This window comes from Stegodyphus dumicola, chromosome X1 (assembly GCF_044657685.1).
Source record: "Stegodyphus dumicola isolate Sdum_Otavi_A_Nest chromosome X1, ASM4465768v1".
NCBI lineage: Eukaryota > Metazoa > Arthropoda > Arachnida > Araneae > Eresidae > Stegodyphus > Stegodyphus dumicola.
The window spans coordinates 149285385-149357473 of record NC_140780.1 but is presented as its reverse complement, the minus strand read 5'-3'; the positions used below and the strand labels follow the sequence as shown (position 1 = coordinate 149357473).

The 72089-nt window shown below is 34.0% G+C and overlaps 1 protein-coding gene and 1 long non-coding RNA gene across 2 annotated transcripts; one reads left to right on the top strand and one right to left on the bottom strand.

Annotated features, from left to right (window-relative positions):
• Nucleotides 1–1690: 1690 nt before the first annotated feature.
• LOC146993336 (uncharacterized protein F54H12.2-like) lies at nucleotides 1691–2980 on the bottom strand. Its single transcript, XM_085808229.1, has one exon. It carries the CDS (start codon nucleotides 2978–2980, stop codon nucleotides 1691–1693), a length of 1290 nt encoding a protein of 429 aa, XP_085664355.1.
• Nucleotides 2981–62443: 59463 nt separating this feature from the next.
• On the top strand, nucleotides 62444–68433 carry LOC146993335 (uncharacterized). The gene is made up of 3 exons (XR_015038510.1): nucleotides 62444–62712; nucleotides 64715–64779; nucleotides 68102–68433. It is a non-coding gene; the product is annotated as an uncharacterized LOC146993335 (long non-coding RNA).
• The last annotated feature ends 3656 nt before the right edge of the window (nucleotides 68434–72089 follow it).

Here is a 72089-nt window from a genome sequence, read left to right as displayed (position 1 = left end):
TCGCTAACTTACGTATACTTCTCTTGAAAGGAGTGAGTTTACTTTTGAAAGGAGTGAGTTTTAGATACTGGTATATTACCCCGAATTAAATTGAGTGCACACTCACACAAAGATTTGATGATACTATTTGGAACTTTTTTAAGTAGAAATCTTTTCGATTTACTCTTTGCTAATGTTTTCAGTTGCTTTATTAAATGCTGCTCGCATTCTGACATTTTTAGTATTCAATGAAGATACGAAATGAATTCTGTAGTATTTATAGGATTCTAAATCAAATATTTTATCCTTTACTTCTTTTCATATAAACGTGAAATAATAAGCGGATTTTTCATTTTATAATAAAGTAAGAAAAAAGATAATGCATTCTAAAATTTGAGTTTTGTATCAGATTTCCGCTAAGCGTCTTCTTATCGCGGTAAATAGACGTAATGTTTGTCTTCCGGAAATATTCCTGTTCGTAAACGTAAACTCTCTTCTATGTCAGGTTTCAAATCAATCAACAGATAGCTGTAAGGTTTAAAAGTTGCATCCTGAAACACTTCTGAAACATTCCTGAAACAAAATTTATTTCTTGTTGGGTAAAGTTGTCTACCCAAGTGCATGATCTGAGGCTTACCTCGCGGATTTTTAAATAAGACCATATAATGGCAATTAAGAGAAATTTCTCTCATTTCTTTACCTTTGTGAAATAAGTTTTGAACGATGAAAATGATGCTTAAATTTTTATGGTGGCTTCCTTTGGTAAATAGTTTTGTTAATTTTGATTCATTGCCCAGTTCGGACATTAAATCATCGATCACGATTAAAGCATTTGTAATGTTATTCAAATGAGAAGGAAATCCTTCGTGAAACTGTACGTCGCGCATTTGGGTATACAATGGCTGATATGCTCCGTAGCACCACACTGTCTTAGTAAGAACAGGATCTATGCTTTTATGTTCAATCATTTTTTTAACAAATGTTGTTTTTCCTGAAGATGTAGGACCTGCCACTATCATTGTAAAAGGATGTTTTAACTTAGGAAACTCCATCGTAAGTGAACTTTTCTGTACTTAAGTTAAATATTTATAGTTCTTCCGTACCCCCTCCCTCCCTCAAAAATTACATAGTTTAAAAAATGACCTAGATTAAAAAAAGAAGCATAATAAATTATTATTATTTGTTAATAACAAAATGAGTGGGAAAACATGCACACACAGTATTTCCAAATCAAAATCTAACCTTTATTTTTTAAATGTCATTCTAAGACCATATTTCTTTTTAACAAATTGGTATATTCTAAAAATCATTGCTTTTACACAAAGAAAAATTATATAAAATATCATACATAGATTTGCCTTGGCATCTTTATAATAAAAAATAAATGCAGTATTGTCCACATACATTAGATGTTAAACTTTGAAATCGAATTTTATTATAATGCATTACACGAAAATGTGACACAAAATTCTCGATATTTTTTCCATAAAACTCCGGAGGCTCTCCGTAAGAATCGAAAAATTCCAAGGCTTTATCTTCTATAAACAGGGCAAGCCAATGCGTTCCATTTTCTGTAAAGGGTGATACACTTATTACCATAACAGATCGTTTTCCAGGCATAGGTATCATGTCAGAAGGAAATACTCCTTGGAAGTACGGAGCAGTGTCCATGTCTTGAGACAATATGTGAGGAAGCTGAAGGGCGTACATCTTAATTTGCAAAGTCGTAAATAACAGTTCTGGATTTATTAATCTCGATTATATTTTCAAACTCGCTGTACACTATAACAGATATTGTTTGTGATAGTGGTGCTCTAAATTTCATTTCTAGACGTAAATTGCTGTGTTTTATTAGATTCATGTGCTCTCCATCACATAAGTCAGGCGACAAATCAAAGGCATATAATGTATAACCTAAGGGATAACCGTCTCTCGATATAAAAATACCATGATTTTGACTCACTTTCTCTCTTCCGAGAAATAAGCTTTGGTAAGCTCGAATATAATTATTTTCATCAAAATTCGGCTCGAGAGGATTGTAAGGCACAGGCTGACTGTCCACATAGACTCCGATAAAATTTAAGTGATAATGATTAAATTCGAAAGGTGACTTCTTATAAGTTCCGTGAAAAGCATCATTATCTACGCATCCAACAATCACCCGTTTTGGCATCTGCCCGACGAAGACGTTATCTTGTACGATAGACATGCTGCCTTGCGGTACAGAATATACTTTGCACAACACTCTGTTAATGGGGTATTTTGCTGTTGCTTTTTCTAAAGCTTTGGCATGTCCGAGAGTAATACCTGGACTGACGCGAACTTTTCGAACGAAAAGGGAAACATGATCCAATACCACTTTGTGTCCTTCGTTACCATGTAAACAAAATTCGGGTTTACTCCGTATAAGTTTTAGTTTCAAATCTACGAGGTTCAACATTAGTCTATCTTGATGAAACATATCGCAGTGAATGCCCCCTATCATATCTATTGTATTACTTAATATAAAAAATTCGGAACGCTTAATCCAACCTTCGTTATCTGTAAATATTTTACTAGATGTATCTTTGTAGAACATTTCGCATGTAAGTTGCGAAGTTTTACTGTCAAACACATGATTTAATAGAGTTTCTATATAAGCTCTATATGGATACGTATTGCTCGAAGAAGAGATTAATCGATCGTTTAGAGTGACGTCCACTTGAGAAAACAGCGAGTGAAGGAAAAGATTGACGGGACCAATCTTTGAATCTGCTACTGTAGGTTTTCCATCCGTTTTTATTATTTTAGCTTTTACATAAAGAAGTGTTTGGGACAAGTCCATATACTCCTCTCCGCTACCGGAAACAAGGAATTCAACAGGTCCTCCATCAAATACATTCGAAAGTGGATGAAACTGAATCCATTGCCCATTTTGAATGAGAGTCTGAGTTCCAGGTATGTGAAAAAGTTCTAATTCTGATTTAGTACATTCGGGAGAATCTTTTAACATAAAAGCCATTTCCGTTTTTATTTTTTTTTTAAATATGTTGTTTAGGTTAGTCAAAAATATCTCGTCGACGTAGCTTTTTGGCTTTCGAAGAACTAATACGTTGTCGAGTTTTACGCTTTCTTTTATACTTCCCTCTACCTAACATCGATTCTGCTTTCTTAACAGCTTTTTCAGCCAATAATTTTCCAGCTTCTCTTGATCTTTATTGCGCGGCCATCTTTAAATTTTTCCCATCCATGACATCAGAAGCTATACGTGTCCCTGTCAGCAAGGCTTCTTTTCCTACGGTTTTTGCCCCTTTCCAGAGAACAGGTAATGCCAATCGAAATATTTTCTTAAAAAATCCACCGATACCATAGCCTCTTTGATAAGCTATCTGTCCGCGATAAAATGGAAGGCCAGATCCTAACTGGCCGACATAATGATCTTCAAACTTTTTTGTACAACACACATAAGGAACACGGCTCATACTGTATGTAACGTGTCAAATTTTCAAATGATGTGTTTCATGAAATGTATTATCCCTTTTATAGGATATGCCGCAATCGAAAATGCAGAATAATAATCAATTTTCCTCTTTCGAATGGAACAAATTCCCCAGAGTTTAATCTTATTTCCATTTCAATCGTTTGAAAATGATTTCGAATAACAGGAACATAGTGTGGTCTGTCATAATGAGTACTGATGACTTCTCCATCTTTTCCATTTATTTTTACAATACGCAATAAGGGAGCTTCAATGTTTCCCACTATTTGTGGTTCTACGATATCTGTATAGATATAAAAAAATGGGAAGGTAGCACGTGGATCAGCGACGAAGGAACTTTCAGCGATATCTTCTATTACTTGCGGTTCAAATCCTAACAGACTGCAAAGACCTTTTTCAAAAATTAGTTTTGCTCCTTTCTCGGTTTTAATATTCACACGCTTTGTCACAGGACTGTATTTAAATGTAATTTTGTTTCTTAAAGGTGAAATATTCATTTCGTTCAAAATATCTTGTACACTTTCATAATATTCAGGTGGTAACATTCTTCCCTGGAGTTCTCCATCTTTTAAAGCAAACCCGAACAGATTATTTTCTTTATTTATATTATACCATTCGTGCGGATAAATTATTTCGGTTAATCCAACTTCCCATAGACCGTTTAATGTAATTGGTATAGGTAGCTGTGTCACAAAATGCGAAAGTGTATTTTCTGAGAAATGTTCTTGACTACTATCAGATGGCAGCGTCACGTAGAACGACATCTCTAACTGATGAAATTCAAAACAGAATGTTCTCTTTTTATAACATTTTTACATCGGATACCCAAGCATTAAATTTATCCGGTATCCCTGAATTTGACAAAATACTGCATTTTTCCAGCCACTTTTTTTTTTTGTTCTAATATTTTTTCTACCGGATAAAATCCCGAATCAGATACTTTTTGTAGTTCATTTTCATAAAAACTACTTTCAATCACTTCTCCAGCTAAATCTCTTAATTTATAAACTACAGGTTTTCGGGGGATCATTCGATGAATTGTAAATATTTCTCGAGTCCAACTATTTTCATAACCCTTCTCAAAAGGTCTTTTCAGTTTACTAATACGCATCGTATCGCCTGTTTTAAACTGGGGCTTCGTAACAGATTTTATCATATCACCATATAAATTCTTCCATACCACAGACTGATTATTTATATTCACTGATGAAGGTTCCATTTGAATACTGCGATGCCAAGTGTGATTGTAACTATTGATTAATTTATTCAATACATCTATATAGCAATGTGTGTTAAATTCTGTAAAATATTTCCACATTTTTGTCTTTAGAGTCCTATTAAATCTTTCAATAATGCTCGCTTTTGTTTCGTTATTTCTTGTAAAATAATGAATGCCCTTTTCTTTAAATAAATTTTGCACTAATTTATTTTTAAATTCCGAGCCTTTATCTGTTTGTAATGAATCTGGTTATGAATGAATCTGGTCTTTATCTGTTTGTAATGAATCTGGTAATACGCTCTTTAAAAATGTTTTCAAATGCCCTTTTTACACTAGAGCCCTTCTTGTCTTTCAAAGGTATAGCCCAAGCATATTTCGAAAAAATATCTAAGCATGTTAACAAATATTTATACCCTCTATTAAATCTGGCTAAATTTTGAAAATCTACTAAATCAGATTGAAATTGTTCGTCGATCCCCCCTACAATGACTCGGTTGCGTTGGAACTTGTGTCGCAGAGGCTTGTGAAGCGTATAAGAATCCCTCTTCTCTAACCATCTTTTGATCTCTTTGCTCTTTACTCCAGAAACACGACGTAAAGCATTGATACCACCGAAGCTTGCCGGTTGCGCTGGATTCCGATAAGTCAGATCCAGAATTTCTGACATTACAACATGAATTTTTATCAACGGAAAATGTGATGTTCATCCTCATACAACCGCTATCCAAATAAATGATAAATCAAATTTAAATTTATTTATACTTTTTATAAGCCCCTTACCTAATCCTCATAACAACCTGTTCAAACATTAGTTTTATAGTTTCATCTAAGTTAGAAAATTATTATTATCATTTCATTAAAATATAAAAGAATAAGAGACTAAATATTCCAATTGTAAACTCTTTTATATGCACAAAAAAGTATTTACAAACATTAACAAAATAACTTGATAGGCGATTATTCACACGCATATGTGTAAATGTATATATATATATATATTTACAATAAATTAAAAAAATGAACCAACTAACCTGAAACATATAAATCTTTAGCATTATTTAACAACATTTCATAATCAATATTTTTTAGAAATGACACTGTAATATAATTTGCAATATTCGAATTTTTACTCACAAATTCAGCAGCAATGTTCACAATATTTATTTTAAACACAGCAAGATCTCCATATTTCCAAAGTTTATCCGAATTGGTCATTGTGACACACTCATGGCCAAGCTGATTGCCGTATTCCATAATGCACCCACTACACTCGAAAATGTCCGCTATGTTTGAACTTATAGTCTCTTTTAAGAGTTAGATAAGAGATGTCGAAAGACACATTTCTGCATCAACAGGAGCGATTTGGTTGTCCTGATGCGATGGCATTTGCTTGAAAACTTCGTTCAAAACGTAGAACTGGAAAGTAGGCCCAAACATTAATGTAACCACCTCCGTTTTTATTTGTTTTCTTATTCGTATGAGTTGCTCCCATTCACATTTTGTAAGAACACATACACTTGGCTTCACTAGTCAAATCTTTGTGCACAAAATATCTCTGAAACGAAACACACGGGGAATTTTCAACTGTCACTGTTGAAAGGAACAAAGAGTCTTGTATAACTGCACACTGACCTTCTCGCAAAGAGGGACTTAGTATATCTTTATATTCCACTTTGTCCGAAAAGGCTTGCCACAGGTAAGGAGAGAGAGTGATTCCGCTTTTCGTCGGTATAAACTCGTTGTTTTCGAAGCGCACATATTTTCTTAAGTGTACACGTATTACACGAGCGAAATCTGTTATCACAACAAAATTTTCACCACCAAGATCAAAATGATGAGCAGGTAAAGAATCCAACTTAAACGTCGTTATACTTGCATCGTTAGTCATATTACTTTGACTCGAAAATCTAACTTTCTTGTTCGAAGTTGTAGGTTTCTCTGTTGCAACAGCACGCTTCATTTTCAAAAAATCGCAAGACAATATTTTTTATAAACTACTTTCTTCGCAACAAACAAGAGGCAACTGAATTCTTTCCCAAGAAAAATGGCTCTGTTGCTTTCGATGTGACGTCAAAACAAAATGGCTGGCTTAGAACCAATAGAAAAAGCTTGTTATCTTATAACACACCTCCTTCGCGACGTATTCCATTATACGTCAGACAACATGAACCATGGACCTTATAAGAAATAGACTAACTCAGTGGGCGGGGCGTGCGTCACATACATGTCGGGAAGCGAGAGTAAGGACGATTTAGTTTATCGTTACATTGAAACATATGGCGTTCGTATCACATAACTCTTTTTAATTATTAAATGTGATACGTTGTATAAATGATGAGATAATAAAAATCACAGTTTTTGCTAATAAGATTTTATATATCTCATGAAACCACTTTTTAGTGCATTTTGAGTATTTTTTTTACTGCATTTTGAGCATAAGCGTAATTCTTGTCTAAACATCATTACTTTGATAAAACGGTAAAAACTCTAAACAAAAAATTTATGAATTGACGTTTGCCTACAAATAAAGTAAAATTAAGTAAGATTGATAGTACATGATACTATGAAACAAATAAGGTAAAATTAAACAAGATTTGGTAATTTTTTTTAAAATTTTATGAACATTTTCAGGCAGTAGTAGCAAATATTTATCATTTCAAATGTTTATAGAAACCAAGGATTGTTTTATTTATTTTTTCTGTTTTCAAAATTATTATGGTATTAAAAGATGATCATTTATGACAATATTAATAACTCATAAAATTCGGAGCATAAACTTTTCTGAGTGTAATGAAAAATTAAAAAAAAAAAATTCGCAGTAAATAAAAAAATCTTATGCGGAACTAGAAATAAATTTAAAAAAATAATTATTATAAAATACAAGATATTATATTTCCAATCTTAAATTTTTATTAATGCGCCTAAAGTAACCTTGTAATTTTATATACCTGTAAATACCTTAAGCAGAATGACTATACATCCATAAATACATATGTATGGATGTAAACAATTTATATTTGTGAAAACAAGATTATATCTATTTATTTATTAATGTAAATACACACACCTATATATGTACATTTAGAGAGAGAGAGAGAGGAAGAGAAACAGATAATATGGTTTATTGATGCTTAAATAAAATTAATTTAGTAAATCTGCTTCGAATATTTTCTCTCTGTTTAGATTCATTGTAACATGCAACTGCATGATGCATTCTGATTTTTAAATATTGAAATATCACTGCTTTAATTAATTTAATCAGGTGGTTTTTATCTGGCTCATCATCATAAATATGGTCTTGAAGAGAAGAAAATATATGTGTTCCTGCGCTTTTTAAGACTTTTAGAGTCATGAAATTTATATTATTTTTTTTATTCAATTTAAACTCCTTTTCAGTCTGCCTAAAAATTATTTCTGCATTTTTGCAGATCATTCGGACGTCACTGGAAAGAGAAGTCAAACCTTTACATCCAGATTTATAATATTTGAAACCTAGCAAACCATCATATGGTTCTGTTGAAACTAAAGCTGAGAAACAGATATTACATTTTACTTTATAAGCTAAACTTTTAACAACAAAACCAGCTATGTAAGATGTATACTTTTCGTTCTTAAATATTCTTATTTTTGATTAGTTATAATGCTAGGAATTAAAATTTACCTATAATTTAAAAAAGCAGCAAGAAATTAAAAATTTTAAAGAAAACTTTCAAAAATTCGTTTTTAGGCATTTTAGTATTTAGCTATAGTTTAGTATTAGTTATAGTTTTAGTAATTGTAAGAGAAAATTACTTGGTTGAATTTTTCTGTTAGTTCAGATTTAAAATATTATGTTTTAAAAGAAGAAGTTACAAATTCGCTTACATCATAGGAAAAGCTAAAAATATATACAAGCCTGAAAGCATGCAACAGCTTTATAATTATTTAGAACGTTAATTATGCTTGAAAAACATGCTAAGTATTTAAAAAGCAATCTCAGTGTCAAAAATAAAAATATTTAAAAATTCTTACTTGTGAAATGAGGCACTACCACCAGCTTTTTCGTGACAATTGTACGCGCTGCAATAGCCAACCATTGCTAATTTCTGGAAGTCGTCCCTACTCCTCCGGATGGGATCAAGGTAACAGCCGGGAACGCGCCAGACAAGGGAGAAAACGCAATTGGGTTACTCTATCTCTTATAAGGTCCATGACATGAACAAACACGAGATACTTTCATCGTTGCCGCAAGAAAAAATAAAATTTTGATAAAAACATCGTTGCCACAAAATTAAATAAATTATCTCTGACAATATTTCTCACATATTTTAGAAACAAACACTTCTAATTTCACTTTCCAACAACTCCACTCGATTTCAAGATAGCGGATTAAAAAATGAACACGTGGAACAATCGTCGTTGCCACAAAATCAAAACGAAACTTTCCCCCAAATCCTCGTTGCCATCCAAAAAAACCTAAATCCTAAAAATCTCCATACACTTCTACTTCCACTTTCAAAACAACCACTTCTACTTTCACTTCGAAACAACTCAACTCCACTCAACAAAATGGCGGTACTTTCGGTCACATGACCTCTGACGTCACTTCCGCCGCCGCAGTGGGGCCAATACTACTAATGTTCCGTAAGTGCTTTGAAAAGATTACAGAATTATGTATAATATAGATACTATGACGGAAGAACGCAGAACTTCTTTAGCATTAATGCATGTTCATTATACCAAAGAAATATCAGTTCAGAAAGTTATTGATATATCTGCTAGTTAACAGCCACGAAAAATAGAATTCCGGAATATTTTAATTGCCTAACCAAAATGAAAGGCCAGAAAAATTTTTGCTTTCTTCTTTTTTTGCCTTTTTATTTGCAATTTATGTCCAAAATAAATGATGCACTTACAAAGTTTAAGTATTTATTTCAATATCTTAATTTTATATAATTATATAGAATAGAAATATGGATTTTATATATTTGTTTATCTTTATAGTAGTATTATGAAACCAAAGTAACATGAATTTCAAAATTTTTTTTAGGATTTCCTTTTGTATGTAAGTGTGTACGTCAGAAATGAACGTAAAATACTAGAAGTACTTTTACTAGCATTGATTCTATTTTTGTTATTCATTATGTTTTATTATGCTTTTTAAAATTGCTTTAATGAAGGTTACAAATTACACATGACAAAGCGGTTAAGGTCAAAAACAAAAATATTGAGTTATGCATTTAATATGTTTGTGAGGTAGTAATTATGAATACGATAATAAAATGCAGTATATACATGATTATATTAGATAATTTTATTATTAATAAAATTTATAATATAATTATTATTTATATTCAGATAAATATCATTAACATATATATTCGTCACGTAATAATTACCCATATACTTGAAGATGCTACAATAGGTAGAAGAATAGTATAGCCATAGGAGTCGTAGTGGGCACCTCTCCGTATTTTGAGCTGGCTACGCCCATGCATATCCCCAAGCAAGTCAGGCATTTTTACGCAATACTTCACAGATTTCGCAACCATCACAATAAGATGCTGAATGAACACTTTTCCTATATGGAACTCTATCTTTCGTAATAATACCTTGGTAATCCTAGGTAGAGATCATAATTTATTTCCTTGTGCGTGCTGATATATTTCAAGTCGTGGGAAGAATCATTGTTTTGACAATGATTTCAATTTTGGTCAAAATGTTTAATTCGTGTTTTATCAAATATTGTTATTCTAGATAGAGATTTTTCACCTTAATCATCAAATCTTCATATCAATAAAGTTACATCAAGTAATGAGGGATCAATGGAACAAAAACTTCTCTCTTCCCCAAAGTTTCTGTCAAAAATCGGCATATTGAAATTGGTCAAATCTTTTAAGCTTGTGATATTTTCTCGTATTTTTCGATTTCTTGGTTGATGACCTTCTTTCTTTTTGCCTCGCACTAGGTTAGAGACATTTTGCTGCATTAGGTTTCGCCGGTAAATATCGCACTAGGTTAGAGGCATTTTGCTGCCCGGCATATCTAAAAATTTTCACTCCTTAGTATTGCCTCTCTGCAGTTGCACCGGTTGCCAGCATTACTCTTCTTTTAATCCGTTGATATGATAATCCTTACATATGGCAAACTGTATAAAAAGTATTTACATGTGGCAAAGTACTTACAATGAATTTAAAATATTTAGTCGCAGTATCGCATGACTCCGGCCGCCCGCGTACTTTTACGCTCTGCACCCCCGCTAGGAACGGCCCTGCTTCAGTGTGAAATTTTGCTCCTCGTAAACGTCTAATGTCTGATCTTTTATTTTCTAAAATATACTTTGCCTACAAACTACATTTCAGATTAATTTTCTGTACACAGGTTAGATAACCCAATGGAAAGTTGTACTATGTAACCGTTAGGCTAAAAATAATTTATTTAAAACTTTTTTCTGAGTTATTTTAGTTAGAAATTCAAGACGTGACGAGTCCAACAGTTAGAATACAGTGGATGCGTACACCTATTTGGCAAGAGCTTAGGAACTAAACTATTTTGCAGACTTCTGCCGTGTTTCGAGAGGCCTCTGCATCGAACATCTGTGCATGTCCATAGAAATATGAAGAGTTATGCGTTCATGTTGTATCTGCATTAGTGAAATATATTCATTATACACTCATGTCCATAAATTAAGGATAATTCGGAGTCACGCGAAAATCGAACTCTAAAATAAATATATCACCTGTAAAATCACTACACACATCTTCAAGAATCATATGCAAATTTCAGGAAGTGACCAGATGACACCGATGGTACGTCACAATGACGAGAGTGTAACAGAGTGGTATATATAAAGAATACAGGCAAAGAAGTAAAATTTTTTGCAGGCCCTTTATAAGCATTTCAGTGCAATAACCGAATAGTTATGACACAAAGGACGCATTTGGATGATTTTTTACGTGGTAGAATTATCGGCCGTCTGGAATGTGGGCGTACCCAACTGGAAGTATCAGACGAATTTGGAATTGCCCAGAGTGTCATCTGGCTTTGGCAACGATTCCAAAAGGATGGTAATGTGAGTAGACGTTACAGCACAGGTCGCGCCAGAGTTACAACGCCGAATGAGGACCGGTATTTGGCAGTTACTGCCAAAAGAAACAGGCGGAGCACAGCCTCAGACCTGTCTTTTCAGCTCTATTCAGTCACTGGTACGACAATTTCAAGGCAGACCGTGTACAGACGCTTAGGGCAGATGGTGTCCGCCGATAACATCGCGGCAAAAACATCGCGGACGAAAACGTCGCGGAGAAAACAACGCAAGGAGAAAACGTCGTGCTACAAAACATCGTGGGAGAAAACATCGCAAAGAGAAAACATCGTGGTACAAAACATCGTCGTCGAAAATAATGCGGTTCAAAAACTTCGCAGTTTAAAAACATCGTCGTCGAAAATATCGTGGTAAAAAATAAAGTATCTACAAAGCATCGCATGACGATAACATCGCAGACATGCTTTTTTCAGGTTTTAATAATTGTAAATAGATATTCCAATAATGATTTGTGAGCGCAAGATGTAAAGAAGGATAATTTTTACTTTCACATTTTTTATTAACTAATAAATTTTTGCTGAAAAAGTAAGAAGGAAACTTAAGCATAGAAAATTAAATGCAACTTATAGATTATACTTTTCATGAAAAATTACCAGTTAAAACTTTATAAAAATGATTTATTAATGGCCTTTGTTAGTTAACTATGTCGGTTTAAAATTCTATTAAGTACTATAAGTTGCATTTATTTTCTATGCTTAAGTTTCCTTCTTATTTTATCAGCAAAAATTTATTAATTAATAAATAGTTTGAAAGTAAAAATTATCCTTCTTTCCATCTTACGCTCACAAATCATTATGGGAATATCCATTTACAGTTATTAAAGCCTGAATAAAGCATGTCTGCGATGTTATCGTCATGCGATGATTTGTGGATACTTTGTTTTTTACCACGATATTTTCGACGACGATGTTTTTAAACTGCGAAATTTTTGAACCGCTTTATTTTCGACGACGATGTTTTGTACCACGATGTTTTAGAACTGAGATATTTTCTCTTTGCGATGTTTTCTCCCACGATGTTTTGTAGCACGACGTTTTTGCCTTGCGTTGTTTTCTTCACGACGTTTTCGTTCGGGATGTTTTTGCCACGATTTTTTCGGCTGTAACCGGGCAGATTGGTCTATAAAGCCTGAGTAAAAACTTTAAGGCCAGTAAAAATTTTTGAAAAAATAGAAACATTTAAACTGAGGAATTAAAATACCATTTGAGTGATAATTATTGAGCTAAAATAAAAGTAGAAAAAGTAGAAAAATTAATTTGCAAATATTTTATTATTAGAAAATATTACAGAACACACAGATGAATATTTGACCCTGAGTAAAAACTTTAAGGCCAACATAGAAAATGACATATAAGAAAAAAATTACAAATTCTTAGAAGGTTGTGTAGAAGCCATTTCTTCGAATTACTTCAAATATTCTTGTTTTCATGGATGAAACGAGTTTTTGACAAAGGGTGGGGTCGGTTTTATACCATTCATCTTCGATAGTAGATTTCAGCTGTTTTGTTTATGTAAAATGTCTCCCATTTACATAACTCTTCCAACATTGTTGACTTGGAACCAATTTTTTGTTCTGTTACTCGAATGGATCGATGCATTGTCTTGCTGATAAATCCAATTTTCTCCAGCAAGACATTCAGCATTTGGAAAAAGATGATTTGTTGGGACATTTCGGTATCCTTGTGAATTCATTCTAGCTGAAACGAATGCAATTGAGCCCACACCATTGTAAACAAAACAGCCCCAAGTCATGACAGATCCTCCACCTAATTGGCGCTTGGATAATATTTCTTTTTCATTTCTTATATCATGCCAGTAGAAATTCCAGCCATCTGGCCCATCCAAATTCCATTTTTTTCGTCAGAAAAAATAATTTCTATCCATTGGTTGTCCCAGGTCATGATTTTCTGGCCAAAGTTCAAACGCTCTATTTTGTGTCTCTGCAGTAACTGAGGCTTAGTAAATTTTGCTGTATAAGTGAACCTTCCAGACCTTCTAATTGTGTTATAAATCGTTTTTTGACAAACTTTTAAACTTGTCGTCGGAATCAGTTTCCTGGTTGAGTACTTTCCAGTAGATACAAGTTGGCAAACTCTTCTTTCATCACGCGAGGACAAAGCTTGAGGTCTTCCCCCAGTATTCTTTTTACTATAATTGTCTTTCAATTTCAAAAAATTGTTGACTACATCTTTGATCTTCCTATCTTTATCGCAATAGCACGACTACTCATTCCTGTTGAAGACAAAACTTCGATCTCTCCTCTTTCACGATCAGTTAACTTATTACCCTTCGCCATCTTCACAAAGATCACCAATACTTCGAAGAAACGTATGACAAATATGAAACTTTCAGCGTTGTCACAAGCTAGTAGTTGCAATGGTAATTGCACAATTATATTATATTTATTTTTAAAAAATGACTGGTGGCCTTAAAGTTTTTACTCAGGCAGAAATACTAACTTTGTAAACAACCACATGTTTCTCATAATTATGTATTTACAAATTATGTTTATAGCATTTATTTCTTATCAATGAACTTTAATAATTAATATTATTTTAATCTCTTTTATTTCATTTTACATTTTCTCAAAAATTTTTACTGGCCTTAAAGTTTTTACTCAGGCTGTATGCTCGTAGACCTGTCAGATGCGTTCCACTTACTGCAACTCACTGTCGCCTGCGGTTAGCCTGGAGTAGAGAGTATGCATTGTAGACACCGCAACAGTGGGCTTGTGTGATGTTTTGCGACGAGTCCAGGTTTAGCTTGCAGTCTGATTCTCGCCGGACGTTCATATGGAGAGCTCCAGATACCCGTTACCACCAAGAAATCATCATTGAACGACACCGTTACGGTGGTGCAGGAGTGCTCGTCTGGGGTGGAATTATTCTGGGTTCCAGAACTGACCTGCATGTTCAAATTGGAACCATGACAAGCCAAATCTATCGGGACGTCATTCTGGAACAACATGTACGTTTGTTTCGGGGCGCCATGGGCGCACAATTTGCGTTTATGGATGACAACGCCCGTCCTCACCGTGCAAATATCGTAAGCGAATGTCTTCAATCGGAGGATATCACCCGTAACGACTGGCCAGCATTCTCACCAGACTTGAATCCAGTAGAGCACGTGTGGGACATGCTTGGCCGACGAGTTGCAGCCCATCAACCTCCTCCTACATGTCTACCGGAACTACGAAGAGCACTGCTTTTTGAGTGGTGTAATATCCCCCAAGATCAGATCGATAATTTGATACTCAGCATGCCTAGGCGTTGTACGGACTGTATTGCATCGTCTGGGAGACATACAATGTATTAACAATCATACCAACCATGTAATATTGGTTTTTTGTAAATAGTTTTTTTTTTTTTTTTTTTTTTTTTTTTTTGTAATTTGCTCCAGGGAGAAAAAATCGCTAATTTGTTTAATAATATCAAACATATAGCATCTTTTTCTGCTCTTTACCTTTTGTTTAATAAATAAGCTTTACAAATAAGTCAAATTTGTTTTGCTTCTAACTGTTCCTTTGCCTGATTTTGCATTATCCTTAATTTATGGACATGAGTGTAGTACTGACAGGTATGTTTTCTTTCTGTAACATTAGTTTTGATTTGCGATATATTTGAAAAACAGCTAGGTTGAAGAGTTCGACTGGTAAACAGATGAAATAAGTGCTCGACGTAGCGTTTGTATAGCCGGTACGAACTGGTAGATTTATTAGCAATAGGTTATTTTGTATGCCCAGAATTATAGGAACTATTCAAGAAGCGGTTTCAAGAATTTACAATGATGCGCATGAACTTCGTTATTTATGTCCAAATTTATCGAGACGATTCGAGAGATAGTTTCAAGAATTTTAAATGATGCGTAGTGTACTGATTACTAAAAAATTCTGGCAGATACTGTATCAGTCAGGTCCGGAATGAGTGATACTTGATTATTCAAATATTACTGAAATTGCAATCATATTCTTTTTATTGTGAATTATTCTATACTGGGCATCAGTAAAAGTAGTTATTCTAGAGTTTGGGTAAAAAAGATGTTTAACGATTTCTTAGGTTAGGTTCCAAAGATTCAAATGATGTCGGTATGTTGGTGCTCATGTTAATTGTGTGGAAGCCTGCAAAAGTTAATAGCTTATTTTTAAATAAATGTTCTCTCTCGAATAACAGTTTCTCTGCAGTGCGCCGTGACGTGTACTACTTAATTTATCCTTTCTAAAAAACTACTCATGAGTTAAAAAAAAATATATATATAAAAAAACTCTTTTCTTTTAAATGATGATTTTTAATTTACTCTAACACTTTTTATGTAACTGCAGATCAATGAGTATGCTTCTGATTCAGTTTACTTCTACTAAAATCAAACAACAATAATTATAAACGGAGATATAAAGGAAATCAAAAGAATATATTTGGTTTCCCTACCTGAAAAAAAAAAACACCCAGTTGCTCAGAACAAAAGTTACAAATTTTTATTTTCTTGGGACTTAACATGAAGAACACAAAAAAGTAGATACAAGATGCATTTATTCATATTCATATGTAATCATGTTAATTTACTTCAAAAGTTTCTTTGTATTCAAAATCAGTCTCATTATTTTTGAAAAGATATAAATTTGGACTTGCGGCTGTCGAACGTTCATAAAATTAATCATCTTAAAGTTTGGCCATTACTGGTATATACCAACATCCTTACATTAAATGAAATTTTTAAAACTCATTTCAATGCTCACATTGTACATAGTACAGCAAAATGTGCTGTACTATACTGCTATGCGAAACTTGAATGTTGTCGTGCAGAATATTGAGCCAAAAATCTATGGCCGTTTTTCAATGTCAGCAAAGTGATCTGAAACACTTACGGCATTAGTAGATAGAAAATGGGAGTTCTTCTGCAGGAGGGTCAGGGGACGTGGCCAATGACGTCACACAGAGGGCGGGGCCAAAGGCAACGTCATCACACTAGGAGGCGTGGTCACGAGTTGAGTTGATGATAGACTGCTGGTTGAGTTGTAGATCTCCTGCTTTTCATTTAAATTTAGTTTTTTTTAATTGGCAACGGAGTACAATTGCTCGTGGCGTCCTCTAGGTATCAAAAAAGAAAATAATATATTTTTAAAATGCTCATGACGTCCTCTAGGGACGAAAAAAGAAAATAATCTATTTTAGAAGTTTCTTTTTTTTTTTTTAAATGTTCTATTATTCAAAATATAGAATTGAACCCTGAAACAAAATAACTCACCAGCTCAGTAGTTTGAAGGATTTAACCACTGAGCTGATGTGATACATTCAGATTCAGGTAAAAAAGCCTATATAAGAAAATGGAATTTGAATCGGCTCATAATTTATTCTGATACTTTTATCCTTTTTAGTTTTCCATGAAACTTTAACTTATTTCTCAGGTTTTCTGTTTTCATGATAACATATTCATTTACTGTCATATTTTTAATACTTAACGTTTCTAATTTAATTGTAATATTTTATTTAATTTCCACATACTATTTTTTTCATACCTTTCATAAATTTCAGCATACCCTGATTTTTAACTTATATGTTATATTTCACAAACGTTCCCGCACATGCTGTTTATTTGTTACATTACTTAATTTTAGATGCAATTTCACACTTTTTTTAACGTTATAATGTTCAATATATTCTCAATTTTAACTTCATTTACTTTTTTAAACCATTCTAGTATTCTATACACGCTTTAACTTAGTGGTTTGAAATTCTATTTAAAAAGAAACGTTTATTTTTCGTGATCTTAGTTCTTTTACTAAATTTTCTACAGAATTTCTAATTTCTTTCACATGTTCAACAATATCTTCCTTACATTACCGAATATTTTTTTTTAAACATAAGTCTATAACTGTTAATTGCTTTTCTTACGTTCATGATTTCCCTTCTGTGTTTATATTTCTTAATTCTAGTTTAACTTATTTATTATAATGTTTTTATTTCTGTCTCATCACTCGTAATTTAAACATTTTATCCCTTTTTATTCATTTTAACGATATGGGTTGTTTCCATTTACTCCATATTCAAATATTTCCTTACAATTTTTAAAATACTTGTTTTATTCTCATATCATAATAGATCATCTACAGGTTTTACTCGGAAATTTCCATTCACAACTTTACAGTTTAATACCATTTATATCTAAATGTATTTCTTTCTCATATAGTTTTATGGTCTTCAAAGTTTCTAACATCATGTTTAGTTTTAAATCCCGATGACCTTTAAGTGTGTTGATAATTTTCATTTCTAATTTTACAACCACGTTCAGTGTTCCATCCACACATAACAAAATATTTCTTACATCTTCTGATATTTAGTCTATGTCATATTACAGTACTTCAAATGAATTTATACTGCTCACACTATTATTTTTTCATGTTTTAGAGACACTGACTATACTAATTTTACTATTTTTCCTGCACTAATTGCATCTATGTCAGCAGTCATGATAAACTAGCAATTGTTTTGCATCACATGCATAAAGATATTCTTAAAACCAACTTTTTCAATATCGTACTCAAATTACTGTTTTCCAGATGAGTTGGTGTGTGTATTTAATTATGGCAAAGCACACTAGGGCTATCTGCCTAATGGGAGGGAGGCATTCGTGGAGGACTTTCTAAGGGAAACTGGCTCGTATACACGTTAACATGGGGAAAACCACGAAAACACCCATGCAGCCAGCCCGTTTGCGGGATTCGAACCTCGGACCGAACTACCAGTGTTCAGCGACTTTACCGCTCGGCCGCTGGTGGGCACGTTTTCCAGATGAGAATTACCAGTATTCTTTGGTTTTACTTTGTTACATCTTTTTAAATTTTAACATCTTACTTTTAATTCTAACATACATCTTTTGAACAGTTTGTAGTATTGTGTGGCCCCAACTTGTCAGCAACTGTGGTAGTGACTGCTATGAACTGTAAATTTACACAAACTCGTAAGAAGGGTTTAAAGCCCTTTTTATTCCACTTTAGAAATAACACCTGCGTTCACTTGACGCTCACAAACTACGGCTACCCGGCGGCTTAACAAAAACAGAAATGTGAAACTAAAAATTAATGACAGGATGAATAAACAACTAGATCACTAACTACGAGGCCCTGAAATCGTAACTAACCTAACCGGATTCTAAAATACAGCTGAGATTCAGCGAGCTTACTGATTAAGCAGTTGGAAGATTCAGCGAACTGCCGAGATAGGCACACAGGCCGAAACGCGCAGTTCTTAAATTTCTCTAGCAACTTTCACGTTCGCGATTCAAGAAGCACACATACAATCTCGTTTCCCTTCTATTTAAACTCAACTTACTTCTGCTAAATTTGAATATACTGCGCGCTCTACTACAATTTACATACTCTGGCATTGGCAATTCTAGGGGAAAGTAAAGGCTTGACAGGAAAGATAGCTTAAACTTAAAATAAATGTTAGTTAAAATAAATACAAACCCTACATTTGCCAATGCCAGAATTTGGTAAACTTGGAAGCAGGTCCTAGAAACGACCTGTTGAAAAGTTTCTATATTCTCACCTAAGACTCAAGAGCTCGGTTTACATAAAACAAACTTTTACCTAAATAATTTACAATCGTTTCTGTAGATGGTTCGGATACAATATCTTCTTACAGGATCCTTTCTGCTGTTTGGTCTTCATCAATCAATCTTTTTCTTTTCTTTCCAGCATCTGGAAGGAATAAGTATCAGTATATTCCAAATACATTATGATTTACACATCTTAACACTTGATAATGTTTCCGTTTTCGATCCTTTTCTTTTTCTTAATTAACTGCTTTTGTTCGAACTTTTCATAGTATAGAGGGCGCTGTTGCGCTGAAAGAATTCTTCTGTATTTTTACATTATGTAACTGCGGTTCGCCGTTGTGATGTCTGTATTACTGTGATATATTTGGTGTTTTCATTAAATATAAACGAAAGATATCGTCATGTATTTTTGTATACCAAATCGAGATCAAATTTACCACTGATGCAAACTCATTGAAACAAAATAGCGTTCGAACAAGAATCGCCACGGGTTATTACTCGCCCTTCGAACTTCGCATCCGTATCGTTAATCGCTTCGTAATAGCTTACATTCACATTCAATTCAAATATTCAAACATGAATTTAACTTTACCCTGCGTCTCCACCATGTGTGGTGTCAAACGGAAATCTTCGTGTTTTTGTAACCACAATGATTTGTTAGAATTCAAACGACCAAATATGACACACCTTAATCCAACATACTGAAACTCGATGAGCTATGTTTAACATTCTTAAATTCAAGTGTAGGTGGAAAACCCTAAAAAACACATTCATTCTAAATTCCCCCTCATTCATCTTTAGACATGCAAGCTTTCGCTCTAAAGCATGATTTTATCTACTGTTTAATACTTAGATTTGAACTCGTTTCTTTTGAGCATTTACTTTTAGCATCTAAAATTTTATGCTTCTAGATTAAATTCTACTTTTACATAACTTTCAAGTATTTACCTATATTTACAAATTCTAATACATATGATTTTTACAATTTACCATAAGATGAATAAGAGAAAATAAAAATTTACTTCACGCTTTCTTCGCCAAGCTGGCGGCACTGAAACTAAGTTTTACATTAATACAAGAATATGAAGTTATTTTACTTTCGGCCAAATTTTGGCTTTAACAAAACAGAACTAGTCTTTCGACCAACACGAACTGCTTGCTCTTAGATTTTACACTTAAATAATGCTTTTGCCTTAACTAAATACAGTAAAACAAAACTAAGTCTCAACCGAGACAAATTGACTTCCGTCAACACATAGAACTTCGTATTTACACATAACATTTCAAAACAAAAGAAAAATTTATAGAAGATTTTAACTTATCTTTGACTTTTCGATGCTTGGAACTCAGACATCCTCTTCTGACAGAACTGATCCCAAGTTACAGAATTCATGGAAGTTAATTACCTCTTTTGGTTTCTTCGAGTTTCCTCCACGGTGACTTTCCTTTTTCGCCCTCTGTACGCCGGCCTCTTGGGGTGGTAGTCTTCGGGTTCCTGTCTTTTCCGTTTGGCCCCTGGACGGCTGGTCTTGGCGGACTCCGGTCTATCTGACCCTGGAAGTGGTTTCCTCGACGCAGATTTTCTACTGTGGAAAGTTGTACCTGGTCTTTTCCTGTTTACCAAAGATTCTTTACGAGACTCTGTTGATTTCCTGCATTTCTTGAATGCTGGAGTCTGACCATTTTCCTTCCTTCTTTTCGGGGCCCTAGAATGACTTGTAGAAGGGCTAGGTTCCTCTTCTGTTCTCTGCTTCTTGGGTGGTGGAGCGGGCGGCGTTAATTCTGGAATTTCCACTTCTTTTGCGCTAGAGTCCTGCAAGAAACTTTTAAGGATTTCGAAATCATTTTGATTATAATATTTTTTCACCTGGTCGGGACTTGCTTTACAGGTTTCCCCTCTCTCGTTCTTAAGGTACAATACGACTCCCTTGCTTTCCTGTATAACATAGGGGCCTTCAAACTTCGGATCCAATTTTGCAGTGAAATTATCTGGGGCTCTTGATAAAGAAAATTTCCGCTTTAACACTTTATCCCCTACCTTAAAATCTGCTTCACGGCGTTTTCGATCATAGTAAAGTTTCTGTCTATTTCTTGCCGTATGCGAACTTTTAACCGCCTGATCAATAAGTTTCTGTATATCTTTTTGTTTAAATTCTTCTTCCCTTTGTTGCACAAAGAATAATTTATCTAGTGGCGTAATTAACTTACGTCCTAAAAATAATTCTGGAGTTTTTCCAGTAGTATCATGATTTGCTGTTCTTAAAGCATAAGCTAACTCATTTATGTAGCCATCCCAGTGCTTGTGATGTGTGCTAACATAGCTTCGAATTATTTTTACAATATTTTCATTAACTCTTTCTGCGATGTTTGCCTGTGGTCCATACGGGACGCGTAATGGCAAACCGCACATTGAGTTGAACAGTGTTAAACGAATGTCGCATACTGCGCATGCCCAGAAACAAATTTGGCGTAATTATTATGTTGGCGGGATTTGAAAAAAGGATAAATACGGTATGTGGTAGATGTACCGCCATCTGATTGTAAACAAATGCGGCGTTTAAGTCTTCGTAGAGTATATGTGCAATGTAAAGTAATTATTGTGTAAAATTAGATTTTTTTCCTGTACTGCTCCAAAAACTGGATAGTTGAACGATACGATCAAGTTTAAATTGAAGAGTGCACAAAATGGGTAAAGGAAGTCAGCGTAAATGCAGATGCTCCAGTGGATAGCGCGAGCTTCAAACCAAATGCTATTGCGAAATTGCTTTCAGGTATGTATATATTTGTGGCGTTCCGACAGATACTTCAACTTCTATTCATGAGATGGCGCCACGTGTAAAATCCAGTTCTTAATCGGAGCAGCAAAGCGACGTCATTACTCACTCAGACTTCTCGTTAGACAACTTTACGCGGCGGTAGCATAAACTGTGTTCCGAGCTCAGCGTTGATCTCTGCAATGTAATTTAAATTGTAATTTAGTACTTAATATATTCTTTTGTTATAGGAGATTGTCTACTCTTATTTTCTTTAATTATATCATGCATTAAGCACACGACCACCAAAAGTGGTGACCTTTTGACTGAGCACGCTACTGACAATGGATTTTCAACGACCCTAAGCCACGTGCATCCAAGGCATTCTGAAGAACTGACTAAAAATAACAACGAATATGGACATTAAACGTATGCTACGACGTACCCCTTCAATTATTTCTAGAAGTATTGATATATATTGCTTGTGTTTTTTTCAAAGTCGTGCATATCATCGCAAGGAGCTTCAGCAAATCATCAATGTGATCTGTTCCGTTCCGCTGACTTCGCCAGTCGTGCAATAATTCTTCGATCATTCAACTTTTGTGACAAATGTGATACAACAGTGATTTTCGCTAAATGTGCTACATCAGTAATTTTTCTGCAACGTGCTACGGCAAAATTCTTCCCTCAGTGTTCGAAAGTAGTGAATTTTTTTCCCATGTGCTACAGGAGTGATTTCCATTTTCCTTCGAAAGTGCCTTAGCAGTGTGAAGTGGTGATTTTGTGTGTGCGCAATACAAAATGAACGCATCATTTTTTTTCTCAAATAAGTGTTTCTTTTCAAATGCATTTCGGTAAAATATTATTTGTGTGCGTAATTGCTGACCCTGTCTTATTTGTGTGTGTATCGTTACGTAAATTTTTTCTGCATGGTTAAAATATTTACAATTTTCTATCGCTCGCATTAGTGAGGATTCTACGAAATTCAACCATGTAGTTGCAGCAATTGAGTCTGATATTCTGAATTCAGTGCATGACTTAATTCTCAAACCACCTGATTGTGATAAATACTCCAAACTGAAACAGTGGCTCATTGAAACCTATTCAGAAAGTGAATCTTCAAAAATAAGTACTTTACTACAAGGACTTGAACTTGGAGACCTTCATACTTGCTGTCACGAATGCGTGATCTGGCAGGAAGCCATTTTAGTGACGACTTGTTGAAGTCACTATGGCTTTCGCGTCTCCCTAATAACATACAAATAATTCTTGCTGCTTCCAATGAAGATCTAACCCGTTTAGCAGCAATGGCTGACAAAATTAATGAACTTGTTACTCCAGCTTATGTCAGTGCTGCTAATGCTGCACCTTCCAGTTCATCCCTCCAACAACAAGTGGCTGAATTGACCAAAAAAGTATCTGAACTCTCTACAAGTCTTCATGCTTCACGGAGATACAATCGATCAAATCAGGGCCCACGTAATAAATTTCGTGCCCGAAGCAGGAGTCCATCTCGTCTTAATACTCGAACGCAGTACAAAGAACCCACAAGTGGCATATGTTTTTATCATATGAATTTTGGCGCTCAAGCTCGCATGTGTGCCCCTCCATGCACTTTTGAACAAGCGGGAAACTAAATGGGCGGTCTTCTGCTGGCCAACAGAATGTCCGCCACATCGACAGAATAGTACTGGCTGATCGTTCAACTCAGTTATGTTTTCTAGTAGATACTGAAGCTGACATATCAGTGCTCCCGAGAACTAAAACAAATGCTCACCACCTTAATAAACATGGAACAAACATATTTTCTACCCTTTTCATGGAACAAACATATTTTCTACCCTCGATCTTGCCAGAGCATATCATCAGATCCCAGTGCATGCTGAAGATGTGCCCAAGACCGCAGTGACTACACCATTTGGTCTCTTTGAGTACTTATATATGCCATTTGGCCTTCGCAATGCTGGCCAAACATTTCAGCGTTTCATACACCAAGTACTGTCTGGCCTCGATTTCTGCATCCCATATTTTGATGATATCCTGGTTGCATCTACAGATGCGAAAGAACATTTTCAACATCTGCGTCAGATTTTCACTCACCTTAAAGATCATGGATTAAAACTAAATCTATCCAAATGTGTACTTGGTCAACCCTCAGTTTCCTTTCTTGTATGTCTTATCACCAGAATGGAGTCAAACCTTTACCGGAAAGAGTCAAAGCAATTAACGACCTACCTCAGCCCAAAACCATCTCTGAACTGAAGCGTTTTCTAGCAATGTTAAATTTCTACCGACGCTTTCTGCCAAATGCCGCAAAAACACAAGCCTGCCTACATGAGTTTCTGAAGAATAGCAAAAAAAAACGATCAACGAGCTGTCCCTTGGACTGAATCTGCATCTGCAGCATTCGTGCAATGCAAACACGATCTGGCAAATGCAGCCACACTTTCTTATCACTCACCTAGTGATCAGCTCTCTATAATGGTAGATGCATCTGACACGGCCATAGGAGCAGTGCTTCAAGCCCATACCACTAAAGGACTTTACCCAATGGCATTCTTCTCCAGAAAACTTACTACTGCAGAAAGGAAATACAGCACATATGACAGGGAGCTACCTGCTGTGTACTGTGCTGTTAAATACTTCCGGCACAGTTTGGAAGGACACGACTTCATCATTTTCACCGATCATCGACCATTAACCTTCGCTTTTAGAAAAAACTCTGACTCATGTTCTCCTCGTCAGCTTCGACATCTGGATTTCATCGCCCAGTTTAGTACAGATATCAGATATGTCTCTGGTACTGATAATTGTGTCGCTGATGCCTTGTCTCGGGTAAACAATATGAACATCACTACCCCAGATTTCTCTGAAATTGCAAAAGCTCAATTGCATGATGAGAAACTCAAGAACCTAATCTCAAATCCATAAACCTCCCTTCAGTTACAACCGCTGCACATTGATCCAACGCTTAAAATTTACTGTGACATAGAGAACAATAGAATACGTCCCTATATTCCTGTCAATTTTAGACGTGAAGTGTTTAATGCCTTGCACAATTTGGCACATCCTGGAATCCGTGCCACCGAAAAGCTGATCGCAGAAAGATTCGTCTGGCCAGCAATGAATCAAGACATCACAGAATGGACTCGTTCATGTATTAGATGTCAACGGTGTAAAGTATCCCGTCACACTCACAGCCCCATTCAACAATTTAACTTTCCAGCAAGACGCTTTGATGATGTGCACTTAGACTTGGTTGGCCCATTGCCTCCTTCAAATGGTTACACTTACCTCCTCACTTGTATTGGTCGGTACACAAGATGGCCTGAAGCCATTCCTATTGAAAATATATCCGCTGAAACTGTAGCTCGAGCATTCATCTCCCAGTGGCTTTCAAGATTTGGCATGCCTACCACCATCACTACTGACCAAGGCCGACAATTTCAATGTCACTTGTTCGCATCCCTCACCTCTCTTCTTGGCATTCGCCATATTCGCACAACACCATGGAACGCTTTCACCGATCTCTCAAACAAGGTCTGAAGTGCCACAGTAGCACACACTGGACAGAAGCCTTACCCCTAGTCTTGCTTGGTCTTCGCACAGCATTCAAAGAAGACATTGGTAGCACTTGTGCTGAAATGTTATATGGTGCAACCCTCCGTCTGCCAGGTGAATTCTTTCACCCAGAATCTACTCCAGTTATCGACCCTCCAACATTCCTTCAACGTTTACGTGAGACCATGAGCAATAACTCGCCAACCCCAGCATCTTCGCATAACCAGCCAAGCTATTTTGTACATCCTGCGCTTGAGACATCTTCGCACGTATTCGTGCACAACGATGCAATTAAGCCAACTTTAACACCTTCATATGATGGTCCATTCAAAGTTGTCAAACGAACACCGAAACATTTCACCATCATCTGCAATGGCAAACAATCAGTGATTGGAATCGATCGTCTCAAACCAGCATTTCTAATGCAAGATCCAACAACTTTCTCATCAACATCACTCCCGGAAGAAAGCTTACATCCCGTTAAAGAGCAACCTAAAACTACCAGATCTGGAAGAAAGGTTAAATTTAACCCAAAGTACTTGTAACGCACCGATGGTACTTGGGGAGGGGGAGTACTGTGGCGTTCCGACAGATACTTCAACTTCTATTCATGAGATGGCGCCACGTGTAAAATCCAGTTCTTAATCGGAGCAGCAAAGCGACGTCATTACTCACTCAGACTTCTCGTGAGACAACTTTACGCGGCGGTAGCATGAACGCATGTTCCTAAAACGTACGCGCTGTACCTCCTGCTGTGAGAGCTGTTTCGCTGCTATTGGTTAGAAGAATTTAGACGTAACATAGAGCTTTCGACGTCATTTGTTTTGTCACGTGGTAAAGCTTCTCCTACTCACAAGCGCCTAGATATTGGGTTCTCATCTATCCCAGAGTTCCACACTCTCTTCGCTCGCAGTATGTCATTTCCGGTTGTCGGGAGGGATCTCAAATGATAGAATAGCTAGTGAACGGAAATCCTCGTACTGCAATTTTCGTAGTCGAGTGTTTGCAAGCTGATTTGATCAAACATCTCTGATCTCTTTAATAAAGGGCCCTTTTCAGAGCCAAATGTTCAATCTGATGAAAAAATCAAACTAATTCGGATATTTCTACGGATGTGATTACATCAAACAAGTTTCCATGCGGACGTGGGAAATTCTTTTTTTCCAAATTTAGTTTGAAAAGGCATGTAATGAAATGCCATCCAACGGATGAACACATATTGCAGTCTCTAAATTTAAAAGTATGTGAAACATCCAAACTCAAAATATGTGACTCTAGTTGTAATGGTGATCACATTTCAACTAAGAGACAGTATAAATGTCCTTTGTGTAAAGGGGATTTTGAAAATGAGTTGATAAATGAACACATTTTACAAGTTCATGATGTAAAACTTGAAACATCAGAATTAAAATTTGAATCCTATGAAAGTTTTTTTGAATGGAAAGATGATTTAGAAAATAAAGTCAAAATTTATAATACATGTATCTGAAAACCAAATGCCACTGGTACAGTTACGTATTTTACATGTCACCGTTCAGGGCACTTTCATTCACAGAGTTCTGGAAAGCGACACATAAAGCTACAGGGCAGTAAAAAAATTAATGCTTATTGTCCTGCGAAAATAAAATTGGTCAAATCAAAACGAGAGGAATACTATGCATATTTCCAGAAAACACATGTAGGCCATGAAAATGATATGGGTCATCTTTTCCTTTCATGTAAGGATAGAACCTTTATTGCATCAAGAATAGCTGCTAAAGTACCATTTGATGCAATTTTGGATGACATTCACAATTCCATATCTGATTCTGGCCTCGAACGATTGCATATAATAACAAAAAAAGATCTCCAAAACATTGAACAAAGTTTTGAGTTAGCTTCCAGTGCAGTAAAGCATAGTAATGGTATTGGTGTATTTAATTATGGCAAAGCACACGAGGGCTATCTGCCTAAGGGAAGGGATGCCTTTGTGGAGAACTTTCAAAGGGAAACTGGCTCGTATACACGTTACACATGGGGAAAACCACGAAAACGCCCATGCAGCCAGCTCATTCGCGTGATTCGAACCTCGGACCGAACTACCAGTGTTCAGCGACTTTACTGCTCGACCGCTGGTCGGCTTATCAGGTTCAATGTTTCTTCTTACCTTCTTCGGAAACATACAATGACCTGACTAGAACAGATAGCTTACTAAAGCTATGTTCACTAATTGTAGTAAGTAGACAGGATACAGACGAAGGGTATACAAAACCCTTTATTTTTCTTTATATACAATGACTTCCGTACTTCGGAATACAATGACCCTCCACTCGGGGTCTAACGTAAAAGATATCAAAATAAAACTAAACTCTAATTTAACTTTAGAATAAGATTGGCCTTATAATAACAGGAAGCGTATGTAGCACAGAGACTGTGAACACTACAATACGTTTAATTTATCAAGAGGATTAAAACCTCTGGCCTGGAAGGCAAATAGCAACTGCGTAACTTCTAAGGTAAGCGGCCTGCTTCGAACTCACTGCTTCCTCTCTTCTGCTTGGCAAAAAGGCCACACTTAAATACTTGGCGTTCGCCAGACAACTTTGCATAAACTCCTTCACGCTTATAATTCTGGCCGGAAGTAGAAAATAAGAAGTGATAGTAAAGATTTAAAATAAAATAAACGTTAGTAAAACTTAAGATCCTTACATACTTCCCGCCAGAGTTAATTTGTTTGAAACTGAGGTCTAAAACGACCTTGTTGAAAACTTTTAACTCTAAAAACTAACGCGAGGCCAACCTTTTACAATCATAACTTAGCTAGAAACTAGAAAATTTAAAAGAAAGAAATTTGTTACAATAGCAGCTCCCGGGATATACAACAATCTTTTTTTTCTTTTTCATCTGTACTGCATCTAAACAGGAGCTTTATTCAATTCTGGTTCCTTCCAGAGATCTGGAAGGAAAACTAGTTTAATGAAATGTTACAGAATGACATTGCAAATAACATATAGAATAAATATACTTCTCTTAACATTCTTATTTCATTCATGACTATTTTAATTATCTCTCCCCGTGCTCTCTGACATGTGTTGTAAAAGAACACCAACCACGAATGTGTTTCTGTCTACGTATGCCACACTTCCTCCTACAATCAAAACACTAACGTGTTAAAATTCAACATACAAGACCTCTTAACACACCCTAATTTCAACTCTAGACCCTGAGGTACTATTCTGAAAGTGGCTAACTCTAAAGTGTAGCGTCAGAGAGCCTAACTACATCATTCAACCTTTAACACATATTCACCATGATTTAATCTTTACAGTCACACGAATAACAAATTTTTAACATTACTTTCACTTTTACCATATCACGGTATTTCTTAACATTCAAAATAACAGTTCACATGTATACAAGAACATATCAACATGCCGTTAATTTTACACATTTGAAAACATACATTAGTAGTACATTGTTGACTTCTATTCTTTTCAAAGCAAGTGCCAATTCTTTCTACATTGAAATAATACTACATTTCAAAAAGTCTTTCAGACTAAAACTTCTTTCTTGCTAGAATGTTTTAAATAAAATTTATACAATAACTTTTTACAATATTTAAGTCTTTACACAACGCTATTATACATCAACTTTAGTTTTACGCGCGAGTAATTGAAAAGCATAATAAGAAAATCGGTCACAACTCATTTCTCGCCCTTTTGGCGATAAAGGTAGACCTCGCATGAGGTAAAACTTCTTGAAATCTGCCACTTGCAGTAAGAATGAAAGATTAACTTAAGTTTGTAAAGTAACATAAAATTTTACTTATCTTTGTAATATTCAGACATCCTTTTCTGGGCCCAGTCTTTAAAGGTATAGGAGATAGTAGCTTGGTTGATCCTCCTTCTTGTACGGGCTCGCCCTTCAGTGCTTTCCTCTGGAAGCTTCCGTTTTTCACCACTACGGCCACCCTTGAACATCTTCATTCTGTCCTCTGCTTGTGGTCTTGGCCGTTTGAAGGCAGCTGGTCTTGGTGGAACCGGGAAACTTCTGTCGTGATCCTGCTTGGACCTCGTTGTTGGCCGTTCAAATTTTTCTTGTACTTTTTCCTCCGCCGCTGATGGCCCTTCCGCAGTTCGGCGACTTTTGCTGCGGAGAGTTCTGTCGGATGAGTCAATCTTCCGTTTCACAGCCGGGTTATAGTTGCCGTCCTTTCTCCCGGTCCTTTCCACATACGTCGTCCTTCTCCCTTCTTCATTCTGGGGATGTTCGTGAACTCTGTTTTCTGGACGGTGGAACGGCTTCTTTTTCTTTTTACCTTCAGTTTTTCCGCGGGGCAATTTTCTTTTCACTTGCTTCTGTCTCTCATTGGCTTGCCCTTGTACTTGTCGTTTTCCCACCTCTGGAACTTGTACCTGCGGTGTCTGCCGTACCGGATCCTGCAAAAGATCTGAAAAGATTTTCATTTTATTACGATCGAAGTAGGGTTTAATTTGATCCATATTTGCGGAACAGGTTTCACCATTTCTTGCCTTTAACACTACAACAGCGTGAGTTATTTTTTCTATAACATATGGTCCTTCAAAGCGTGGAAAAAATTTGGCAGTTTTATCTTCTGGTGCTGAAGAAAGTGAATGCTTAATTTTTAAAACTTCATCCCCTACTTTATAAGTTACTCCCCGTCGTTTCAGATCATAGTATAACTTCTGTTTTCTTTGTGGTACTTCCGTATTATTTTTTGCTTCTTTTATTAGTTTTTCTATATCACCCATTTTAAATTCTGGGGCTCTTTGTTGCACATAAAATAGTTTATCTAACGGTGTTATAACCTTTCTGCCTAGAAATAACTCAGCAGGAGTTTTGCCCGTTGTATCATGTTTTGCGGTCCTAAGGGCGAAAGCAAATTCATTGACATAGTTATCCCAGCTTTTATGAAAATTTTTAACATAACTACGGATAATTTTCACTATATTTCTGTTGACCCGTTCCGCTATATTTGATTGCGGCCGATACGGGACCATTTTTAAATGACGTATGCCCAGTTTTTGACACATGTCTTCAAATATATTACTTACAAATTGAGGACCATTATCCGATATAACTTTTAGGGGCGCCGCGTATTTTAAAATATATTTATTTAAAATAGAATCGGTAACTAATTTCGCGGAGGCTCGTTTTAAGGGAACAATTTCGGTCCATTTACTAAAATGATCAACCATAACAATGAGATAGCGACTTTTGTTTAACTGACTTTTTGGGAAAGGGCCCAATAAATCGATGCCGATTATTTCATTTGGAAATTCGGATTTAATACTATTTAGAAACCCGGCCGGGCGGAAATTAATATAATTAACGGCTTGACATGTTGGGCAGAACTGGACATACGCCCTTGTTAACTTTTGCAGTTCAGGAAAGTAGACTGCCTCGCGTACGCGTTGGATAGTTTTTCGAATACCAGCATGAGAAGCTAAAGGGCTGTCATGGAGCTCTTGCAGGATATTTAATCTAAGACTAGCTGGGATAACAGGTCGAAATTCGTTGTTGGAATTCGTAGTTTTTGTGTAGAATAATAGACCATCTATTAGTTCGTAATGGGCCGCCCTATTTCTTATCGCCACAATATCTGGGTGGCTAAAATTTTCAGGATCCTTCAAATACTCATAAATACTTCCAAACTCAGGATCCTTACCCAGTTCGGTTATTACAGTTTCTCGGGAATTTATTGTACACGCTGTCAGCATTGCAACCTTTACGGTATTACCCTGTTCGTCTAATTTAATTCTTGATAGGGCATCTACTACGATATTTTCCTTTCCGGGGGTATGCTTGATTACCAGATTATATTCTTGCAGCTTGAGTGCCCATCTTATTAACCTTGGGGATAAATTTTTCCCTGAGTACAATCTAGTTACCGCCGCATGATCAGAGTACACTGTTATCGGCGCCTTTCCAAAATAGACTCGGAACTTTTGCACTGCTAACAGAACTGCAAGTGCCTCTCTCTCAGTCGCGGAATAGTTTCTTTGTGTTTGATTTAAAGTTCGGCTAAAAAATGCCACGGGCTGCTGATTTTGCGAAAGTACCGCTCCTACCGCATAATCCGAAGCAGCCGCTGAAATTTCTAAATTCTCATCCTTTTCAGGAAATTTCAACACAGGGGCTTGCGTTAATGCTTGTTTTAATTTTTCGAAAGCACTATTGGCTTCGGCAGTCCACGAGAATCTTGCCTTTTTCCTTTTTAATTTTAACAATGGCTCAGCGATAGCCGCAAAATCTTTTATAAAGGACCTATAATATGAACAAAGTCCTAGAAAAGAAGAGAGCTTCTTTGCCGTGTTTGGAGTCGGATACTTTTGTACAGCGATTATTTTTGATTCATCTGTCTCGATCCCTTTTTGCGATATTTTGTAACCTAAATATTTTAATTCAGGGGCTGCAAATTTGCACTTTTCGACATTAACTTTTAGACCGGCCTCATTTAATAAAGAAAACACCTGTCTTAAATCCTGTATATGTTGGTCGAGATTACCACTAGTAATAATGATATCATCTAAATAGATAAATGTGGACTTTCCAAGAACAGGTCTTAACACAATGTCCATGCATCGCTGAAATGTTGCTGGGGCGCCTGAAAGGCCAAACGGCATTCGCAAAAATGCATAAGTGCCAGACTTAGTTATAAAAGCAGTCTTAGGCACGTCCTCAGGCCTGACCCCTATTTGAAAGCAACCATTCGTTAAGTCTAAAGTCGTCATAAATTTGGTTGATTTTATGTTCCTTAAAATTTCTTCTATGATCGGTGACGGATATACCGGATATTTCGTTATGGAATTTAATTTACGGTAATCAATAGCGAATCTCCACCTTTTTGGATGCTCCAAAGGATAATCATTATTTTTCTTACATAAAACCACCGGACTAGCATAACTACTTGAGATAGGCGTTATGATCTTTTTACGTAGCATATCGGTAATATGCCATTCTATAATTTTTTCCTTATTCTTATCATACCGGTATGGTTTTTGACGAACTGGCAATGCATCTCCGGTGTCAATACTATGGTTAGTAACCTGGGTAAATCCTGGAATATCACTAAATAAGGAAGCAAATTCACTTACCACTTGTCGGATTCTATCTTGCTCGTCATTAGGCAGGTGGTCAAGATTTAACCTTGGCGGTTCAACCTTTTCTACACGCACTGGTTTCATCGTCAGCTTAAGGGACGCTTCATTAAAATCGAGTGTAGCTTGTGCGTCTGAAAGAAAGTCTATTCCTAGGATTAAGTGTGCTTGCAAATTCTTTACTATAAAAAACATCACCTTTACTTGTTCGTCCTTGATACGGATGTACAAAGGTACTTTACCTACGCACTTACATTGTTCTCCTTGCGCCGCTAATACTGTTGTATTATCCGCATTATATATGCGGTATTTGCGAAAATACTTTCTAAAAAAGACTTCTGCCACACAGGAACACTGCGCGCCGGTATCCAGGAGTGCGGTGGCCGGGATATTATTTACCAAGACTTCAATCTTCGGAAGAGTTAAATTTTTCACCATTACTGTATTTAACTTGTAGGAAGAGGGGTTTTCGTGGCCTTCGGATTTCCGCACCCTCTCGTCAGCAGAAATCCGTTTTAGTTTAAATTATTTTTCCTTTCGGTGCTTTCATTCTTTCTCCACTGGCCTTGAGACTTTTTTCCTGGGTTGCTATTGAACTGTCGACGTTCGCCGGCTGTTTTTGAATGCTCGGGTTTCCTTGCCCACTGATTCGCTTTTTCTCCGTAGCCATGTGCTTGAGTTTGCTGTAGTCTTGGCGTACCAAATTGATTTCGCTGTTGATATTGGCGTCTTCTTTCGACGTCCGCCGTTCTTCTACTTTCAAACTGAATTTCTAGCTCAAATAACTTTTCCAGTGTAGTCGGATTTCGTAATTCAATAAAGTCTTGCACTTGGGGTAGTAACCTCGGCAAAATCACTTGAATTATTTCAGGATCCGGATGGTTTCCATACAAGAGCTTGAAAACGTGAATTTTTCTTAAAATAAAGCTCGAGAGGTTTTCCATTCTTTGTTGATATATACTGAAAAGTTCTCTTTCTAATTTCGCACGATCCCTTACAACAGGGAAGGCTTTTAGTAGGGCAGTCTTGAAATTTTCGTAAGTATAGGTGGGACTTCCTGCTTGACCCAAGAGACTTCTGCCGATACATTTGAACCAGTTAAGCGCTTGGCCCCTCAAAGCGCTGGTAGCTAAGGTAACTTTTTGAAACTCGTGCACGGGGTAGAGCATGAAGTGGTCATCCAATTTTTCCAAAAAACTGGTTACCTGTGAGTTTCCATTAAACGTTGCTTCTGGTTTCATCGAAGCGCGCATGGTCTGGACGATGTACCCAAATCCTTCCAGGGCGGCAGCTGGCATTTCTGGATTCTGAGCCGTTTCTGCAGGCAGCACAGGTTCTTCCTGAAACTCGACCATGGTTATTCTTCGTCGGGCGCCACTATCAGGTTCAATGTTTCTTCTTACCTTCTTCGGAAACATACAATGACCTGACTAGAACAGAGAGCTTACTAAAGCTATGTTCACTAATTGTAGTAAGTAGACAGGATACAGACGAAGGGTATACAAAACCCTTTATTTTTCTTTATATACAATGACTTCCGTACTTCGGAATACAATGACCCTCCACTCGGGGTCTAACGTAAAAGATATCAAAATAAAACTAAACTCTAATTTAACTTTAGAATAAGATTGGCCTTATAATAACAGGAAGCGTATGTAGCACAGAGACTGTGAACACTACAATACGTTTAATTTATCAAGAGGATTAAAACCTCTGGCCTGGAAGGCAAATAGCAACTGCGTAACTTCTAAGGTAAGCGGCCTGCTTCGAACTCACTGCTTCCTCTCTTCTGCTTGGCAAAAAGGCCACACTTAAATACTTGGCGTTCGCCAGACAACTTTGCATAAACTCCTTCACGCTTATAATTCTGGCCGGAAGTAGAAAATAAGAAGTGATAGTAAAGATTTAAAATAAAATAAACGTTAGTAAAACTTAAGATCCTTACAGGCTAAAGCATAGTAATGACTATGTGAGGGTTGACATGTGGGTGAATGAAATGCTTAGTTCACAGATTTCATGCGTGTTATATTATAAGGCACAAGGTGTAATATCCCCAACACATACATTCCTTAACGATGAAGATTTTATTCTCATCATAATGACAAATATGATGACAATAATCACGAAGTGAAATGCTAAAAAAATTTAGTTCAGACTGCATACAGTTAGCTACAAAAGTCTGTGTACAGACTAAATTTTAAATTAAAAAAAAACACTTAAAGCATAGAAAAATGTTTTTTAATCATTACAAGCTTAAATAAAAAGTAAATAATATCAGTGTAATACTTTTTAAATTTTTTCAAAAAACTCAGAAATTCCATCCAATAAGTCTGCGTACACTTTCAAAAAAAAGTAAAATATAAGTTTTTTACATTACTTCAATACTTCATAGGATATCATTTATTCTTCAAAACAGCCTGCAGACGTCTGGGCATTGACTGAACTAGTTTTTAAGTGTCATCCGACATAAATTTCGCCCATTCTTTCTGCAATTTACTAATTAGATCATTTCGTGATGTAATATTGTGTTTTCGAATTCGTTTCTCCAATTTTGCCCACAAATGTTCGATTGGATTGAGGTCTGGTGACTGTGGAGGAGTACGCAATTGTCTTGGAGTGTGATAGAGGAGATATTCTTTCACAATTTTAGCTCTATGTTTCGGGTCGTTGTCTTGTTGGAAATAAAGGTATTAGAAAGGTTTAAATTTCGGGCACTGTCTCATAGATTTTTCTTCAGAATATCCAGATAAACATACTTATCCATGACTTTATCAATAATGTGAAAATTTCCATCTCCTTTCGACGACATACACCCCCATACCATTACACCGCCAGCTCCATGTTTGACAGTTGGATTTAAATTTCTCAGATTCAGTTCTGTTCCTGGTTTTCTCCATACAATAGGGTGGGCATTAACTTTAAATATTGTAAATTTACTTTCATCTGACCAAATTACATTGTTCCAGAAGTCCTGCGAAGAGTTTAAATATGTTTTGGCAAAAGCAATTCTTTTCTTTCTATTTGTCTCGGAAATGTATGGCTTAGACCTAGGTTTGCGTCCATGATAATCGGCCTTTCACAGCACTTTTCGTACAGTTTCAGGAGAAATTTCCTTGTTGCTAGTTAAAAAAACGTCTTTTGCAATGCTTGCAGCAGAAAGTTTAGGATTTTGTTTAATTCGTAAAAGAATTGTTCTTTTTTCCCTCTGCGTTAGCTTCTTCGGTCTCCCACATCTTGGTTTTACAGCAAGACTATCAGTGTCAAGATAGTTTTGAATAACTCTTTGTCCACTAGAAAATGGTTTTACCAATATAACGAAGAGTTTTATCTTCATCTCTCAATTTGATAATTAGTTGTCTCGTAACTACGGGAATTTCTTTATTGGTTGTCATTTTCGTCAAAGAAAATAGAAATAACAACTTCCAATCAACGTGAAATTTGCTTCGGAAGTCAATGACCTTGAAAGTGTAACCTTCTTTGTATTCTCAAGTTTGAAGTTTAAAAGTTTAAGAAATACCCCACCTCCTTCGCGTTGTATGCAAACTTTATTGCCTTTGATTTCTGACCACTTATCTTTTAAAATTTAGTGTGCATAAATTATTAGATATGAAAATATTACAGTTAAATAATTTCAAAGTCCCTTATTGAAACTAAACATTTAAAAAAAAAACTTTAAGAAACTACCCTATTCGCACCATAAATTTGGATTTGATATTACTTTTCTTGATGTACGCAGACTTTATTGACTAACTGTATGTATAGATGGCACTCATGGCATGAATGCATATGGCTTTGAGCTTATAGTTTTATTAACTGTCAACAATTTAAGAGAAGGATTTCCTTGTGCATTTTTAATTTCGAATCGAAGTGACCAACCAGTTTTGTCTATATTCTTCTCAATAATCAAGCAAAGCATTGGCACATTACAACCAAAAGTTTTCATGTCAGATATGGCTGATTCTTTTTTTAATGTATAGGTTTCAGAGATGGGCACACGTGAAAAACGCTTCTTTTGTGCATGGCATGTTGACCGTGCATGGCAAAAGAATTTTAAAAAAATCGGTGGTAGAGAAAAACAAGCCCAAGAGTATCAAGTTCTCTGCACTTCTTTACAAGAATGTGTATACAGAGTTTTAATACTGCAGCAGAAGTTGTGTTAAATTTCTTGAAAACTGATCCCGATACACTTGATTTTGATAATTATTTTTCGACACATTATTTAAAAGATGCAACTACTTGGGCTTATTGTCACAGAGTTCATTGTGGATTAAATACAAATACACATATTGAAAGAATGCATCGAACATTAAAGTACATATATTTATTTACATGGGAAAAATGTTAAAAGATTTGATAAGGCTGTGCATGCAATTATGAAATTTATTAGGGATAAAATGTTTGATAGAATCATTACATCAAATAAAGGAAAATTGACAAGTAAAATTAGAGACTTGAGAAACAGATATAAAACCAGCTTAACACTGTCATCACAAATTATACAAAATGAAAGTGGCTGGATTATTTCATCAGAAAGCAATTTAGATTTGTATACCATACAAAAAGTGATCAGTGAGGGTAACTGTGAATTGAAGTGTACTGAATGTAATGTATGCATACACACATATATGTGCACATGTATAGATTCTTCAATTAAGTGGAATATGTGTAAGCATATTCATTATTTATGCCAGATGCAGAAAAACAGTCCAGCAGATATAGTTCATGATTCCTGTAATGATCCTTCATTGATAATAGACGACACAAATGATATAGTAATAGTAAATGAATTAATGCAAAGTACATCACAAACTTTGACATTAGCAGAAAGAAAAATAGCACTGCTGAATAAATTTACAAGCTTACTAAACTCAATAACAACACCTAATTAAGTAACTAAAATGGAGAAAATTTATAAATCTGCAATAAATACGAGTATACCACACTTTGAACCTCCAACTGTAAACATACCAGCTAATAAAAAATTTGTACAGAAAGGAACCTTTAAACAAACAAAAAGAAGAAAAATAATGAAAAATTTAATTCGGGCATCAGTACAAAATTTTCCTCTCACAGTTATGATAAACAACAAGACAAATATTCAGGGGCAACATTCTTCTTAAAATTTTCATTGTTTAAAAATTACATTATATTGAAAATTCATTTGATGACCTATGTCTTAGTAAAATTAACTTATATTAATTTTACTATTACTTTACATGTACAGGACTCTGGTATTTTTTTCTCTTTATAGAACTCATATTCAGTAAATTTCCAGCTATATACATTTTAAACAATTTTAGATATTTTAAATGTTCTCACTCTGCGGGTAACTGTTTACACAATATGAATGAATTAACTACACAAACATCAAGGAAATGAAAAAAAATTCTGTCCCACCATTTGACACTTTTTCTCTCAGTCTGATATAGACATTTTTAAGTGGTCAAATTAATCAGCATATCTCATATGATTATTATAGTTTGTGATACCTTAGAAATAACCATAAACCTACCAAAAAAATTTCAGAAAATTAAACCAAAAGTACAAAATCACAATGGAACAAATGTTCGGAAAACATTTTCAATAGTCCTGTTCCCTAGTAGCAGTATTTCCTACATGCGTGATGGGACAAATTTGTCCCACCTTTTCATTTCAACCATTTTTAATTAATATATATATATGAATTCAAATAATACTTTTTATCTGCAAGAAAAAAATATTCATTCTAATACCAAAAGTTGTCCAAATGATTTAAATTGCATAAGAAATTAAAACAAAAAATGCTTCAAAATTAGACCTGCAAAGAATTTTTTCCTACATGATTTCTATGAATTACTAGTGCCACCATCTGTTATATATTTAGGAAACTGAAAGGTATTATTGTATGTATTTTAAACAGAATTTTGCAGCTGTCATCTTGGAGATAAAAACTGATAAAAAAAGCCATCCCGCCGCCCATCAAAGGGTTAAAGGCTTTATGGACCTCTTTTTTTTACCTTCTTATTTTAAAATTTTGATTTCAATGCTGTGTCCAAAAAATCAAACAGTAGCACAAAAAAAAAAAAAAAAAAAAAAAAAAAAAAAAAGGAGTATGTGTGTATTGTAGAAAAAAAGAAATAGGTGGCACTGGATGCATTATTAAAATAGACACAAAAGTACTCAAATAAACATCTCTCTCCAAAGTTGGCAACAAATTTATAATTTTTGGTGGTGGTGGGGTGTGATAATTAGAAATTACCTAAAAAAATAAATGGATGAAATGCTCCTTTTCAGGAATGTTATTGTTGACGAATTTAGCAGCATGAATGCCAGAGTGATGACTAGGTTCTGTCAAAATTTCTTCTCTCACTTTCATTTGTTTCTTTGCTTTGCCTTATGTGCTATACTGCCAAGCTTAAGAATAAGCTTTCAATGATAGGGAAAATGAACAATTTTTCAAAAGAATTTTGAATGGACACTTTTATTGATACATAAGCACCAGAAAAACCACTTAGTGCTCAAAAATTTTATTTTGTAGCATAGCACAAACATACAATTAAGAGGAAGTGTAATGTCAGTGAAACAACAAAACATTTACTAGTGTTTACAGCTGCATGTCATGTCATAAGTAGTTCATGAATGATTTGAATTGAATGACATTTTGGAAAGTTAAAAGTCCATCTGCAAAAAGATATTTTGAAAGTGATAAATTCCCTATAAATCTATTTTAAGAAGAACATATTGACATACTGCTTACATTGGTGCAGTTTAGGATATCCAAAGTGTGATTTTGGACAGCAATTCATTTTCATGAATGAATGCTGTGGTAAAATTCATATGTAACATTGCAACTAAAACCTTACACCCTAAAATATCAGATATATTCCTCCTGATAGCAGATGTAGAAAGAAACCAACAGTTTCAGTATATCTCAAGTTTCATCAATAGAATTTATTTCGTCTTAATAGAAGTAAACATGACTATGCCATTCTTTTCCTGAATGATGAGATGTATAAAAAATGTGAGGCATTTACAGGGTCGTTTCTCAAAATAATGTATCTAAAATGCACACCCTGTACACCTTGCCAAAAAGTTTCATGAATTGTTCACAGACAATTGCAAACTTATTTCTAATGTAAAAAGGATGTTTTTAGAATTACCTGCTAGAGCAAAAGTCTTTAGAGAGATTGCAGTTGATATATTGTTGCCTTTAAATCCAGTTTTGAAAAAGTGAGGAATATGGTAGCGTGAGCTTGCTATTTTGGCGAGTAGTAGCGTTTCTAAGAGGTGGAGGTAGGGTGATTGCACAGAATGCCAAATACTGAAGTTTTTTTTATAGATTTCTTTGTGAAATGTTCTATCTTTATTCAGTTATTTCTGGTTTCAGTGAAGGGTGATTAACACATTTTTACTTTCTGTATGCTTTTGTTGGCAGAAAATACAGTAAGGTTGGCCCTAATGACTAGTATTTTGTCAAAACCACAGATGCTGTCAATATTTTTTATGTTCTTCGATTAAAATGCTTAGGCATTATTTAAAAAGACATCTCTAAATAAGAGTCTCACATTTATAGCTTCATATTTCTCTCAAATACAAGCTTCCCTGGAGAAACAGAATCTAAATTTAGTAGCCTCTTTGTATGCATTTGATGTGATGAAAAATGTGTCTCAATATTTACGTTGAAAAAGGTGTAGGTTCAAGCATTGTGAAAACATGTTTGATATCGTTACGAATGCTGTGAATCTCTATGTTTTAAATATGCACCTGTCCCATCAGCAGATGATTGTTTTCCTACCTCAAGGGCATTTTAACAGATACAACTTGTCAAAGGAGAATCTGAAGAAAATGCCTGTGATATTGACACAAGTGAACAATGTGTTGCATGGTGATATTCTTTTCTTATGTATCAAGGTAGTGAATCTTTTTTTTTTTTTTTTTTTTTTTTGCTGTTTGTTTAGGTAATTCTTGACCATGGTATTTATTATTCATTAGCATATTTTCTCTGGAATTCATGAAAAATACTAATATTTTAATGATATGTAGGAATATGTTTTTATGTACTTTGTTTATCGATATTAAGAAAACTTTATCTTTATCAGTGCTAGTTATAGTACATGAAGTGCGTTAATGAATTCACAACTTAACACAGTTAACATATTCATTTTTCCCAAACTATATTTTAAAGACATTTTTCTTTATCTATTTACCTACCGTTTTCAGCATTTTAGTTTGACACAACTGCCTGTCCTTATTCATAACATACTTAACAATACCACAGATTTTAAATAGCATTTAAATTCCTTAGAACATCATTATAAATAAAATAGAAAAATTATACATTTTGTTATTTTTATGCAGTTTGAAGTCATTTGAATTTAGATTACACCACACCAGTTTGTTAATTTTGGTGACTTTGGGAGTGCATAAAACTTCTCAGTCATCTCACAGAGCCAATAAAATGATAATAATCTTTATTTTACTGAAATCACTTATTGGATGTAACACCTAACATCTTCCGAATGGTAAATATTAAAAAAAAAATATCATTCGAAATATATTATTTCATTATAATGTCACTCATAAAAACTTATCTGCTTAATATTATAGGTAACATTATAACAACAGAAGTAAAAAACACTACTTCATTAACCATTTAAAAATGTATATTTTGAGGGCACACGATATTTAAGAGCTGCATGGAATAATACGGCTCTGAGAAAGACGACAACCACGTTAGCTTTGGTTCAACCCCCCCTCCCAACTTATTTACATCTTCTGAAACGGAAGTGACGTCTGGCGAGCAACCGAGAGTGGGGAGCTCTGGGATAGATGAGAACCCAATGTCTAGGCGCTTGTCTCCTACTCCAGCCAAAGAATCAGCCATAGTTGTTCGGATCGGATCGCATACAGCGGTTATGTTTTAATCCTTTACAAAAATCAGTTAAGAAGTCAGAGGTGATTTTATGTACAACTGAATTAATTCATATGTTAATATATATTTTCACTTTATGCAATACACACTTGAGAAATACCGGATCATTACAAAGGAAGGAAAATGGGTTATTTGCTTGAGAGGGTTATATCCATATTGCATTTTGCTAATGGAATGTTGGAAAAACAATATGTAACATAGTTTATTTATCTATAACATAGTTTATTATCTTTTCTCGTGATACAACCACATTTTTATGAACAAGATTACAAAGTTTACAATTATACACCTAAATTTATCTCAGTTTTCACTCCGAGATGGAATCCCAGGAAAAATATTGTTAATGATGGACTAGATCAAAGTAGTTATATAGAGAAAGCACACGTGGGATCTTTTCCTGTACTGAATAACATTTGCCAGTCAATTTACAGCAAAATATATATGCCTACATTGCCTAATGTCCATTAAATTAAATGTAACCTTTGAATCGCTCGTAATATTATTCTTGTTTTAAAAGTAACTATTGTCAGTTAATTCTATCAGTAACCTTTAGTATGCATTAGGTAGTAAGGAATATACTTTTTAGACACATAAACATTGCTTGGATTATCCTAAATTTTCATTTATATTTTTAAATACACAGTGTCATTTCCATTATCTATTTCTACTTCATTACTTTTTTTTTTTTTTAAGATGGGGATGATCTAGTGTGACAAATTGCATTTTGAATGTATTTTAAATGTACCATTAATATTTTAAACTACATTTTGCACCAATATTTATGTTTGCTCTACCATTAAGGGAAACAAATATAATAATATAAGTTATTAAATTAAAATTCCTATATTTAAATTAAAATTCCTGTGTTTAATTCCATCTTTAACAAGAGCCATAAAATATATGGAATTTACATTCTTACCACAAATGTGGTAAGTCATGAACTCATTGGCAACTTTGAAGAGCATTTGCAAATTTGTTGGTGAGTTAGGAGAGGGATGTTTGTTTGCATATCTTTAAATTTATTTCAATGATGCATCCACCACCACCTATTGTTTTACATACTTCTTCTTAAATACAAGACACGCACAATGCTAGGCTTTTTTTCAGCGTTGTTTTCCCTATAAATCTTTTTAATAAAAAAAATCAGAAAATTGCAAAATGTTGGCACCAGAATCCTAAAATGAGAAAGGAAAGAGAGGCATGTGATGCCTTTTATGTTGTATGCATGCAGAAAGCAACACCGCCAAAGATTTTACCAGAGACAACAGAAACTGCGGTATGTGGTCCACCCTTATGCTGAAGTACTGAAATTCCCATAGGAGGGATCATAATCTGCAACCAGACTGGTGAAAATATCTGGGGAAGTGCTGTCTGGGAGAATGCTATGTGTATACTTGGGTTGCCATATAAATAATTTTTATTGACATGTGTAGCCACATAAATTTTTCTTTGCATCATGGTTTAGACCATGAATACTTTTTCACAGCATTCTGGTGAGGTTCAGAAAATTAGAAAGTACCAAAATTCATCATTTTAGAATTATTTTGAGTAAGTTATACACTTTGTGAACTGTGATGAACAAAAATTAATAAGCTGTGCTTCCCTCAAACCAATTTCCTTTCTTCCACATAATGATTTATTTGCATATATCAGAACTTTACTATTGCAATATGCTTTTGGAATGATTATTATTTCAATCTATGAGATTTTTACTTTACCACCAAAGAAAACGCACAGACATCATTGCTGGGAAATAACTACCTCTAAAAATCTGAGATGTATTAATAATAAATAGGTACCTTTGTCACAATTTGAATTATTATTTTTAAAGCACATTGATACTTAATTATGTTACAAGAAAAAAAAAAAAAAAAAAAAAAAAAAGCACTATTCTACTTGATCTGGTTTTCCTACCTGAGCTGGTGAATGAACTCACTAGTTTGACTCATTGATTAAGATAAAATAATCTGTATGTATGGCTGTTACAGTTATATTATTCTTCAGTTCAAAACTAAGTAGGTGCTACATAGCAAAAAGTTAAAGTAGTTTTTTTTAAAGTGACCATTGTTTCAGCTAACTTTGGTAGAAAAAATAAGCAGCCCTTAGATGCTTTGCCATGTTCAAGTAACCTAACCAAACCCTCGTTTGAACATTATAAGTGACTACAGCTATAGTTGTGCATAGAACTTTGCAAATAGAAGGATAAATAATATAAATTCATTTTTTCCAGATGAATCTTAATCCATCAACACCATCAAGGATCACAACCATGGTCTGCATCAAAAAAATGCCACATTATGTCATGCATTATGCATCCCCATACAGGTCTGAAACCAAGTGTAATCGTATGGTCCATTACATTCCAGTTGCCTTCACGTTTAATGCTCATCGGTGGCCAGGGCAACCTGTATGAGTGCAATGGGCAGCAAGACATAGGAGCGTCAACATTTTTAGAATTTTGGCAGGAACTGGAAGGCATAATTTGCAAGCAGCAGTTTAGGTGATAAAATATCTAGCCAAGCAGTAAAGTAGTTGAATACTGATAATTCGACCTGGAGTTTACATTCTAGCGAACAGGTTGGCTGCACGTGTGTTTTCATAGTTTTCTGCATATATGAAATATGTATAAGCTAACTTCTCTTTGAAAGTACTCCATGAAAGTATCTCTACCCTTAGCCAAGTTACTATACTGTAATCGAATAAATTAAACACCCCCCAAAAAAACAGCCTCCATGTTTAATGTGCAGTTGAACAGGCGCCATTGTTTAGGGCTACTGTAAATGATTTATCAGATTTAAAAATTCTAATATCGAAAATATTATGCATATTATAATGACTGAATCCAAGTAAAGAATGAGAAATTATCCAAATTTTCTTTACGTACAACAAATGTTTTGCTGTGTATGTTATGTGAGCACCAGCTACATTATGTACAAAAATACCATGTGAGCACCAGGTGCATTTTGTACATAATGTATTAACAGTACATTATGTACAAAAATGTACTCCTTAATGTTTGCCGAATGGAAGACTTCAAATGTGATAGATGATGCAGTATGGAAACTCGTACAAAAAATGTGAAATCAATAGCCATTTGGAAGTGTGCTATGTGATCAATGTTCATAAAATGTATGTAGCATGCGAGGTAATTTTTTAGTTTCTAGTTCATTTCCATAAATTGATTATTGTATGTATACTATTTATGATAAGGCAGTGTTTTTAAAATCTGATGAATCATTTATTATTACTCTGAGGTTTTCGAAGCTCACTGCTGTCTATCTTTAGAGGTTGTCTAGAACTAGTGATCAACAAGGAATGTCTGGCACATAACAGAGAGCAACTCCTAAATTCCCACCATTTTTTTATTGATCTATTAATCCCTTGATCTATGATTTCATCAGATCTGTTATCTACTGAATATATCAGGCCTATGATTATAAAAAAACTAACATACCACAGTCTACCCAAGGCTACATCAACTGAACACTGGTAATAACTGAAATCTACTTTTCTCACATATTCTAGGTGCACATCCATTATCTGTTTATCTACATGCAATGGCTGTACAAGGTGGTATACTTTAAGTTTAACTGTTTTTTAAACCATGTACTTTAAGTCTAATTGATTTGCTTACACATGTGCATTTAAACCATGTATTAAAATTTATTTGTATAATAAATATGGCTTTATCTCCTGTCTTCAATAATGTTATGCTTTTAATGGCCATCAGTGTTTTATGATTACAACAGTTATTTATATTAATGTTAACCCCCCAAAATATTAAATCATTGTGGAAATCTACAAATTAGACAAACTGCAATTATCATTTTCTTCTAATATTTAATCTAAAGCAACGGTTCTCAACATTTTGACAAACGCATACCATCTAAACAAAAATTGAAAACCTTTAATACCACCACCACTCTTGAACAAAGCTCAAATCACATAAATTTACGAGTGTTAGAAAAAAAAACTCAATCAGGATGTTGAGTTTTAATTTTTTAATTTAATAGTTACAAATACTTTACTTCTTTGTATACCACTGGTTGAGAACCCCTGATCTAAAGAAATGTTCCTATGTTGTTTAGATTCATCCACACTCATTCTGCAAATAAATTAGAAAATTTTTATATTTTTGTCTATTAACAGTCAAATGGTAACTGCGTTAAGTCATAATATCAGTAGAACATATTCGCTGTACTGATGATTTTCATACTCTTTCTCAAATGTACACATAACTACTAATAATTTATTCATAGTAAATCATTAATAGAAGATTTTACTCTTTGATGAAACACATTTTACTTAACTTATCTTTTTTGCACTTTTGTAACATACATGTTAAACGTCAGTTTACATATTTTCTAATTAATATTTCTTTCACTTAAATCATCATTTCCTAGAAACTGGTATTGCTGTTTGTTATTAATTTTTCATTAAAATGCTTTCATAAGTTTTTTTTCCTTCTCAGAATTTTACTTCATGTAATGAATAAGCATTATTTCCATTAAGTTGGAAAATTTGGATCTAGGAAAATATAAAGTTTGTCCAGTTTTGTCTGACATCATTCTAAATCTCAAAACAAATCTATAGCACATTACTTTAGAGACAATTTTGATTAAGAAATCTGTGCAAAATAACATTAACAAGAGAAGTTATCCTAGCTGTATCTAAGCAAATGTTTTGTGATACATATTTATGTAGGTATAATATATTTATGATATATTTTATTATAAAGATTAAGAGTTTTACTAAACATACATCACTTAACCTAGCTTCATATTTAAAGACACAAAACATTTGTACGCTGATCTCAGGCAGGTCATGGCTGGCTTGGTCTTTCATGTATTTTCTAATCGGAAAAGCAGGTATGAGACAAATATCATTTAGTAGCTTCCATGAGAGCATCTCTCAAGAAAAATACTTGTCAAAATTAATTAATTAGCTTTTAAAGGTACATTAAAAGCATGATGTTAAGAAGAAGAGAAAAGTTCCACAAAGCAGAAAAAAATCTAAAGTACAAATTAGCAGGAAATCCAGCCTTAGTCCTACGAAGCTTTATTATAGCACTATTATATTTATTGTTTTAAACTCTAATTCATTTACTCAAAAAAACCATTCTATTAAGAAATTTTATATAACCATCATTAAGAAAAATATATTGTTTTCATATGACTACTTCATTTTAGACAACATATTACTTTATGAAGCCAAATAATAGATATGCAAGACTTAGTTGAATATCAATTGTGTAGATCTTTTGAAATTTTAATATATAATTAGGTGCTTTATTAGTGTTGGAAACATGATTTTGTAAGTAATTATTTTCTTCTCAGATGACATGCTGTATTTTTGTCTTAAATCTGGTTGGTATTTTCTAGGGAAGATAATCTTTTAGAAGACTTTTGCTTACATTTTTGTTTGATTTACCGCTTAGAAAATTTCATGAATATCATGATGTTGACTGAGCAATGCTACTAAGGCATTAGTTTTATATCATTATGCACAATGGCAAATGGTATGAGAGTGACTAAATGGATAGTCAATAAGACAGTGATTATTTCTGGTGCTTTTTATTAAACACGATCTGTAGCTTTCATAAGTATAATAAAATCTGAGATAGAGTTAGTAATTCATCACGAATCAACTTGACTGCTTTATGTAATCTTAAACAATGCCTAAGACCTATGGAAAAGCCACTTTAATAAGGGAGTGTACAAAGTGTCTTTCTAAATTTACAGCTGATATCACTCAAAACAGTTTTATGTATCTTATCATGCACATAAATTATGTCATGATGCAAAATATTTTCCCAACATGATGATAATGTAAGTCGAGCCTCCAGCAATGCACACTTCACATTATCAGATATACCCCATTAATAGAGAATTTCTGATTTAAGCAGAGAACCACTGTACACATATATAGCAATCCTGTAACTGTCTAGTAGCGGGTGGTTTTACTATTCTTCACCTTGTTGTAATGATGCTATTAATTATATCTTCAAAGATATCCCTGCCACTATGATAATCAAAAACTGCAGTTGCTTATGATAGTGTCAAACTTAATTTTTCATCTGTTCAAATATTAATTTGATCCAAGACACTCTGATATTTATTAGTAACAAAGTGCCATGCACATATTATGCGAATATAATTATTTTGACTTTGTATATATTGTTAATGTTTACTTCAGGACAGTTTGGCTATGTTGTAATTGTAAGTCCCTTTGTTTTTTATTTGCAATCTATTGGTGGTTGGGAAAAGTATAAAAGAAAATCATCTAATATGAATAAGTTGTCAACTCCATTGATAGCTGCACGAACTCTTTAGGCGCTATCTATTCTGCATCAATAATTTTTTATACAGAAATATGCAATAGTTTTATAAACTATATAAAGTACTTACTCTTGAAGTCTCTTAGATAACTGTTAATCAATAATACACTAATAGCCATTAAAATTGCTATAGCATGAAGGAAAGCAAATAAAAAAATATTTGTTGTGCGTAAATAGTATGGAATGAAGACAAAAATGATTAAATTTGTAAGCAGCCTGGGGTTTACAAGGGTGCGAAATCAGTCGAAACAACAGCTCCACCTGGCAGCTAAAACGGCCCTTATCCGGTTAGGCACTGAGTAGAATTTCACTTGAATGACAGAAATCGGCATCTCATTCGATTCTGATTCACGTCCATGCCACACTTCATCAATCGTATTAGATGGAGAGGGTTGCTAGGCCAGTCCTCAGCAAAAGCAGGTATTTTCAATGGGTGACAGATCTGGAGACCGTACAGGCCAGGGCAGCAATCAAATACACCTAGGAAGGTCAGAACACAATGTGCAACATGTGGTCTTGAATTATCCTGTTGGAAGATTGCATTTGGCAGGCCTCAAAGATAGGGCACAACACCTGGATGTAAGATGTCACAAATGTACTGATCTGGCATTCAAATTACCATCAATCTGAACTAAAGATGTGTGTGCCATGTGCTCAGTGGCTGCCTATACCATCACATTAGGGTTCCTATGCTGATACTGAATGCAACCAGGCGATGTGCGGTCTCCTTGGAGCCTCTAGACACTTATACGACCATCAGAATAATGCACACAGAAACGGGACTCGTCTGAAAAGACGACATTGTACCCCTCCTATATCCAGCTTTGCTGTTGGACACACTACAGTAGCCATCTCTCTCTGTGCTGCATTGTCAAGGAAAGCTAAAGTAATGGACACTGTGCTGATAGTCCATGCTGATGCAAACGTTGACACACCGTACGAGCAGATACTGGGCATGCTGCAAATATGCCCATTTTCTGACTAATGGTCTTTGATGTGGTTGTAAATTTGGAGGGCTGACCTCACAATATGCCTGTCCTTTCGGGTATTAATCATGGGACGGCAATGAGATCCTGCATGCCGTTCAGTATAATCCTCAGCATTCCATACATGCCATATTCGCTTAACAGTGGTTGGATGTCGACTAGTGCAACGGGCGATATCACAGAGCGATAATCCACATACTCTATAGGCAACAATCCTGGCTCTACTGAATTCTGACCCTTGCTAGTAAACATTTCTTCTTATTATTCAAGGCATACCATGATATTCTAAGCACATTCCAACTTGCAAAGTGCTTTCCGAATGACAAATCCACTACACAACTTTTTGAAATTATTAATTCACCATGCCAAACTTTGCCTAGAAATACCATAATGACTGTTTCCAAGTTTTTGAATGCTTATTTTTTTCCTGTGATTCACATAAATTAGTATGCAACTGAATACCCACATCCAAAAATGAAACAATGCTTTTTGATACATTACTTGTGACAATGACAAAGTAGTGTTCTAGTTTGCCTTTTTGTACCTTTTTAAAAGACGGACATCATCAGAAGTTGCTCTATATTTTTAAATAATTGAAAACGATATTCTTTTCAGAATATCGGTTATTACTGCAAATATTAACAGTCCTCTATTTTTTAATTTTAGTTCCAGAAAATATTAACATACCAATGAAATATTAAAAGGTTAAAGTGTTCTTCTGCCAAAAATTTTCAAAAATACAAAACTAATCTTGTTTTATTATAAAATAAATAAAAAATCCCTTCATGCCAAGCTCCAACTCCCTCAAAATTGAATCTCTAATGTTAAATCAAAATTCTCTTACATTATATCACAACCTCTGATATTTGAAAATCTAAAGTACAATAATAGATACTTTTATGCTCCGGTAACGAAATTTCTTTTGCATAATTATATATTTTGTTTGCCGAAATTTGTCTTCCTAGTAAACATATCTTATGCCGTCCGAATAAAATACTTCAAGCGTTATGTCTGAAGAGGTTTGTGTTCTATATTCTTTACCGGCTGTACCTTTGTGGTGATGGCGATAAGGAGCGCGCCTTGCGCCCTCCGATAAGTGTGGCAACCCTAGAGGAGAAGTTTCTTACGAGTAGCGAGCAGAGCGAAACAGGCATGCTGTCGGGGAGTATGCGCGATGTTCCTAAATAAAGCTTAATTTTTATTGTGCACTATGTCTTGTTAATATTTATATTAATGCAGTAAGAACATAATCTGTGATATGGAATTTGAGGATTGGTGTTAAAACATAACCGGAAAGCACCATAATGGTAACCTGGACTGTGTTAAATCGTATGAACAGTTCTCAAGCACTTTCGGTTTTGACTACAAGCCATCACTCAAGATCTCCAAACCAGAAGTAATGGATTACATCGGTTTTCGTCCTCCGGATCACAGATGAGTAGTAATTATAGATCATTTTATAATTCTGTTTACTACTTATCATTTAATTTCATTTTCTTTAGTAAAATTTTTGCTTTTATTTTGGCTTAAAAACCTTGCACAGTGTCTGATGTTCATGCCGTCCAAATTCCGGTTTATAACCGATCAGACCCATCTTTATGGTTTATTATGTGTGAAAGTACCTTTGCTCTTGCCACCCCCAAACCTATCACAGAATCCATTACTAAATATAATTATGTAGTTGCTCATCTTCCTCCAGATATTGCATCAATAGTACGGGATTTACTTATGAAACCAGACCCTATTGATCCATATGCAAAGCTTAAAACTGAGTTAATAAATCGTTCAGGAGAATCTTCTCAGCAAGAAATTCGCCAATTATTATCTGGAGAAGAATTAGGTTCTCGAAAACCTTCCGATTTGCTTAGAAATATGAAACGTCGAGCAGAATCTTTAAATGTTCCTGATAACTTAATGTTAGAATTATTCCTTCAACGTTTGCCTTCGACTGTTCAGTCTATTTTGGCAGCGGTTTCCAATTTAACTGTAGATAAAGCTGCAGAAATTGCCGACAGAATTTTAGAAGTAAATCCAACCCCAGGGACTTGTGCCGTTTCTCGCACAGTCGATCAGTCTCTTGAGGAAAAATTATTTAAACAAATAGAAAAATTAAACAAACGTATTGATCGCATTTCTCTTTCTCGTGGTCGCTCACCAAATCGCGGAGATCGCAATAAGGAAAGAAGCAATTCCAAAAGGAGAGATTATTCTGTTTGCTGGTATCATAGACGTTTTGGGAAAAAGTGTAGAGATGACAAATGTACAAAACCTTGTTCATGGCAGGGAAACGAAACCAGCAAAGAATAGAGGCGACTTATTCTTTGCCTCAAGTTTCACGTCGCCTGTTCGTTCGTGACCGTAGAACAAACCTTTCATTCTTGGTCGATACCGGCTCTGACGTGTCCTTACTTCCAGCAAATAATTCTCAAAAATGGAATTCGTCCCAACAAACACTTTTCGCTGCTAATTCTTCTACTATTCATGTTTATGGTCAAAAAACACTTTCTTTGGATTTCAAATTAAGACGACAGTTTACATGGACTTTTCTTATAGCAAATGTTAGTACACCCATTCTTGGAGCAGATTTTCTCCATTTCTTTGAATTGGTGCCTGATCTCAGAAACAAATGTCTCAAAGATTTAAAAACGCATTTTAAAACCGTCGGTTGCGTGAAAAATGCAAGCATTTATTCAGTAAAAACTGTATTTAGTGATACACCATATCACAAAATTTTAAAAGAATTTCCTTCAGTTACTAGATTACCAGATCCTAACCAACCTGTTAAACATAACACCGTTCATTATATCATAACTAAAGGTCCACCTGTGGTTGCAAAACCTCGTCGGTTAGCTCCAGATCGCTTAAAAATAGCAAAACAAGAATTTCAAACTATGATGCAATTGGGGCATTTGAGACCTTCGAGCAGCAATTGTGCATCCCCACTTCACATGGTTCCAAAAAAGGGAAGTCTGGAATGGAGACCTGTAGGAGATTATCGAGCATTGAACGCTCAAACAATAAAAGACAAATACCCTATTCCATGCTTAGCCGATTTTACTGCTGCATTGCACGGTACTAAAATTTTTAGTCATGTCGACCTGATTAAGGCATACCATCAAATACCAATTAACCCAGCCGACATCCACAAAACCGCCATATGCACACCATTCGGTTTATTCGAAAGTATCCGTATGCAATTCGGCTTATGCAATGCATCTGCGACTTTTCAACGTTTTATAGATGAAGTCACGCGGGATTTAGAAGGCGTTTACGCTTTTGTCGATGACTTGCTCATAGCCTCTAAAGATTCTGAGGAACATTGCAGGCATTTGAAAGCTTTATTTGCCAAACTTCAGGAATATGGACTTTGCATAAATGTTTCAAAATGCACCTTTGGTCAAACGTCTATTGATTTCTTAGGTTTTCACCTTAGTGAAAACGGAATTGAACCTCTTCCTGACAAAGTCAAATGTATTTTAGATTTTCCTCAACCTACCACTCTCACTCAGCTTCGCCGATTTTTAGGCATGTTTAAATTTTATAGATGTTTCATACCTAAAGCAGCACATATTCTTTCTCCTTTAATAAAATTGTTAGAAGGCTATATTAATAAAAAGAAATCTCGTTCTCGTGTTCAGGATTCATCCCCACAATTAAATTGGAACGAGAATGCTGAACAAGCCTTTATTGCTGCCAAAAATGCCATTGCTCAGGCTACCCTTTTGAGACACCCTATTCCCGGAGCCCAGCTAAGCATCTGGGTAGATGCCTCAGACGTCGCAATCGGCGGCACACTTATGCAGTTGTCTCAACAAACATGGGAACCTATAGCATTTTTCTCTATGAAACTCAATAAAAGTCAACAGAAATGGTCCACGTACGATAGGGAATTATTTTCTATTTATTCTGCAATTAAGAAATTCCGAGACATGTTAGAGGGCAGAAATTTTATAATTTATACGGATCAAAAACCGTTAATATACGCTTTTAAACAGAACCCTCATAAATGTTCACTTCGACAATTGCGCCATTTAGATTTTATTTCTCAGTACTCTACTGATATTAGGCATGTGCAAGGTTCAAAAAACGTCGTTGCTGACGCTCTTTCAAGAATCGAAATTGATTCCATAACAAAATCTCCATTTTTGGATTTTAAAAAATTTTCGGAAGCTCAACGGCATGATCCGGAGGTACAAGACCTTCTCAAAAACAACACATCATCTTTGAAACTGGAATTTAAACCGTGCCAATATTCTGATGGTAATATTCTTTGTGACATATCAACAGACATTCCTCGTCCATTTGTTCCGAATTCCTTTCGCAGACTCATCTTTAATCATCTGCATAATCTGTCACATCCAGGAATTGCAGCTACTACGAAGCTTATTTGTTCTCGTTATGTATGGCCCGATATGAAACGTCATATCAAAAATTGGGTGAAATCCTGTGAATCTTGCCAAAAATCGAAAATTACTAGGCATACTAAAGCACCACTGGGCACATTCTCTCTTCCTGACGCACGTTTTTCAGAAATCCATATGGATATCGTTGGACCGTTACCTCCATCAGAAGGCAACGTGTATGTACCTTTTGACTCTAATAGATAGATTCTCCAGATGGCCTGAAGCCATTCCCATCCCGGATATGAAAACGGAAACCATTTGCAGAGCCATCTTCAACTGTTGGATATCTCGTTTTGGCTGCCCATCGATCATAACAACAGACCAAGGTTCTCAAATGAGATCCGCACTTTTTGCAGAATTTACGCGCATTTTAGGTACGAACAGAATCACAACAACAGCCTATCATCCAATGTCCAACGGCATTGTTGAACGATTTCATCGACATTTAAAATCTTCTCTCAAGGCTCACGAGACCAATAAATGGACTGAAACACTACCAGTTGTTATGCTTGGTATTCGGACAGCCGTAAAGGAAGATCTACAGTCATCTTGTGCTGAACTGGTGTACGGCACAACTCTCAAGCTGCCTAGTGATATGATAACGTCATCTAAGATATCTCCGTATGACACACAATTTATCACGAATCTTAAGCATAGAATGCAACAATTGAATCCAATAGCAACATGTTACGTAAGTGCTACCTTAAAGTCGTGTACGCATGTATACTTACGTGTCGATCGAGTAAAGCCACCTCTGTGCCAACCATACACAGGTCCGCATAAAGTCCTTTCTAGAACAGACAAAACTTTCACAATTGATGTTAACGGTCTGAAATCTACTGTGTCTATGGACCGTGTGAAACCAGCCTATTTGCTTTCGGACTCTAATTTGCCTGAACTGAAAACAAATAAAAACTTAAAGACAGTTCAGCAGAATAAATCTGCAAACGAACTCTCTAAGACACAAACTGTCACCAGATCGGGAAGACATGTTCACTTCCCTAAGAAACTTGCTTCTTACATAACAATTTAAAACATTTTTTTTAAATTCATATCTTAACATATTTCTTGTTATTTCATGTTTATTATATGTGTCAATACCTTGTTATATATTGAATTTCATTTTGATCTTTTCTAATTTTATATTCTAATTTTGTAATCATGTAAAAATACCCGACAGTTCGGATACTCTGAGATAATTTCATAACCTATGTCGTTCCTTTGAATAGCCATTAAAGGAACTGGGGGGAAACTCTGTGGTGATGGCGATAAGGAGCGCGCCTTGCGCCCTCCGATAAGTGTGGCAACCCTAGAGGAGAAGTTTCTTACGAGTAGCGAGCAGAGCGAAACAGGCAGGCTGTCGGGGAGTATGCGCGATGTTCCTAAATAAAGCTTAATTTTTATTGTGCACTATGTCTTGTTAATATTATATTAATGCAGTAAGAACATAATCTGTGATATGGAATTCGAGGATTGGTGGTAAAAACATAACAGGAAGTTACCATACCTTTTAGTGGTTTATTATTAATTCAGAATTGTATATGCACACAAAATTTATTACGTCTTATACAGCAAACTACAAATCACACTTAAACAACACTTCAGAACAAGCGTCTAGCCCCTCAGATACTAGTTTCCTCCCGATTCCTCCCTGATCATTTGCGCAGATTCACGCGCAGCTTATTTACTCCAAGGAGCTCGGCGTGGTCAAAGCCGATTTTTTTTTAAAATGCCGTGCGTTTAAAACGTTACGAACTGGGTGCGCATTACTGAGTGTAAATTAATTTCTTTGGTTAGTTTTTCTGAAATAGTTTTCTTTTTAATTGGTATACATATTTATTTGTTCAGATGTTTATTATAAATCTTTACATAAAGGAAGAATTCATGATTTATTCACCTACAGCCCAAAGCTATTAGAGATACAGATATCAAAACTTAGGAGCTTATTCCTTTTGTACCGAAGATGTCATTTAAGAAGCGATTTTTTAAGATTCGGTGGGCAAAACGTGTTTTTATGCTTTTTCATATAAGGAAGAAACAGATGTACATAAGGTTATTGCTTTAAAATGTATGGAATATGAATACCTAAAAACCAATTTCAAACGTTTTCAAAATTCGGCCCCGAAGGGGGGGAAACGTGTTTTTCACATATTCCTTCACACATCAGATATCCATAAGACAAACTTATGAATTATTGCTGTAAAATGTAAGGAATACGAATAAATGCTGACATAAACATGTGTGGGGAGGGGGACTGATTGGCATAAAATACAAGTTTATATAATGTACAAGTAAGCCTTATTAAAGGTGCACACCAGGTATATAAAGCTAGTTAGTATAAAAAACTTAAGGTTTCTATTATTTAATGTTATTAATAATTAAAACCCCAAAATAAAAATGTAGCAGCATGTGGCAATTCAAAAAACTGTGATGAGATTGTTACAATGTTCAATTAATTTTAAACAATTCTACACATAATAAAATGGCCAGTGCACAACATGTGAATGAACATGGGGTTGAATAATTAGAAAATAAAAAACTTGACAAATATGAAATAGTAGAAAATATTGCTTACTGTTCAAATTTGGGATTGACTCAGTTTCTCCAAAATATATTTATCTACATTAAAACGTTTGGTAATAATCTATTGACTGAATAGTATAAAAGTCAATGAATGATTGATTATATGGACAATATTTGGTATTGTTGAACTTGTCGGGGGAAAGGAAGACAGTAATGCAAGGAGGATGAACAAAAATAGACTTACTCATTAATCACAGAATACATCAGCCTATCACGAGGACCTGAGATAAAGGTTCAAAACCCTGTTCTGACCTTCTACATCTGTTCCTGATCATTTTAAGGATCAGAGTTGGAATTATCTTATTATTAAAGAGAAGTTCTGGAGAATGAGAGAGAGAGTATTATATAAATAAGAAAAAAATATCATCTGACACATATAAAACACATACAGGCATTCATTATTTGATGTTCAGATTTTGAGCGTGAAGGTGCATTTGCCCCTTTCTCCCTATTTTAACTTCTCTAATTTTTCTTGTCCTTTATGCTTGATCAGATAGCCTGGCTCAGTAAAAGTAGGCGGCCAGTGCAACATTGATTAAAAATACAGTTATAACCACGTGCAGTGCTGATAAGGACCACGTGTTTCTGAGACTCCTTCTCCTTTATTTTCTTCTTTCTCCTGATGATGAGGGACCTTTAGCTGCCCTCGAAATCAATTGTTTCACTATACTTACGCTAAATACAAGGTTGTTTTTACGATTTTGATTCACTTACAGGCAGCTGAAAGATGATATTTTAGATCAAAAAAAATGGACAAAAGGAATTGTGAATAGGTACTAATGACTATTGTTAAAATACAGTGGCTCCCAAAAGTTTTAGTACACTTATGATTTTCATTGAAATAGGACTCTATCCATTAATCAAAAGTAAACTTTCTGAATGAGACTTACAATATTTGTAACAAAATTACATGAAATATTTTTTAAATATAGCAAAAATTCATTTTTAAGAAATTAATAATAAAAAAATGACAAACATTTTATCTCACAAGTCTTCGTACACTTCAAAAAAAATCTTGACATATTAGTAAATGTTTTCATTTTTCGTTAAATTAACATTAGTAGGATATCCTTTAGCATCCACAACAGCTTTCAAACATCTGGGAATAGATTTTACTAGTTTTTTTTTTTTTTCGGGGGGGGGGTAATTTCTGTATCAATGTTCACCCATTCTTTCCATCATGGCTGTTTTGAGTTCGCTTTTCATTTTGATGTGATTTCGTATTCTAACCTCCAGCTCTTTCCAAATGTGTTCTATGGGGTTTAAATCTGTCAACTGAGGTGGTGTTTTCAAAACCTGTGGACAATTATAGAGACACTACTGGCAAATGTTGAGAGCCGTATACTTAGGATCGTTATCATGATTAAAAATAAAGTTGTTTCCAATACCCAAATTTTGGGCTGATAATTTTAAATTGTCTCTCAAATAGTTAACCCCTTAACTGCCGCGGGCGTATATATACGCCTTGCTCAGCCGATGCGTTAACTGCCCCAGGCGTATATATATGTCCTTCCAAACTGCTATCATTTGCTTTGCGCTGCTACACCTAAAATTATTCGCAAAGTTAACGCATCGGCTGTTAACACATCGGCTGAGCAAGGCGTATATATACGCCCGCAGCAGTTAAGGGGTTAAATAAAAAGAATGATTCATTATGCCATCAATAAATACCAAATTACCTAGTCCTGATGCTGTCGTGCCCCCCCCACAAGAACACCTCCACCGCCATGCTTAACTGTTCCAACTAAGTTCTTAGAATGAAGTTCCTCATTTTTTCTTCTCCATACAGTTATTCGACCATCGGAACCAAAAATGTTAAATTTGCTTTCGTCAGCAAATAGGACATTATTCCAGTACGTTTCGGGTGTATTTATCATTGATTTTTGCGAATGCTTTCTGTTTGCCTAAGCTTTCTGTTTTTCTCACTAACAAAATTATTTTTACGGGTAGAACGCCCATGTAATCCAGTTTCTCTGAGAACTCGTTGAACAGTTTCAGGTGAAATCAAAGTAGAAAACTTTGCTTTAAATTCTGCAGAAACTTTTACAGAACTCAAACGCGGGCTTTTTACAAATTTTCTAAGAATAAATCCCTCATCACGTTTAGTTAACTTTCTCGGTCGACTTTTTCTTACCTTGTTTTCAATCCAATTTTCTTCTTTAAAGCGTTTTATCACATACTGCACTGTAGAATGGGGTAAATTAACTAATTTATTGATATTGCAAATTTATTTAATATTATGATATTGATATTGCAAATTTATTTATGATCAATTTTCGAATGCTGTAATTTCTTTATGACTGCGACCCATTTTTCAATAATGAATAGAATATTATGAAGTAAACAGTAAACAATTAAAGCAAACGATTTTTTAAATGCCACCAAAATGTAAAAATTAAAAAAAAGCAATTGATTATTCTAATTTTGGTTTTATCCAAAAATGTTTCAGTGTACGAAGACTTTTGTGAGATTGTTTATCATTTTTTTATTATTAATTTCTTAAAAATAAAGTTTCGCTATATTTTAAAAATATTTCATGTCATTTTGTTACGAATATATTATAGATCTTATTATTAAAATCTCATTCAGAAAGTTTACTTTAAATTAATGGATAGAACCCTATTTCAATGAAAATCATAAGTATATGAAAACTTTTGGGAGCCACTGTATATATTTTTCACTAGATGTGTTAAGTTTCTTCAGTGAAATTATGTGCAAAATTTTTGTGATCCAAAATAATTTTTAGAACTGTATTTTTGTCTTCATTCTGTGAAGTTACTGTAGAAGTTTTTGTCAGTTAATTTTTCGTTTTGTATTTGAGAATCTTTTGGGTATTATATTTTTATTAGGTGGAATATCTTTATTAGCAGTTTGGGAAATGTATTTCTTGCGCATTTAACATATCAGCAGCTTCTAGTTGTAGTGGTGCTGATTTTAGAATCTTGTTTAACACATCACATTGTTTGTCAGATCTTAATGAATCTACTAATTCTAAACATGTTTGTTATAGTTCATTCGGCTAATCTTTGGAATATGGTAACAGGTAGTTTAGCGACATTTTGGTAAGGCGATAAAAGTTACTAGCTAAGACTTTAGCAGTGTACATGGATAAAGTCAAGAGTGTGCGCAATGCCATTTTTGTGCAATTCTGGGATTTTTTTTAAAGTGAAAATAGGTCGACGTGTACATGGATGATACCGTGTATGTGCAGTTCTTAAAAACGCGGCAAGCAGTGGGCGATTCTGCACTTTCTCTCAATTTCGCACCTAATCTTCATCATGATTAAACATTTTTGTTCCACAAAAGTTCTAGTATAAGCGTAATTCGGCTAGCAGATTGTTGGAAAAAATGTTGAGTAAAAAAAAGCCTTTACTTCGTGAAAACAAAATGGCGTCCAAAACAAAACTAGCAGGTTGCTGTAGCAGAGTTGGTTGCCAAATTTTCGCCAAGTTACCATAATCCAAAGATTAACCGTTCATTTTTTCTGTGTTCCACATCACATTGTTTGTCAGATTTTAATGAATCTACTAATTCTAAATATGTTAGTTCATTCTTTCTGTGTTCCAGTGAGAGGGTCTGCAATTTTTTTTTTTTTTTTTTTGGCTACTTAATTCAAAATTCATTTTCATCATCTATACTAAGTGGATAATTTATTATGCATTGTAGTTGTAGTATAAGTAGTAATATTTCTAGTGTGCTGATGTAAGTAATGTATTTAATAAGTAGCAGTATTTCTAGTGTGCTTGCACAAACTCCACCTAACATATAAGGTATTTCTCCCACCTTCTTGGTGTGGTGGTCTGCACACTGGGCGCATATTCCAAAAGTCTGCGGTTCAATTCCTAGCGAAGCCATTGCTAATTTTTCAATCTCTCTTGCTTCCAATGTAAAATTCTAATGTCTGTACAGTGGCGCTCGAACTAAAAGGGTGTTAGATGATTGTCCTCCACACCCAGGATTTGGTGATTAGGTCCCATAAAAACTCCAGTCGTCCTTTAAAAGGGGGAGATAAAATATTTCTCCCACCTTCTTGGCATGCCTTCATGGTGTGATGTGCATCCAGAGGTCCGCGGTTTGATTCCTGGCGAAAGCGTTGAATATTTTTCATCTTGCTTGCTTCCACAAAAATATCTAATATATCTACAAACTGATGAATTAATCTACAACAGCTGCATACATATCAATGAATGCATATATTACACTCGGTGCACTGTATGTGACATGTACAAGCTTTGTTACTTTCATGTATAGTGTATATTTCTGTATTATGTGTTTATGAAACAGACCAGCCATTCTCATTCTGTATTACTTATAAACATAGTGTTTCATTTGTTTTCTGTCTGATTCTTAAATCCCAAATCTTACTTGTTAATTTACCTTTATTTGCTGTAATTAAGCGATTAATCATTTTATCTCTTACAAATTTCATACCATATATAGTGTTATCCAATCTCTTAAATTTTTTTGCAAATATATTTTAATGTTCGGTGCATTCGTTCGATGTGCATGTTTGTGTTAACACCACTGTGAAGTCTATAACAGTATGCCCAGCTAGATGTATTTTGTAAATAATATGTTTCAAAGTAATTTGCAAATGCAATAGTGTCAGAATCTTAAGTAATTTTATTGCTGCTTCTGTCAGTATATGAAAAGTATGAATGTCTTGTTCTTCTAAGAGAGATCTAATAATTTTATATGTTTTGCCTGTTTTTCAACACCATTGATTTTTTTAAAAATTGTTTCTCCAGGCTCTATCAATATGCCATGCACAAAAAAGACGTTTCTGTAGTAAACCCATTTCAGACTCCCAAGCATTAAAAAAAAATTCAGCCATATCAGACATAAATATTTGTGGTTGTATCTGCCCAACGTTTTCTTTAATACATGAAAAAAAAAATGATAGCACTGGCTGATCACATCGATTAGAAATTAAAAATGCACACAGGAATCTTTGGTGTAAATCATCTATTGTAAGTAAAGTTATGAAATCTGTATGCATTCACCCCATGTGTACCATCAATACATATACAAGTCAGAACAAAATTTTTTCAGTATCTCTCTTTGTGCTTCTGTCATCATTATCAAAACAAAATCATTTCCTTTTAGAAATGAATATTGTGTACAATATTCACTCATGCTTTCTTGATCCCTGGGTTTTATAAAATGAAATACATGGATGTTCAGGATTTTGCATTTGAGGTACCCACGTATCTACACAAACCTAATCATTTTCATGTTTAACAGAATTAGAAGACAAATTGAAAGATTTTTACTGTTATGTACATCTTGTTTTGCAAGTAAATGAACCCTCTCAAGCCCAGCATCTCATAGAGAATTTCTAATTTCATCTAAAATATTATCCAGAGAAATTTTTGCTGCTATCTTTGATGCAATATTTTTTATTTCATCTGTTGTTAAAAATAAGTGACCTAAATCATTCCAATGGCCAATATGTATTTTCTGATATGACACTACACATTTGCCATCTGTATGTTCTGTTACTTTTAATGCAGCTGGGCAATATGCATTTATTTTATTGCTATTAAGGATTTTTAAGTGACGCAAACCTTTACTTTCTGATATAAAATTTCTTAAACAGTGGCATTACACCATGTATATTAAATATGCCTACTCCATAAGAAATTTTGTCCTCATATTATTTTCAATTTCTGCCTTCCATGCCAAAAAATCATTAAATGAATTAAATTCTAGCTCAGTATGTTTCAAATCAACATCAGGAACATTATTGAAATGAAATATTATTTCTCACTTTTCAAAATTAGCATAACATACAGGACACACATAATTACCTGTTAGAAGTATGAATTTTATTTTGATGATATTTACAATTTTTTATGTCATTAAATTTCAGATAGCAGTCTTCACATTTGTAGCTTGGTGATCGACCACTTTTTAAAGAATCATTAATGTAGTATTATTAGAGTGTAATGTGTTGGTATGCCGTTTCAAACTGCATTTATTTTGGTACGTTTTTAAGCAATCAGAGCATACAAAATTACTCTCAGCCACACTAAAATTATTTGCACAATCAACCATACTATTAGAACTCTTAGTTTTCAGAGACTCAATTAATGTAGTATTATTGTAATGAAATTTATATGCATCGCGTTTCAAATTGTATCTATAGTTGAAAGTTTTAAACAATCATGGCAAACAAAATCACTCTGAGCTATACTAAAATCATTTGCACAACGAACCATATCACTCACAACACAACCAGAATTATCATACTGAATTATCGCTCACGATTACTCCTTCCTAATTTTGATTCGATTTAGAATCAAAAATACCTTCTGAGGAAACAGAAGTACTTGGCCCTGAAAGGGGCAGTTTTTCTTGATTTTGTGCAGAAAATATAATAATCGAAGCAAAATAAAAAAAAAGAGAACTGTGTCTGCAATCACACGCTAGTTACATAATCTTTGCTACCACAGCAGGGCAAAGAGCAAAGTAAATAAAAGTAAATACGAGGCGCCTTCAGGGAAATGACGACATGCGCAATAATCTGCGCAGATGTTCAGGGAGGAACCAGGAGGAAACTAGCGTCTGAGGGGCTAGACGCTTGTCACTTCAGAATCCATGCAAGCGGCTTGTCACGTGACCAAACAAGTGACGTTTTTACGTAGCAAGTCGGTCAGCCAATAGTGATTCAGCATTGTCACAGCAGGGGGTACGGCGAGTACGTTTTAGGAACATGCAGCATGCATGAACTGTGTTCCGAGCTCAGCGTTGATCTGTGCAATGTAATTTAAATTGTAATTTAGTACTTAATATATTCTTTTGTTATAGGAGATTGTCTACTCTTATTTTCTTTAATTATATCATGCATTAAGCACACGACCACCAAATATTTTCCCATTTCAGTAAATTTGATATGTTATATGTGCAATATGTGATATATTGTATTTTAACACATATACAGTTCATTAACATTTTTTAACATTTCCTAAATTTCTATATAATGTAGCATTAAGAAAGATGTTTTAAGAAATTTGTTTCCTTACTGTTTTAATTTTTTCGAAAAGAAACATCATTTTCGAGAAACTTCAAGAAGAAAGTTATTAGCGTAATTTTATTACAGCTAAAACTGATGCAAGGTACTTGAGTCTTTTATCTCAAAATGTGCTGAAATGTTTTGGTTGAAGTTAATATAAAATAATGTAATGAACTCGTAAAGTAATGAATTGTGGTATAACTGTAAAGAATTGGTAAAAATAAAATATAATTAGCTCAGATTTACTTAACTCCTTATATTATCAAATATCTATTGAATAGAAAAACCTGTTGAAATATTAAATGTAACAAGTTTTATTTTTAAAAGGCAGATGATTGTACAGCATGTAGGAATTGATGATGATTTTTAATAATCCTAAAGTAATAGTAAAGTCAACAATAAAGTATATTTTGATGTATGTAATTTTCATCAATGATTACATAACATTGCACTTTAATATAAAGTATGCTTGGATTGTTTTCATGTATGCTATATATTATTGCAAATTAGTTCTTCATAAAATTGTATATTTCTGCTGTGAAAAAGAATGTATGCAATCATGCAAGTTGTAGGAAAACATGTACGTGTACTGCACATGTACCAGGAAGACAAGATAACAATTATGGGTACTTTTCCGTTTCACCGGCGCAAATCTCGCCAAGACTTTATTGGCGACAATACACAGTATACACATAAAAAATGTTAACATATGTTAGTTCTAAGAAATTTTTATTTTGAAGGCATAAACATTTTAATATCGTTTAAAATTTTGTAAAAAGACAATAAATAAAAGACAATAAATTTGTAAAGACATTAATTTAAGAATATACTATGCTTTCATGGTACTAGATCCTGATTTTCCGTTTTATATCACGTGACCCCAAGTGATTTCATCTCACGTAAACTACGATATAAAAATCTAATTTTCTCAGTAATTATCTACATTAATTTCAAGTTAAATCTTAATTCAGATTACAAATTTAAATGCAAGAATTATTTCAATTCGTACGAATAGCTTACTTGGAAATGTGAAACCGCAGTGCTTTACTTCGCTAGTGCATTCTCATTAGAATTGATGAATTTAACCCTTTACTTTGCCTTTTCGCCTTCGGGTGAGCGGTGTGATTGCTTCCTAATTGACTTAATTACTCCGAATGGTCTTAAGGCATAAAATTGAACTATCTGGTTAAACTTATATGTAATTGTATGCCAGTATTGAAAGAAACAATCAATCTGATAAGAAATGGCTGCGACGTGTTTTGAAAATGAAGCGTAAAAGGTTACTAGCGAGGAATTCAATTTGGCATCGGTTGTGCCATTTTTGGCGACTTTATTCCTTGCGCCGGCAAAATGGAAAAGTACCCAATTATGACTGCCAATCATCATTTGCTGACTGTATCTGTCAAGCTGACTACACAGACTATAGTAGCCAAAGATAAGTTGTAGAAAGTGTGTTTCAGAGTTGAATATATAAATTAAAGTTAGTAGGATAATTATTCTTAACTAAATAATAAAATTTAAATAAAACCCCTTATTTCATTTTTTATAAATTCTCTTATTATTATGATGTGATTTCACAACCATTGACCCTCTCCTATTGTTAAATAATTCATTCAGCACTGAACAACATATTATTTTATTGGTATAAAAAATAATATATTTTGTGTGTATGACCAAGTTATGATCTAAGATTTTTCAATACTTGAATCATCCTTTTAAAGATTTTTATAAAATGATTTTTTTAATTTCAGGCATTGGCACAGTGAATGGCAGCTGAAAACTTTTTACCCTTGTTTCTGGAAGTGAAATGTTAGATGTAAGTAATGATGTCTGAGACCCTTATCACACGGCATTTGTTTCACATGAACAACTTGTTTCGGACAATTTTTCTGCCTGGTTTACTATTGAAAGAAAGACATGCAACGTTTTCCTTCCTTTCTAAAAAAATTGCAAATTGTTCATTTTCAATCAATCAGCTATCAGCTTGTTTGTAATGGGGAACCAGTTTCCCATGTTAACCCCAAAGTGATCTATGATAATTGGCTGTTGTGACAAAGCAGAAAAATTGTGCCAAACAGTTATTCTTCCAAAACAAACTGACGTGTGATAATATCCTTACTGTTAATAATACTGTGAAGCACTTAATTATATGCTTTGCTAATGAATATGTACTAGGCAATTGTGGTTATTATGAAAGAGATGAAATTTCAAATACAATTGTTTCAGTTACAATTATTACAGATATTATTTAATTTTGTAATAATGCTAATTAAAAATATGAATTAAGAAAATGCAAAAATTGGTGTATAAGCATACTAAATAGTTCAGAGTAAGACTTGTACTTAATTTATAGTATGCACTCATTCACACATATGATGACTCGTACACTGATATAAATTTGATATGCTTTTATACTGTTTACATGTCTTCTATATTCAGATTTGAATCATCATCTACCAACAAATTCAGTTAATCAGGCATTGTTGACTTTATTAGTTTCTTGCAGATGTGTGAACTTTGGAAACATTTTTAGATTTAGTGTAGTTTTTGTTTGCTTTTCAGGTTTTCACATAATATCAACTAGAAACATTACCTCTTCATTTTAACGGTCAAAGAGATAAAATTAAAAAAAAAATTAATTAGTTAATATCAAACCTAAAATGTTCTTTTATTACACAACTATTATTTAAGCCATCCAAATGGGCGCAATATTTTTATAATACTTTTATTTAATTTTCCAGTATATGTTATTGAAGCCATTCAAATCCCACTTGGGCATTTTCAAGCATATTAGTTGTTGAATATTATGTCTGACTGTAAACACACAGGCAAAGTATGTATAATTATTATGTAATTTAACCTATCTTTCCTTCAAATATTTCTTTAAAATTACACGAGACAGGCATACATTTGAGCTTTGATTAATAGACTTAGTGTAGTCGCCAGGACGGATAAGAAAACAGATGAATAATAGACCACCCATAATCACCAACATATAATGCAAGGATTTGAGAATAAAGATTGCTTATTAGCATAATAGTGCACTGAATATTAGATATAAAAATTATAGAACTGAAAGATTTGTCATGTATCATCTTTGCTTATTATTATATATATTGAAAATAAACAGTTTGCTTCTGCAACAGAATAAATATCGAGTGTCTTGAAATGTTTTGTATACCTGGAGCTTTACAGTTCAGTACATTATACAAAGAGCAGTATATATAATGATTATCAGGTCTGCACAGAAATCTTTAATGAAAAATTTTTGTGTATAGATTTAGTTGATATTTTGCAAGACATGGCAATATTTCAGACTTTTATTCTAATTACTGTGACAAAACAATCATTGGAAAATTATACACATATGAAAATTATTAATATTACATTATGTAGCTTATATTAATAATTTTCATACGTGTATATGTAATATTTTGGCAGGCACAGGAATGACCAAAGCTTGACAATATAACTACATCATAGGCCAGGCATTGTAATGGCTGGATAGAAGGTTGCAAAATGACGACAAAGAAGGATTTAGCTTTTTAGATCCCACACCTTTATTCAATTCTCTCAGCAGATCATTTTGCCTTTAGATGAAATTCTCAAAATTATATATTCAATATTGATTTAAACTAAGTAAGATTAAATTTAGACTTTACATCATATCTGCTTGAACAAAGGAAAGAACAAGATGGGAGGAGCAGCTGCAAGGTCTTGTAGCAGCGGTAGAAGAAAGCAGTCTGACAAAAAATGGCACATACTCAGTATGTGTACTAGCGGTTATATAACATGCCAGAATGTTCTCGAAAGTACTGGTCTAGGATAAGATCCTGAAACTGCAGTAAGTTAATTATAGGTTGCATGCTCGCGCAGAGCAAAGCCACTGTATTTTCTATATTTTACATGTATATAACAAATATTCTTTGTGTCATGGTGAATACATTCTACCTCGCTGGCAGGTAATAGAAACTGACGATCAAAAGATTGATGAATATTTAATAATTTTGATGAGATTATCTAGGAAAGTAAAATAGTTTAAAACATATTAAATATGATCAAAACCGTGAAAAACAACCTTATATTTAGCGTAGGTATAATGAAACACTCAATTGATTTCGAGGGCAGCTAAAGGTCCCTCCTCATCAGGAGAAAGAAATACATAGAAAGAAGAAAATAGGAATCACAGAAACACGTGGTGCTTATCAGCACTGCACGTCGTTATAACTAGATTTTTAATCAGAGTTGCACTGGCCGCCTACTTTTACTGAGCCAGGCTGTCTGATCAAGCATAAAGAAATATTAGCGAAGTTAAAATAGGGAGCGAGGGGCAAATGCACATTACGCTCAAAATCTGAACTTCAAATAATAATATTAAATATGGTTTACCAGAATGTTTCCTAGCATAGTTTTTAATCTCAGACTAAATGATACACATTATCTGGAAGTTCATATTCTTGTGTCATAAAGTATGCTTTATTGTAATTAGTCTTAGATTGTAAAGTTAAATTTATGAAAATATGATGAGTTAAAAATGTATTGCAGATAATAAACTAGATTTTTATATGCAATTTTGAAATTTTAGAGATCTTGCTTCATGTAATTATTTTTAATGTTTTTATTAAATTCTTAATTAATGCTATTATGCATGCATTAGAAAGTGAAATGAAATAATACTTAAGGATATCATTTGGCTGCATTCTGTTGTTTTTCAGTTAAACTATTCTGCATTCAAAAAATTACTCAAGGATTCTCACGAATACCAGCTCAAACAGTTCCAAAGTATTTCTGCGAAATATACGTAATTACTTAAGAATTGTATCTTTTTGATAATATTATTTAGCCTTTACAAGTTACTGCCAAAATTATTTTGTAAATCAGAAATCTTCGAGGGGATTAGTGTGTCTCGCATAGTTACCCTGGTGCCACACTATAACACTGAAATTGATAGATGTATAATTGAATGTTTAATCAAAAATGTCTAATTCCTCTTTTATGATATTTCAATAATTGATACTACTGAAAGAAGAAATATTGGTACATTAACATTTTCTTAATATTCATTGTGTATTTGTTATGATGCATGTATTAATGTCATTACAAGTTAGCATTTGATAATGTTTGTTTCAACAATTTAGGGTTTGATGAAGTGCCACAGAGATTATCGCTTAAAGAATGCGTGCAGGCCAACCACCAACACAAGATATTAAAAGAGCAATGAAAATGAAGGTTTAACTATAAAGAAAAATCTGACTAATATTATTACTCATAACACTTAATTGTTTCATATTATTGTAAATTTATGCGAGTTTTCCTGTATTCTGTTTATTTTGCAACTTATGTTATTGTAAATTCATGTATGTTTTCATTCTTGCTCTGTCATGCATTTCATACTAATCGTTTATTGTGCATATTAATTATATGTGTATATTACATCATTGAATTACTGTATTTGAATTTTAATAAACCTTTTTACCATTCAGTAATACTTTTCCATAAAACCCTGAACATTCTAAACATCCCATATCACTAATCCTCAATTCTAAATAATACTTGAGTTTACTTAATTCATGTATTAATAACGAATTTGAAAAATAATACAATAGTGACATATTTTGAGGTAAAATAAATACTGCTCAATTGGACATTTTAAAATGTTTTTCCTTTTAATAGAGAAACATTTTTTAAGGATTTAATTATTAGTATTTGAATATTGTATTAATATATGATTAATTAGTATATGAATATATTGTGTGTAATGAATAAGTAAGGCAGTGAATAAATTTTGAACAATAATTTCATATGAAGAAATATGATCTGCCTGGGTTAAAAAATTAATCTTTAAATCCTATTTATGAGATTATATGGCTGGAATCTGTAGCCCAAAAACAGTTAAAGCAACCCACCCCCAAAAAAGAAGACATTTTAAATAGTTTCTTCCAAAACTTGAAATATTTAAACATTACACGACCCTAAATTTCTAGTGAATTTAAAATACTCATTTCATTCAGTTCAGCTACTGGCCATTATATGAAATTTTCCTATATTATTAAAATGTTCCTCACGATTTTGCAAGGTGAAGACCACAAATGTTCTGCCCTCATAACTAATGATGATATAATAAGCATGAAGTAGACTTCAGCGTAAGGAATATGGAACTATATATTTTGCTCTTTGTTTATTAATTAGCTCACTTTTAAAAAATTCATATCATATAGTAAGTAGTATTCATAATTTTTCTCATTTTCTTAATATTTCATTGAAGCATTTAAATGTTAATTTAATTAGCAATACCTTAATGTCAAATGCATATATTATTATACAGAATGGGATTCTGACCATAACACTCGGGCAAAGTGATATACATGTTAATTTTTCAACAAGTTTCTGCGTTATGCTTTTTACTCTCTACACAATGTTTAATTTTTTATTATTTGTAGGACCTTAGGTCCTACAAATAATAAAAATTATTTTTTACACGATGTTCTACACAATGTTCTACACTCTCTACACAATGTTTAATTTTTTATTATTTGTAGGACCTTAGGTCCTACAAATAATAAAAAATAACAGTAATACCAGAAAGCGTGACTTTCTTATATTATCCAACAGGAGACCTATGTTCACATCTTATATTTTGAATTTACAGTTTTCTTCTGTAGATGACAGACACCATATATTCAAAAGAAATTAACATGCTGCTGGATATATGCATGTGATGTTATGTAATTGGGTAAAAAATGAAAGAATTAAGTTTATTGACACCAAAACAAATGCATACTTCGATATAAAGGCTGCATAAAAATGAAAATGGCTAAATTAAAATAGTGAATTGAGGTTGTAGAGTTCTCATTTATTTTTATTAACGAGCTATTTTATGATAATTAGCTTTTCTTTCTTCCTTTCCATTTTCCTGCCAGAATGCTAATTTTGAGTGTATTCAAATGAGGTGAATTCATTTTGTTACTTTTGATTTACGCCATAAATGCTGGCTGATTCTGTATGAACAAGCTGTGCACTCTGTTAATTTGTCCGAGTCTATAAAAGCATTTTTTTACACCTATTCCAAACTTCTGTTGTAATTTCCAAAACATGACGAGAAGTCGCTTAAGTTTTCCAGAGTTCTTACACAGTATATATTACCAAAGTGGGTGAAACTCATATAAGGTGTAAGAAAGACCAAAAGGATATTTATTAAATCAAGAAAAGTAATCAGTGGAAAAGGCATTTAATCTTAATAATGAAAAATCGAATTTTACACCAAATATTCAGACTTTTGTAACAGTTTTATATTTAATTAGCGAGAGTTAAAAATAAAAATTACCTTTATATTCATAACATAGGTTACATTCTGTTAATTTCCCATAAATAAACATAAAGAATACATTGACAAAATCATTGTACTAAGCTATTTTGGTAAAATAAAATGTACTATTTTCATTGTACTTCAAATTTAGGTTGTTTTCATGAAATTCTTTTATTAAACATTAACTTATACTTGATAATCAATCTTCAAGTTCGAAATTAAGTTAACTGTAATTGCATTTGTTTTATGATCAAATATTTTAATTTGGCATTTGAGCATTTCTAATGGCATTTCTTTTTCTGTTTGACATCTCTGCTCTGTTAAGGTTATAACCAGTTAAATTGTTACTGTGTCTCTGAAAAATCAACAGCATTCTTAAACACCATTTTAAAAATATTTCTGTGTGTAGTATTTTATCAGTAGAATTTTTCCTAAATAAATACAGAAGTTGTTATGAAAACATTTGAGAGTACATGTCTTGAAAGAGAAACAGTATTCGTAGTGTTTAGTCAATTATGATATATTAACAGCTATCATAACTTTGCATGTATGTTGTATGCATTATACATATATATATGCATAAAGACCCAATTTTGGCAATAAGTAGAGCTGTTACAAAATAATCATGAAGTCTAAAGGAACATACTCGTCACACATACTGGGGGAGGGGGCAATCAAATTTATGTACTTATTTGCCACTCTTAAAGAATTTTTGGGGGGAATTACAAATGTACCAATTTCTTATTAATATATAATCATTTGTTAATATTAAAGAAAAATTTATTTCTTAACTTAACTAAGCCAGCTAAGTCATAGACCGAAATATGTGTTTCTGCAGATATTCAGAACTTCCGGAACTACGAATACATTCACAGTTACAAAATATGTAAAATATATTTCTTTTAAATGCTTGGAATATTCGGAAAAATATATAAATTCAAAGAAATGGTAAAATAAGTTTCACTTGCAGATTCTTTGTTATTTATTTGATTATATCACCATTAATAACAATGTTCACCCCCCCCCCAATGACAATAGCTACCTTTTAAATACTTTTAATTTTGGCACTTAAAATGTTTGCATTTCAAAATAATATTTCTATGCAGCTTTTAAATAATTTTTAATGCAACAGAAATCTAAATAACTTCAAATGCTGGCTAAAATTCATTCCAATAATTCATTGCTTTAAATTTCTGTTCCTTGCAGATGATACAGGAAAAACCTTTTCTAATAATATATTTCTAATTCTACCAGGAATTATTGATAAATAACCCGATGAAAAAATTGATACAGGCATAGATGGAGGAGATGTAAATAATTATTGTGAAATAATGTGAAGCAGTGTTTGCATTCAAAATGTAAGATGTTATACTTATGAAATTCTGCACTTCACTTTGGAACTGTACGAATTTTCGCTCAGAAAAAGACTGAAATTCAGGATATATTAGTTACACTTTTAAGGAATAAAAACAATTCAGAATTTACCATACGTTACATTCGTACATACGCAAAGAAACACGGACATACGTAAAAAATATAGCAAGTGTTTGCAAATAACATTGAAGAAATTTTACAATTCCTTAATGCTGTTTATTTAATTCTATTAAATATGAAATAAAAGCGCGAATATACGTTGCCGTTAACAAACTAAGCGGGAAAATCCAGTTTACATTACTGAGAATTACAACATGTAAACAAATTACATCTAAATAACGAATTATTAAGCACAATATATGGTAACAATTATTCAATGCACTGTTAGACAAATTAAAATGAAACATATATTAGAAAAATAAGCAAGTGCAATCGGTATGAACGTT

Coding starts and splice junctions, on each gene's coding strand:
- LOC146993336 (XM_085808229.1), bottom strand. CDS start 2,980: ATGGCTTTTATGTTAAAAGATTCTCCCGAATGTACTAAATCAGAATTA.